The sequence below is a fragment of the Trichomycterus rosablanca genome, chromosome 7, assembly GCF_030014385.1.
Source record: "Trichomycterus rosablanca isolate fTriRos1 chromosome 7, fTriRos1.hap1, whole genome shotgun sequence".
NCBI classification, from domain to species: domain Eukaryota; kingdom Metazoa; phylum Chordata; class Actinopteri; order Siluriformes; family Trichomycteridae; genus Trichomycterus; species Trichomycterus rosablanca.
In genome coordinates this window covers 9,801,469-9,865,443 of record NC_085994.1, presented here as the reverse complement: position 1 = coordinate 9,865,443, position 63,975 = coordinate 9,801,469, and the positions used below count along the sequence as shown (strand labels likewise).

General features: G+C 39.5%; 1 protein-coding gene across 1 annotated transcript; it reads right to left on the bottom strand.

The window, feature by feature from the left end:
* Positions 1–4,882: 4,882 nt before the first annotated feature.
* Positions 4,883–31,619, bottom strand: sema3gb (sema domain, immunoglobulin domain (Ig), short basic domain, secreted, (semaphorin) 3Gb). The gene is made up of 17 exons (XM_062998341.1): positions 31,508–31,619; positions 14,233–14,393; positions 14,059–14,121; positions 13,827–13,946; positions 13,624–13,717; positions 13,390–13,509; positions 11,719–11,864; positions 10,675–10,789; positions 10,518–10,587; positions 8,828–8,972; positions 8,415–8,637; positions 8,241–8,329; positions 8,107–8,148; positions 7,036–7,193; positions 6,642–6,709; positions 5,584–5,711; positions 4,883–5,391 (listed from the first exon to the last, which is right to left on the bottom strand). Exons 1-17 carry the CDS (start codon positions 31,617–31,619, stop codon positions 4,984–4,986), a joined length of 2,262 nt encoding a protein of 753 aa, XP_062854411.1. The 3' UTR covers positions 4,883–4,983.
* Positions 31,620–63,975: the final 32,356 nt, after the last annotated feature.

The window sequence follows — 63,975 nt, the reverse complement described above, 5'->3', positions numbered from 1 at the left end:
TAATATCCCACCCCATCTGAACAACAGGCCAATCGTTGTTGTGGCCAATGTGGCTGCTCAGCCCAGCCAGCAGGCAGAGCTGAGATTCGATACAAAAGTCAAGACATTTAAGTGGACAAGACACATCAGTTGATATGCAGGGAAAGATAACTGTGTGCTCATAGATTCATTTCAGGCACAGACTATGTAACTGCAATACAACAGACATTGTGACTGGGTGTGTACGTGTGTGTATTTTAATCACATGACAGGATAGAAAATCACAAGACAACAGGCAGTTCAATATGCGGTTGTCAAAAATCACTTGCTTTAAAGTTCAAAAAGCCTCTGATAATAAAAACAAACAAACAAATAAAGTAGATTACAGGTACTAATAAAGGACCTGAGCTCCAGCTTTACATACAATGACTGTCTGTAAGGAGTTCTGTATGTTCCTGTCATGCCCCTTTTTTGTTTTTCTCAGACCTTCTAAAAACATGCAGAATGTGAATTGACCAAATGTGAGTGAGTGAGCAAATGTGCGTCTATGTGTTGCCTTGCAATGGATCGACACCCTGCTTAAAATGTACATCTGCCTTACACCCCATGGGTGTAGCAGAACCCACCATGACCCTGACCCACGACTACAATAGCAGTTGTTTTTTTATCAGTGGAAATGAATGGTTATGGTTTGTTACATGAGTATCTTTGCAAAATGTGCCGTTCTACAAATTTTACCCCGGCAGAATTAAAGCCCTGTAAAGGAGAGCTTTATAGCTGCAGTAATTCTGCTGTACTTCACACAAAGCTGCTTAAATCTTTGATAGTTTTATTTAAATAGTCTGAACATTTAGCTGTTTAGACTAGGCCTAAACAAGTACAGCCTTAAAAGGAAAAGAAAAAATCTACAAGGTGAAAGAAATGTAACGAATAGTTATAAAATACTTATCAGAGGTGCCAGGTAAGAAAATAAATGTCATTTTTGTTTTGGAATGAAATGCTAAACTTAATTATTTTTATTAATACAGAGGATATTGCACAAGGAAAAAAACACTCGTGTTTGAACTATGAATAATGGTGGCACTTTTGTTTTGGGCCACATTTAAAGTTAAAAGATATGACAGCAGTGTGGATACCCTTTTTTTTTTTTTTTTTTTTCCCTAAACTAGTCGTGTCCAATCACCCTCTATACTGATTCGACCCTTCACCGCTGACTGAGGACGCCTCTCAACTGACATACAGCACATACAGTCAGTACAGACTGCATTTTTCACCTGCACGAGTGGAGTTCATACACCGACGGGCACTGTGTATGGAGGGCCACACCCCCATCAGCATTATTCCTCAGCCCTGTGCAGGCGCCATCAGTCAGCCAGCAGGGGCCGCAGTCGCACCAGTTATGAGGACCTCTGATCTGACTTTTTACCCCTAACCCTGAACAACAGCCAATCGTTGTTCGTGCAGCCGCCCAGCCATACGATGTATTCGAAACCCCAACTCTGGTGCGCTAGCGTACTTTACCGCTGCACCACCTGAGTGGCCAGTCTGGATACCTTAATTTTCAATGAATACTTCTAAAATAGTAAAATTATTGTTTTAGCCAGTCTGAAAATGTAACACCCTGGTTATGCAGTTACATATACAATTATAATGACTAATCTTTGTCATTTCCTGCTATCCTTTTGCCAAAGATTATCATGCTAACTTAACAGACCAGTTCACTGTCTAGCATCAGCATTACCAGTAATGTTCTCCTGTACTATACACATCTGTGTCCATATATTATGGTCCTGTAAATGACTACACACAAAAAAATCTGTTATTTTCTCTCATTTTACCAAAAGCACAACTGACAGGAATATGTACATTCTCAAAATAAATATTCTGTGGGAAACAAGAAAGAGAGAAAAAGAGCAACAGAGAGATACATGAAAAGAACTGAACCTGACCATCACCAGACATGATCACTTGAATACATTTTCTGTACATGTGTAATAGTCATACAAACAACAACGACTGCCTTTGTACATGAACAAAACAAGACCACAGTTAACCACAGAAACATCTACAGCTGATGTAAGAAGGCGACATGTTACAGTGCTACAGAGTTCAAACACTGGTTTTCTTTTCTGGCTGTTTAAAAATAGAAAATGACAAAAATGAAAGTGCCCCTCACTGAAATACACAGCTTCTGTACTCGGCTCATGTAAGACTGCTCTGTCCTATGTGATTTTGTGAGAAACTAGTGACACAAACTAGTAGGCTGCAATTTGGCTCTAGGATTTTGTACCACACTCGCCAGCATGTAATGTTCCTTTTTGAGTGAAATGACTCCAGTTTTCTTTCTTAATTATCTCAGCAGTATTTACATTTAAATGCTTAACACTTTCTATGGCTGATGACTCTAATGGATTTTGGTCCATACTTCTGTCAGATTAAAACATCTTGTTTAATCCAGTAAACCCTGCCAAATCCCATAACATTTATTTTTCCAGTAACAGATTAGAATAGAACAGAATAGAATATATTTAAGCTGTTAAATAACTACTCAGAATCACTTGGTGATGATGCCACGTAATGCCAAGTTCACACTACATGACTTTCCAAGTCATCAGGTCACTGTACAGTTCACACTACATGACTGGATCTCTTGTAATCGGGAGTCTTTCAAGTCGGTGTGGCTTTCACACTACACGACTGATCGGCAACAGGGGGTTTCACACTACACCATCTATCACCAACTGGATTTACAGACTACGTTGTGTCATGAAAACAAACACGAGAAGTGACGAGGGGTGATACCACGTCCCAGAATGCACGTCAACAAGTGGCGAGCGATCAAAGTTTGTGCACTGATATGCAGCGTAAAATGAAAGAGGAAAAATAAATGAATCTGAGTGGATTTGGCTACATGAGCATAGATTGTTCTATAGTGAGTTGAAGGTCAATAAATAGTTTTGCAATGCAACGTTGGTGTTATGTTTTGTAGAGAACGATAAGGTCAGAAATACTGTAAAACTTGTGTGTGTGCCGGTGTATTCTGATATAAACTATATTATGCCCCTGCCCCACCTTTTTACAACTCCTCCCCTGCGTTTCCCCTCACACCGTATCTTGCGTTCTCATTGGCTGTTCGACATAGCACTCATTGCCAGTCGGGCAACTCAGATCCAGATATCTGGCAAGCTAGAAATCTCGCTTCGGTCGCCGAGTGCTCGGTGAGCCGCTTGGATCGAGTTGTTGAGTAGTTCACACATAGTGATTGAGAGCCGAGTTTCGATTGCCGAGCGAACGCCGAGTTGCTCCCGAGCCGGCAAATCTATCGCTGACCAGTTGCTGAGCAAAAATCAGGGCAAAAATTGTGTAGTGTGAACTAGGCTTTAGGCTTTAGTTTCGGCAAAATCTTGTCAATGTTGTGATTTACAAACACTGTTTGCTACTAATTGTTCAAACATTTTAGTTCCACATTTTTTAAATGTTTGATGCAGACTAGCTCAGAAGTAATTTAAAACTACTAAAGAATAAAAATAAAGCTACCTCTAAAAACCATACAAACTACAAACACTGGAGTGTTTACACAACCAGATTGAAGAGAAAGTTTGTCACCCCCCCAACCCTAACCCTACCTCCAAAAAAAAAAAAAAAAAGTCTACTATAATTTAATATTATTCATAAAATGTAGACCACAATCTTTAACCAAGGAATAATAATAAAAAGCTACATTCTACCCAAACTGCTAAAGAAAAAATACATTTTAATACACTTATTATAATAATAATTATTATTATTATCATTATTATCAAACATAAACTCATTATGCTCACTGGAGTGGTGTAAAGCACTCTGCCTTAGGGCTTGGAAACACAGGAGAATGATACCTGCAAGAGTGCATCACTGTCATCATCTTTACTGCCTAATTGTACTCAGGGCCACATTAAATCCAGAGTTTACAAGAATCACTGGACACAAGCTGGAATCAAACCCTAGATAAGATGCCAACCCATAATCACCCTTACAATCCTGGAAGCAATTTAAAGTGGCCAATGAACCTTCTGGCATGCCTTACAAGCTGAGAGGAAACTGGTGTGTCCAGAGATAAATCACACAAAAAGGAACATGGCAGGGTCTACAATAAGTGGGACAGAGGGTTTAAACCCAGTTTCTCAGGACCCTGGAGCTATGCAGCATCCACACTACCATAATAACTATCTTGGTTAGAGGAATTTTTCAAGCTGAAGCATATTTAGGGAATTTTGTGCTTCGACTTTAACTGGGGCAACAGTTTGTGGAAGGCACCAATTGATTATTTTGAACATTGACTATGTGCCAGCATCACCCAACATTAGTGCCTGTCCTCACTAATTCTCTCACATGGAATCAAAAACCCACATTCCTGTTCCAAAATCTAGTGGAAAGCCTTTTCAATCGGGTGGATGCAAAAGAAGGGCCAACTCCATCTATGGTTTTAGTAAAAGATGCTCAACATTGATACTGCTGTTCTGTGAATGTTCCACCACCAAAATAATATTTTGTTAGTGGTCCCTTTCCATAGATAGATGGGTAGATGCTGAATGTCAAAATGTGCATTGCAACATGTGGGCTACAGTCAGTAATGGTATACCTACAAAGTCTACCTATATGGTTTTATATATATAAAAAAAAACCCACCCAGTGCAGTTACTGAGCAGACAGTGAATTGGAACTATGTATTTATTAAACAATGTTTAAATGAAAGCTTTACCCTACTGCACTGCAAACCTGGCACACTATGAACTGTAACTACAGAATTTGGACATAAAATACCCAGTGTGTCTACACTACTAGTTATTTACAGAACAAACAAAACTACAACATGCAGTGTAAAAAAGTGTTCTGCTTCTGACCTTGTACATGGACCCAATGGATGAACTTTTAATTAGTTTAAAAACAGTCTTTCACCTATCCTGCTCACAAAAGGAACGTGACCAAAAAGTGACTCTGCTAATATTTACAGTTAGAACTTATTCACTGAACCTGCAGCTCCTCAGCTTCCTGCCTCTCCGTGTGCCTGCGGTTAGTGCGCTTGGGCTTGTGGGGCTGGTTCCAGTAGGACTGGCAGTATTGGTTGATCAGTGTCACTTCAGGCTGTGGGTGGAGCTGGGAAATGGGTGGAGGGGTTTGGTGTGGGGATGGTAAAGGAGGTGGGTGGGGCTCCTGATCATGCTGGTGATGACGCTCAGGTTCGGAGGGGCCGTCCGGGGCTGTCAGGGCCTCCACAATCTCACGGTCAAGGATGCGCAGTGCCACACGCGCCACCGTGTGCTTGAAATTGTTTTCTGTCGCCTGACAGTGGTAGAGGCCAGCGTCTGATTGGCTGAGAGATTTGAGCAGGATGCCATGAGCTGTCTTTAGGACCTCTTTATCACGGCTGAGCTGTAAAGTTTGCAGAATTGATATATAGATATGACAAAGGAAATTCCCATCACTTCAACTAATTAAATCTTATTTATAGCTTATAAATGCGACAACATTTAAGATTAACACATTGATTTACTATTACAAGGCAACCAAAATGACATGTATAACTAAAGATTTGTAGAAAGAATGAAAACATTAAAGTCTTACTGCTTTGCGTCTGCCGTCCTTTTGATACATCCACTTTACCGTAGCCTGAGGAGACCTAGGCTGGCATTCCAAAAATGTGCTGCTGCCCTCCACGCCAAACTGCACAGTCTCTCTCAGACGCTTCTCTACTGAGAGAGAAGAAAACATTAGCAGCTGAATATTCTTTGTGAATTTTTTCTATTTATAGATTTTTAGTAGTTGCTGACTGAAGACTGTTTTTCTAGGAGGGAGATGCTAACATGAAGCCCTAACTAACAACATGGGACAGTGGCAGCCTAGTGGGTTAAGCTTTGGGCTATCAATCAAAAGTTTGATGCTTGAATCTTAGCTATGCCAAGCAGCCACTATTGGGCACTTGTACAGCGCCTCTTTGCTCCAGAGGCGCTGTACAATTTCTGACCCCAGCTTCCAAACAAGCTGTGATATGTGGAAAAGAATTTAATTAATTAAAACAATAATCTGTTATTTGTTAATTTTCTTGGACTTTTATTGAACATTTATGACCAAATTAATTGTATTTTGTAAATAGGAGCAAATGTTGAATTTGATACTTTCAACAAACTGAGGTCAGGGCTCTGTGGCCAAGCTTTTCTTCATGTCTTTATAGATCTTGTTTTGTGCACAGGGGTACAGCCATGCTAAAACAGGAAAGGCCCACCCTTTAACATATGCAGCAAAGTTGGAAGCATATAATTTCCTTTGAAAATTGATTTAATACACCTGTTAGTAATTGTTGGGGCTGAAACCAACAAATTTAGAAATTAGTAGGGATGCCCCAATACCTTTGTCCATATAATGTGCATTTACCTGATACACAATATTTTTGTAAGAGAACCTGTTTGATATTTGTTAGCTCAATGTTAAATTTGCATGTGAATATGTGACACATATCCTTCTAATGCCAGTAACTATTTCAAAGACTCAAATTTAGTCAAAAGTAAGATTTAATTGACACAAGTTGAAATTGCAATATCCTAGCACTATACAACAAGGAAAGAACCCAAGATGATGTGTTTGCATCACAATTTGAATTTAAATGTTAATGAAGGCAAACATACCTTTAGAGTTGAAGCCCCTGCACTGACGTAATGGGTCTCCATGTTTGATGTCCTGTCTCCTGCTTCTCCTAATGAATCATTCAGAAGCATTTACTATAATGGCTACAATTGCTCATAAAATGCACATAAAACATTTGAACAAATATATCAACATTCAGTCAATGTCTGCTTTAATGCCTGGCTGAATGGTAGGAAACACCCTGAACAGGTAAACAGTCCGTCACAGGGCAAACACACACACGCACACACATTCACAACTAAGTTCCAATATTAGTAGCTCCAATTCTTGATGTTAGGCGACAAACTCACCAAACCTTTGTGCCATGCAACATATAAACATGCACACTTAATATCAGATGAATGTGAACGTGCATGTGAAGAAACGTGAGCAGACCTCTTAGTGGCGGGAGTGAAAGCGGAGCAGCTTTCTCCGTCCCAGGCACAGTAGGGGTCTCTAGCCAGGCAGCAGTCTGAACAGGCTTTTCCATACGCATCACATCGGTGCAGAGATACCTGGGTAAGGCCTCGCTCTGATGACACGTACAGCTGTTGCTGTGAGGTATAAAAATATATATTTCAGAATTATATTTCTTAAACTAGATTCTACATTTTATAATTTAAGTAAAAGTAAAAAAGTTTTGAATACAAACAATATTTAAACATGACATGACTCAATTAATTTTGACAAGTGTAAAACAGTATGTTTATTAATAATAAGCAACAACTAATTAGCAATTTAGCTTTATGTACTGTTTAGTATTTAAGCTAATATATAGACTTATGGCTAAAAATATGTGGACACCCTTCCTAATTATTGAGTGTTTTATCCACACCTATTCCTTCCTCCTATATTCAGTCTAAAAAATATATATTTTATTGCATCTTGTGTTGACATCTTGTGTTTTATGCTTTTTTTCCCCTATTTTTCTCCCAGTATAGTCATATCCAATTATTTGATCACATTTCGCCTCTATTGCTGCAGACCTGCGCTCCTGACCGAGAGCTGCAACCATCACATGTCCACTTCGACATGTGTGCAGTTCCGACCGCTTCTTTTCACCTGCGCAAGGCAGGTTCATATGGGGATCCGGATCGTACACACACGGAGAGTCGCACACCGATCTCCATAATCCCCCGTCTCATTGTGCAGGCGCCATCAATCAGCCAGAAGAGGCCATAATTGCAGCAGTTATGAGGAAACCCTGTTCAGCCATTGTCCCATCATGTACAGACACACACATTGCCCGTTGTGTTTAGGTACTCGGCCAGCTGATAGCAGAGCTGAGATTTGTACTACTGTAGAGAGCTTGAGGTGAGCTAGCATGTTTTATTGCCAGCCAAGCACCCGGAATGCTTTCCTGTTGCAGCATATTAATATTACTATGCTTTATTTATACGTTCAGCCATATAGTGTATGATAATGTGTTTTTATAATCGAATTAAATAAATAAATAAACAAACGTACCCTTTTATTGGAAATCTTCAAAGTTTTTACTGGTGCTGGAGTCTGAAAAGCATCAGATTTGTATTTAGCTGTTTTGTTTAACGTCAGTTATCAGCATAAACATTTCATAATGAATGTCATTATAATTGGATTACCCTGAAAACTTCCACTTCTTCAAGAATAAGCTCCTCTGTTGTGCTGGTATCTTTGGGCAGAACAATCACTTTTTGAACCGTTCCTTTGTCTAATAAATACAATAGGGTAAAAATGAGTTTCAAATCAAACATTCTACTTAATATTTATCAGGTACAGATAAATTAGAAACTTACCTGTTCCCAGAAAGAGCACCTCGTATCTCCCATCCACAGCATCCACCATGTCCACAGCAATGGTGGTGAAACGATAATCCACTCCGGATCGCACCACCAGGGGGCGCTTGTGTGTTGGGTATATGGGATGGTACATTAGAGGGTGAGCCCGCACAAAGTTCACAGCTTCTTCAGAGAAGGATTTGGTGCTGTGGAGACCAGGAGTAAATGTTCCTCCAGGGCACTAAGTTAAGCCAAAGAGAGACCATTAATCTTAAAGGAAATTGCATAGTAACCATTTAAAAGCTAAAATAAAAAGGTAAAAATGCAATACTTCTGCAGTCCTGCATTATAAAGGGTTAATCTATTTTATAATGGTTGTGATGGATAATATCATTAAGTTTTTGGGTCCAACTTTCCACGTTATCACTTACTGTTCCTGGCCGAGGGTAAGGGATTTTTCCAGTGTAAGGAGTCCACTGATAGTTGTGCCCATGTTTATGAGAGAAGGGCCCATTAAAGACGTTTCTGATGTCAGACATGGAGTACACACACACTGCTGATCCTTTAAACACAGAGCTAAAGACAGAGAGAAATGTAAAAAGAATCTTGTTATTAATTTACTTTATAAAGCATTCTTTTTACAATCTGAAATAAAAAAATGGCAAAGGTTTGCAGTATATCAAGAAGAACATAAAATTACACCATTTTCACTATGCCACTGTCTAATAAAAAACAGTATGAATATTTACATTTACATTTTCAGCATTTAGCAGACGCTTACATAGTAAACACTACCTTACTCTAGTTTAAGTAAACAACAGTCCAAGAATACAAATCTGCTAAAACCCTGTTAGAACCAAAGTTAGTGGGGTTTTTTAAGTACATGTCAGCTTAAGTGCTTAGTAAAGAGGTGATGAAGGTTTTTAATCGTCTTTTGAGAACAGCAAGAAGATGTTCGGACAGACAAGGAAAGCTCGTTCCACCACTTGGGTGCCAGTACAGAGAAGAGCCTTGATGCTTGTCTTCCTCGAGACCTGGGTGGAGAATCAAGTCGAACGAGACTAGTGGCTCGGAGGTTGCGTGGTACAGAGTGAGGTTTAATTAGACCTCGAAGGTAACTTGGGGCTGGTCCATTTTTGGCTTTGTAGGCAAGCACCAGTGTTTTAAACTGAATGCGTGCAGCTACAGGAAGCCAGTGAAGAGAACACAGCAGTGGGGTGATGTGGCGGTGTTTAGGTTGGTTAAAAACCAGGTGAGCAGCTGCATTTTGAATGAGCTGCAAGGGTTTAATAGTGGACATAGGAGCACCTGCCAGGAGTGAGATTACAAGTGACTGGACAAGAATCTAAATGGCTTTCCTGGAGAGAAATGGATGAATCTTCCTGATGTTGTAGAGGAGGAACCGGCATCTTGTCATGTAGTACAGTTCTATTAATTTATTTATTCATTCATTTATTCCCGCCGAAAAAAAGTGTACACACATATCCACAAGCTACACGTTACGGATTGTGGGAGAGTTAGGCAAGATTCAAATTCAGCACAGATTCAGCACAAAATCTCAGCCGTGGTGGGATACTGTGTTTTACTGCTGCACCACCTGATCACCCTGAAATTCTGTTATTTACAATTTTCATTTGATCATTTAGCTGGCATGCTCAATAAGTAAAATATGTAATGTATTAAATCAATAATTTACATTTAAAACTGTTATTAAACTATTTAAGACTATGTTTAAATGCTCAAATACAAAATGCATGTTTACTGTAGAGTGAAACTAACTTGGTTTGCTAAGTTTGCTTTCTAAATGTTGAATTACTATTACTAGAATTAAATGTGCTCTAAACTCATAATTTAAATTTACAGCATTTAGCAGACACTTTTATTCAAAGCGACTTACAATTATGATTGAAGCCAATTTTGAGCAATTGAGGGTTAAGGGCCCAACAGTGGCAACTTAACAGTGTTGAGGCTTGAACCAGCAACCTTCTGATTACTGGTTCAGTACTCTAACCGCTGAGCTACCACTGGCATTACCACCATATAGAATATAGAATAAAATAGTAGAACATCAACATCCTCAACAAGTTACACAACCAACAATCTGAACTGACAACGACGTACCCAGCAGTGGAGAACAGAGCGTACACAGTGGGATTGCGCTCATCATTAGTCCTCTGAATAAAGACATCCCCTAAAAATAAACAAATACATTTAAGTCAGAAAAGAAACTTACATTATTGTATTGCTGCTAAGAGAAAAGTAAACAAGTGTTTATTACTTAGTTCATCAAAGTAAGTTTCAACCCCATCAGAGCCGATTACGGAGCAGACCAGACGAGCCTTCAGGAAAGTTGTCCACTTATTTACCAGGGACCTTTGTCCTCCATCATCATTCTATCAGAAGTCAAAAATACGTAATAGAGGACAGTGTCAACTTTGAATTAAATGTAGAATAACATAACAAAATAACAGCAACGTGGTTCTTTGTTTTGATTCACGTTTCAGGTCACTATCTATGCAGAATTGTGTGTTGTATGTTCTTCCCATGTCTACATTGGTTTCCTCAAGGTACTTTGGTTTGCTCCAAACTTCTGCAACCCACTTTACGAGCTATGTTACAATTCCATTCCCTTATATATTATAAAAAATAATTATAATAAATGTAATAGTAGCATTTGTAGTAGAAGTAATGTTGTCTTTTGTTTTGTTGTCGGCATCATTTAGGTTAATTAATCCAGTTTCCTTTTTTTTATATATTTTTATTTATGCATTTTCTCCCCTTTTTATCCCAACTTTTAGCATATCCAATTACCCACTGACACATGCCCCCTCCGACACATGTGCAGTAGCCGACTGCATCTTTTCACCCACACAAGCGAGTTCATATGTGGATCAGCTTTGTGTACGGAGAGTCACACCCTGATCAACACATTATCCCTTGACTCTGTTCAGACGCCATCAATCAGCCAGCAGAGGTCATAATTGCATCAGTTATGAGGTCCCTATCCAGCTCTCCACCCTGTGTGAACAACAAGCCAATCATTGTTCATGTAGGCGCCCAGCCCAGCTGGATGACAGAGCTAAGTTTCGAACCGATGAGTTCGAAATGTCAGCTCTGGTGTGCTAGCGTGTTTTACCGCTGAGTGCCCCTTAATCCAGTTTTTAAAAATGTGTCTTGTAATTAGCTTTACAAGGAAGTGTTCAACGTTATTAATGATGATTTTGTAATGGTTAACAGGGTTGACATCATTTAGCACTGTCCCTTAAATTAAGCGCAGGTTGTCCCAGCGGTCCTAATTCTAAATAATAATAAAGGTTCTTACCAGACAGACTCTGCCCACCCTGGCTAACACACTGGGGGTGCTGCCACCTGCTGCATCCAAACTCTTTTCCCGAAAGAAGAAATATAGCTTGTCATCATTCTTTTCTGTACTATCTGGAATCTTCTGTATCTTCACAAACACAGGCTCTAAGAAATAAAGTATAAAGACAGAAAGGTAAGTTTTCATATACATTTCAAAACACTACTAATATTATTGGATTGTTATATATTGATATTGTTGGATTGTTGGAAGCCTCTGTGTGAGACTTCAGTCTGTGTTAACATAATTTTATTTTATTTATTTATTATTTGACCTCACAGTAAAGCACATGGTCAGCAACAATACTTAGATTGTAAGATCTGACTGGTGTTAGGGGTGTAAGAGGGTGTGTTCTAAATGTAAGCCAAATTAAACAACATTACACCACCAGCGGCAGCTTGAACTGTTAACACACTGCATGTTGGGTCTACAGATTCATGCTGTTTATTCCAAATTCTGTCCTTCCATGCACATAGTAACAGAACTTAAGATCCAGTTTCAGCAAACCTGTGCCCACTGTAGCCTCAACATCCCGTTCTTGTCTGACAGAAGTAAAGCTCGAGTTTGTGGTGTAGCCAGTCTGTCTTACAAGAGCAGAACCACTGCATGCAATGCAACGTGTTTGGCAGGAGACCCATGAAACAAAGAGGAAGGCAACAAACAAAAGAGCACTTGGGTACAACTCCGACAGCTACTCGGCACCTGCATGGTACAACTCAAATGCTCACCCACAAACCAAACAGTGACTAAAGAACACAGGAAAATGCCACAACACCCATGGGGAAACTGAGAACTGAAAGATGTCCATGGCAACTCAAGAAAAACAAGAAAGCCTCTTACGTTCATTGAGTTTCTGAAAATAAGAGCTAGTAAGAGAAAGGAAGAGCAAAGACTCAGCCTTGAGCTGAGTCCCTGGTACACTTTTAATGTGTTTCCCCAGGTATAGCAACAAACGCTAATAAAGTGCAGAGAATGCTTTGAAGTGTAGTTCAAAGAGAACCGTGGTGCACTTTATTAGCATTTTTTGCTATACCTGTACACTCCCTCACCCCCGCCTGCTGGCTGGTGTCATCACACAGGTCTATAGCTTTTCTTTATAAGGAAGCAGGAAGGAAGAGTTCATACCCAACTTTAATAAATTTTTTTGGACAGGGTGTCCGCAAATATGCTCAGGCTCATTTAAGAGCCTTATTAATAAAACATCAAACAATTAAGCTAAAATAGTAAGTCAGCTGTATTATAAACACAAGCAAATAAAAATTTATCATATTTTACGTAAGGACAATTGTCAATTTAATAATAAAAAAAACCCAATTTATTCAATTTGTTTTAATTTATATTAAAATTTAAATCTGGAAACAAAATGCAATTGTAAGAATTTTTTTTGGTCATTCTGACAGAGAGAGACCCATATCCGGCTTAGTCTCGCCCACCTGAACAACCGGCCAATCGTTGTTCATGTGGCCGCTCAGCCTTCAGCCGGCAAGGCAGAGCTGAGATTCGATACAATGTATTCGAGATCCCAGTCTGGTTGCAGCGTGTGTTTTTACCGCTGTGCCACCTGAGCGGCCAATTGTAAGAATTTTTGGTCCCACTGACACCCTGGGTGAAAACATTCCTGTCAAATCCTACCATTGAGCCATCGAGAGTCATATTGTTCTGTCCTCACAGCAGGCCTGTCTCCTAGAGTCCTGAAGATAGCTGGATCTGTGCCCATGAAGTCCACATGCACTCCAGCATACAGGTTCCCATCTGGCAAATAAGGACAAGGGTGTGGAGAAAGAAATGAATCAAGGCTAATGAAGCTTGACTCTACCATAACAGCTCATTTGTTCTGAACTTCAGAGAGTGGGGAAGAGGACTCACTGATAAGAGCGGCTGCGTTTTCCTGCCGTGGGTCATAGGGAGACTTTCCTTTACCAGAGTCCACGTAGCCAGGTACCAGTCGAAAGAGGTATTCCTAAACACACACATACACAGGAAAAACAAGCAGGCCTTGAATGTGAATATACTGTGAAGATAAGCAATTATTTAAAAATGGCTATGCTATATTTATAAGCTGCATGCACCTCAGCTCTCCAGCCTCTGTTTATGAAGGTGCAAATGGGTTTGTACGCTCCAGTGCCACACGTGTACAGATGAGTCCTGTTCCACGGCTCAATCAGGCGCACAAAGTTGGCACACTCTCCCTGCATTGGGAAAGAAAAGACAAGCATGTATTCATCCTGCAAAAATATTTAGCTAATTCTTTAACCACACATGGAAAGATGGTCCAGACCCAAACACGTCACAGAAACTTACATGCCCTCCTTTCCCTGCCATCTTGCACTCAGATTTTCTCTGGGTAGTAGCAGGCCAGTGGATCTAAAATCAAACTCTGAATTATTTACTGTAATATTTATTAATGTGAAAGCACAGTAAACCATGCATGTAAAAAAAACCAGACAACCAAACATAAACTGCAGTGTATCTCACAATGAGAGGCTCCTTGTTGATGTTCTGCATGTCCAGCGAGACTACATATTCACAGCTACCCAGGTAAAGACGACCCTGGTCCTGATCCATATGGAGTATCCGGTAGTCGCTGGTGTTAAAGGAGAAGCTGAATGGCCGAATGGTCCTCGTTTCCAGAAGCTCTGCGGGATGGGTGATAGAGCAGATGTCAGTTTTTGGCTGTTTTAAACCCAGTAATATTAAGGCGGTGAGGAAACTTTAGATCCTATCACCAGTACTAATTATTTTTGTTTCATACAGCACACAGCTGAATGCCCATCCCCACTCTGATTGAGGAGAACGAAGCTAACCCACGCCCCCTCCAACACGTGGGCAGCAGCCAAATGCATTTTGTCACCTACACTTTGACCAGTGCAATGCGGATCAGCACTGTGTACGGAGAGACACACCCTGACAGCACTCTTTTCCCATCTCTGTGCAGGCAACATCAATCAGCCAGCAGATGTCGTGATTGCATTAGTTATGAGAGAGACCCTATCCGGCTTTTAATATCCCACCCCATCTGAAAAACAGGCCAATCATTGTTCATGTGGCCGCTCAGACCAGCCGTCAGGCAGAGCTAAGATTCGATACGATGTATTCGAGATCCCAGCTCTGGTGTTCAGCATGTGTTTTATCGCTGCGCCACCTGAGCAGCAGTGAACCTCAAAATTCTAAACATGTTCTGTACATCTAACAGTTAAGGTACTGAACTATTAATCAAAAGGTCACTGGTTCAAGCCCCACCACTGCCGGGTTGCCACCGTTGGGCCCTTGAGCAAGGCTCTTAACAATCAATTGCTTAGACAATGTACTGTCACCGTGCTGTAAGTCACTTTGGATAAAAGCATCAGCTAAATGCCGTAAATGTATCAGACTGACTGAAACTACCACCTTTTCAGAAACATGGGGGTAACACGAGTACAGTCCTGAAGCAACTCACATTCATAAAGCTTCTCAGATTCAGGAAGCAGCTCAGGAACAGAAAGCTGATCTAAAAGCTGTGTTTGGACCCGGGATTAGTAAGAACACGAGAAGAATCTGTTCTTACATCAGCATGCTTAGGCCGAGGATCAAAGGCTTTAATCTTCTGCATACAGATGTGGCGTCATTTCTCACTGTCATACAGCAGGTGGCAGTAACCTCAGAGCTATTCTGTTTCCCTGTCTGTGCCGTTCCTGCCTCGTCTCTAGTGTTGAGTGGGAACAGGGGACCGGAGCAGGTGCAGAGATGAAAGATGAGTTCAGCTGTCTGAGCATGCTTAATGGCTACGTCGTAAATGTCTCTTATCGTCCCTGTTCCTGTTCTTATAACTTCTCCTACACTAATGCTTTAAAGTAAATATTTTTATAACATGACATTATCAAAAAGCTTTGCATTGAGAAAGACAGGACAGTTCTACACGGCACATAGATATCATGTGACAAGGGGTCAGTCATGACAGGAAACAAAAAAGACCAAGACAGGAAGACAGATAGCTGGAAGGTGGGGTTGAGGGGCAAGCTGGTTGACTTTAGATATAAATCTGCACTTATGAGGAGGTGCCGACATCGTTGCCCTCTATTAGAACAAGTGGAAGTGCACGTTTAGCACAGGGAAAGGGTGACACAGACCAGACCTATAAATTACTTTACGCTAGCCTCATACCATGCTGCACTTTGATCTCAGAGGATTGCTGAACTTCCTCCAAAATAATAACTCAACCAGGGTAGACTCTATATAAACTGAAATAGAACAAGTGCTAGTAGTGAGAAGGTCACACTCATACACCCACTTCTGTTTGTTGTCCTGAGCTCAAATCAAGAAATCCGTACACTGACTGGAACGTTGCAATTCACTATTGTGACACGGTATGGCCAAAAGTAAGTGGACACCTGTCTGTGACCTTGTTGGACATGCTATTCCAAAATCATAGCATTAAAATATAAATGTAATTAAAGGAGAAAAAAACTTTTCTGCAGATTTAAAATTTACAAAGGGCCACAAAGATGTTTCACAATACTGGGTGGAAAGGGTATTTTGAATTGGTAATGTACAGTATATACAACAATGTGTTAAGACAAATAAAGGAACTACACACCAGTATCAAACCTCCAGCTGGGAGAAAGAGAGTGTTTCAGTAAACAAATGGTCTCCTAACTGAATATACATTTAACTCAATGTGTAGTATTTGATTTAAGACACATCACACAGCTTTAATATACACCGATCAGCCATAACATTAAAACCACCTCCTTGTTTCTACACTCACTGTCCATTTTATTAGCTCCACTTACCATATAGAAGCACTTTGTAGTTCTACAATTACTGACTGTAGACCATTTGTTTCTCTGCATGCATTGTTAGTGCCCTTTCATGCTGTTTTTCAATGGTCAGGACTCTCCCAGGACCACCACAGAGCAGGTATTATTTAGGTGGTGGATTATTCTCAGCACTGCAGTGACACTGACATGGTGCTGGTATGAGTGGATAAGACACAGCAGCGCTGATGGAGTTTTTAAACACCTCACTGTCACTGCTGGACTGAGAATAGTCCACCAACCAAAAATATATCCAGCCAACAGCGCCCCGTAGGCAGCATCCTGTGACCACTGATGAAGGTCTAGAAGATGACCAACTCAAACAGCAGCAATAGATGAGCGATCAACTCTGACTTTACATCTACAAGGTGGACCAACTAGGTAGGAGTGTCTAATAGAGTGGACAGTGAGTGGACACGGTATTTAAAAACTCCAGCAGCGCTGCTGCATCTGATCCACTCATACCAGCACAACACACACTAACACACCACCACCATGTCAGTGTCACTGCAGTGCTGAGAATAATTCCCCACCTAAATAATACCTGCTCTGTGGTGGTCCTGTGGGGGTCCTGACCACTGAAGAACAGGGTGAACGCAGGCTAAAAAAGCATGCAGAGAAACAGATGGACTACAGTCAGTAATTGTGGAGCTGATAAAATGGACAGTGAGTGTAGAAACAAGGAGGTGGTTTTAATGTTATGTTATGTAATGTTATGTTATTAAGATGAATAAATTATGGCATAGTCCGCTTAGTATTTTAGTGATCTTATCAAACTAATAAGTTTGTAGTTTCATGTATTACTTTCAAAATTTTAAATACTGACATTGTAATCAAATGGTTCTATGCTCTTTTTTTTAAAGAGACAATAAAACCCTTTCAGGCTACCATATATAAAACATGTTTTAACTTGAGATGCATTAAGATGCATTTTGGGTCATTTTATAATCACATTATGGTACCACGAATCATAATGGCATTAAATTGCATTTAAAATCTCACATGTAAAATTGTAAAGTTATTCCACATATGTGGTCATGCTTAGTGCTCTAAATAGGTAGTTATGTGTGCCGCTGATGTGTACGTAAGTGTGCATGTGCGTGTCCCCCTCTGGCAGCTGTATGGGTGATCCTCTAGCCATGTACAGAATCTCACCAGGCCCAGGGTACAGGGTTAGTCTGGGATTCCAAATTGCTCACGGCATTCTGGAGCCATAGAGCTATTCTGAGACTTCCTCTCATCCCTATCCAAAAGGATTTATCCCCAAGACCCTCTAGCTTTGGGTAGGGGAAGGGCATGAGGACAAGCTTTTTCAGGAGCACATTTCTGGTTGCCTACAAAGAACAGCCCAAACTGCCCAGGTCTTCTGAGGACTGAGGCATGGATAGTAACATTTGTAAATACAGTAGTGAAAAATCTTTTAAGAAATACTAAATTTTTTTCTAACATAGTTTTTACTACGGGAAAGTAAGGAATACACTATAAAAAGCTAGTTTTTATATACACCGACCAGCCATAACATTAAAACCACCTCCTTGTTTCTACACTCATTGTTAGTTTTATCAGCTCCGCTTACCATATAGAAGCACTTTGTAGTTCTACAATTACTGACTGTATTCCATCTGTCTTTCCACATGCTTTGTTGGCCCTCTTTCATGCTGTTCTTCAATGGTTAGGACCCCCACAGGACCACCACAGAGTAGGTATTATTTGACCTACAGTGACACTGACATGGTGGTGGTGTGTTAGTGTGTGTCGTGCTGGTATGAGTGGATCAGACACAGAAATGCTGATGGAGTTTTTAAACACCTCACTGTCACCGCTGGACTGAGAATAGTCCACCAACCAAAAAAATATCCAGCCAACAGCGCCACGTGGGCAGCGCCCTGTGACCACTGATGAAGGTCTAGAAGATGACCAACTCAAACAGCAGCAACAGATGAGCGCTCGTCTCTGACTTTACATCTACAAAGTGGACCAACTAGGTAGGAGTGTCTAATAGAGTGGACAGTGAGTGGACACAGTCTGTGTCTGATTCACTCATACCACCACAACACACACTAACACACCACCACCTTGTCAGTGTCACTGCAGTGCTGAGAATGATCCACCACCCAAATAATACCTGCTCTGTGGTGGTCCTGACCATTGAAGAACAGGGTAAAAGCAGGCTAAAAAAGTATGTAGAGAAACAAATGTACTACAGTCAGTAATTGTAGAACTACAAAGTGCTCCTATATGGTAAGTGGAGCTGATAAAATGGACAGTGAGTGTAGAAACAAAGAGGTGGTTTTATTGTTATGGCTGATCAGTGTATGACTGTAACAATATTCTAGGTCAGACGGCATATTTTTATGCAATACAAATACAAAAACAAAATGCACCAATTAGGTTCAATTGACTCCAAGATACTTCAGTTTTGTCAGATACTATTTTAAGCATTTAATTAAGGTCTAGACCTGCTATCCCACCAGAAGCAATGTGACCAGTGGTGAACCTACATAAGACATGCAAGGCCAACAAATAGTCGTCTTTGTTTGAAAAACCTTAGGCAATATAATGCTTTCTGTGTAAATTTAGTGTAAAGAACTGCTGTTGTCTAAATACCAATGCTTTTTGTAGTCCCTAAATAGGTAATTTATTTTCATGCATTTTTTCCTTAGTCTACCCATAAAAATTAACTTTCACTGACACCTGTCTTACCTTTGACTCCTGGATTCTCCTAGTCAGCTAAGTACACAATCAGGTATCCAATTACAAAGCTGATGCACTTCACAGACAGAAGGCATTATTAAACTGTCTGCAGATCTGTGACCACTGACCCCACACATTACACGCCATTGCACATGATCTTAAGCTAATATCAGTAATAATAACGACACCTTAGAAAGTCATTCCATTTGCACAGAAAGCTAAAGCAATCTGGTTTAGTCATTCGTAGCTGGTGTGTGAACTTTATATCATGTGAATACAAAGGAAGGGATGACTTCAGAGGTTCCTTCTTCTGATGATTTTGGCAGAACTCATCAACCATTAAGGAGCCTTGAGTCAGGTTCAAAGATTTAATGAAATTGTGTTGAAAAAATAGCCTTCATTTTAAAGTCACAGAGGTAATGAATGCATGAAAAAAACATTTGGCCTATGAGAAACTAAATCTGCTTATAAAAAACTAAACTAAACACAGAACTGTATGTGTTGATGGACAAAAAAAAAATGTTTATCTTTGCATCTGGTAGTAGATATTTATTAGGCAGGAACTAAGGGATTAGAGGTAGGCTCATTTACTTACTTAATGTACTAACTGGCTTTAACTTCGGTTACTATGAGTGTTGGTTGGTGCGTGTGAGTACTAATCTGTGTCAAGGTTAAATCCACAGCCAAAAGCTGGTGTAATGCAATTCATTTCTTGAGAACAAAAGTGGTCACATTTTCCACTCACTGTTTTTTATGCTGAAGGTTCAGGCTTCATAAAGCCGAGCTCCCTCAGAGCTCCCAAACTCTACACACATTTCAGCACAAAAGGTACATAATGTTAAAACAGTGGTGATAACGTGTAGAGATTGTACATTAATCCAGAAAGCTAGAAGTTATTTGGACTTTGATTATGGGAAAATTTAGTTCACCTGGAACTATAATAACCAGTTGGAGGTGACTCATTCTTGGAGCAGGGTGAAGGAAATGTAACACATGCTCCAGGACAAAGCTAACCATTTTTTTTTGCTAAACAGCATAGTGTTTCCTCAGGTTTTATAAATAACATTTTACAGTACACTTTGTTACTCATTATGTGGATTTCATAAGGATCCATTGTTTCTAATACTAATTTGCAAACCAAACCACAACTTTTAAATACCACACCCCATATCCAGAATTACTAGAGCTTAGTGTGTGTAAGAAAACATGAAAATGTGTAACCAAGAAAATGTGCAAACTGGATTACCAATAACATGACATTCTTGTTCTTTAAAATAAAAGAAAAATACATTTTGTTAATTTTGTAACTTTTTCCCAATAAGCTTTAGTAAAGGGTGCAAAATACAAAGTAATGTGCAAGATATGGATCAAACTTTATTGTGTAGTGGATTTGATTTAAAATGCATATCATTACTATTTTGCTAATTAGTTTATTCTTAATAACCCATAATAATGAATTAAAAAACATTTTTAAGTATTTTAAGTGTTAATAATTAAAAATAAAAAACTGAAATCTACTATTCCCAACCTTATTTACACCCTTTATTCATTACTTTATAGTGTAGAGTCCCTGTGCAAATATTTACAGCTGCAAGTGTCTCTACACAGTTTATTTCAGTTAATTCCACTATAAATAACAGATCTTCTTAAGTTCCATCAGACTGAATAATGATTTCCATTATCAGGTCTTTTCACAGATATTTAGCCACAACACAAGTGTTGTATTGACTGTATGCTTTGGGTTACTGTCATGTTGAAAGGTGAACTCTGGAGCGGGTTTTCTTTAAGGATGTTCTTGTCACTTGGCTTCATTAATATATCCCTTAATTCATACCAGTCTCATGTCCCTGATAGTAAGAAGTTCAGGGATGGTATTAGTAGTGCCTGTTTTTAGCCAGACATACTGCTTGCTGTTCTGCACAGTGTTAATTTTTTTCTTATTAGAGCAGAGTCCCTCCCCCCTTATTAACTAAAAACAAGTATATATATGTTCTTACAGACTGTTTTTATCAGGCATAATAAATTTGGCCTTATTTAGACCCACAGAATAGAAAAGATACATTTACTGCACTGCAAGCAGATTTAGACTGTTTAAAAGATTCTAAAAACATTCCATGTCTGTAAGTTTCCTTTAGATATTGCCAGGTTGAGTCTAGTCTAAACTCCAGGTACGAGTTTCAGTTACAGTTTCCCCATCATAACCTGTACCAGCCACTTCAGCAGTTTTGTCAGGAAGGGAAGGCAATAAAGCATCTTTGGTCTTGTATCATTAATCTTAAATTATATTTTAAATTATTTATACATTTTTATATAGTATTATTTTTACTCTGACATACCAAGTCTTATAAGAAATGAGCATAACCTTTTGTTGTGTTATTAGCTTTCCAACACTAAGCTGTAATATTTTCAAATATTATCAGCACTCTGGATTGAATTATTGGCAGTTGGCCAGTAGACATGGCTGCAGGCCAGAACACATGAATGGCATCAAATCCCCTGAAAGATTGAACTGTATACAGCACTTATAACAATTTAACACTGAAACAATGGAGCTGATTTTGGTCAATGGTATGTTTTACAAGAGGGGAATTGTGGTGTATTTCATTTGTGTGGAATTTCTCCAGGTTTCTCTTGGGAAGTGCAGTAATTAGAAACAGGCCAGTGGCACTGACCTGCCTAGTTGTTACTGTTTCTCCACTGCTCATGTTAAATTTTCCAATTATGGAAATAAAATAGCAGAAATAGAACTGATAGCCAGTTACAACATCTCAAATTGGTATTACATCATTACATTTAATCTAATATTAGCATTAGCTCATAGTAACTATATCATGACAAAGTGCATAAAACTTTTATTGTTATGCTGACAGACATACAGTATGTGACCCCACACCTGTTTTAGCTCTTTGTCAAAAGCCATGATCAAACCAGCTGTTTTTAGTAACCCCTGGAAAAAACTAAGCATGTGGTGGGTAAAAACATTGGACAAGACATCAGTCCTTCACATCCATTACACCCAAAAATTTAGTAGCCATAAGTAAGTAGAGACTCCGGTTCCATGAGATGAGACCATATTCATTAATGGAACCCTTTAATATGTAATTAAGTATTTTTATTTTGTCACAATTGACCTCATCAATTAAATCATTCTTTATTTTAAGGCACAACAAGCCTACTCTGACATCATAATGTCAAAATAACAGAAAGAACAATTCCCATACTGATATTTTTGACATCATTGCTGCGTCATTATTTGATTTGCCTTTTTAATATTATTTAATTGTGTTTATTTTTTATTAACAGCTGTTGAATTTATTCTTCACTATGGCACATTTTAAGTTGGGTTGAAAACTACATTTAAAAAGCAGACTTTTAAACTGGTGGTGACATTGCTGTGCAGTTTTTTTAGCTTTCTAAGCTTTCTTCCTCTATAAATGACTCCTACTGTAGCAGTTTTTCACTGTGGATCACCCACACTGTTGTTTTACATCAATAACAAAAATGTCTTTGTTTAATAAAGGTAAAGAAGCTTCTAGATGTTTCTATTCTAATGTATTAATTAATATACATTTTTAATGTATGAATAAAGGTCAGACGAACTTTAGTTAATCAATTTTGGACATGGAGAATGGAAAGGTTGAGGAGACCTGGGGCTGGATGGCACCAGTTGAAGCTAGGTCTATGTGTGTGTGGCATACAGAAGCAGGTTGCTGGCGTCAGGTGCCTGCATGCTCCGGGGGGCTTCCCTATGCTCAGCTAAACACAGCAACCACACAGTCTAATAATACACTGGCAACGGCACAAGCCTATCCTGTTTCCCAGAACAGGGATCTGTTTCACTGTCACCTACGCACACAATACCTTCGGAATATGTTCATGACTAACCTCACCCACACTCACACACACACACACCCCACACCCAGCAGATTCACACATAGTGTACGCATACAAAGCCACATAAACTTCTTACACATGTACTGTAGACTAACATGAAGATTCCCTAGCTATACACACACACAGCAAACACACACAAAAGTTCACACATATGAAACCCCCTGTACTTTTTTACACACATACTCAAATGAAGATTCCTTAGCTGCATGCGCACATGCACACACAAACACACATACAGCAAGTACACACAAAGTGCAACCTATACTATAACACAAGAATATACTATACTTTTTTACACACATATTTTTTGTAGACTCACATGAACCTCCCCCAGCTGCATACACACACACACACACACACACACACACACACAGGCAGACACACACCTTTCTCATCCTTCTCTCTGTCTCACACTCCATTCTTGCCTCTGGGCTGCTCATCAGTTTTCTTTTTCATTTCCCTCCCACTATTCCTCTACCATATTTATCTTCTTTTTCTGTTGCCCTGTCCTCTTTTTGCACACTGTTCCCATCCCTAACCCTTTCTCTGCTCACCCAATTTATCCCACTGTTTTTCTGTCTTTGTATTCTGTAACGTATTTTCATTGTTCTTAAAATCTGTGCTTCAAAAATGTTGCTGCTTTTTACAAATAAACCATAATTATTATTTTCCATGAACCATCTATAACTCCTAAATCATTGATTTTCTTCCAATGTAGCATAGTCAATTTGTCTTCTGCTGCTGGGAGATCCTTGATTGCCCCTCCTCCGACCCTTTTTCACCTGTGCACTCTGCACAGGCACCTCTCTATCTGCCAATCAGGGTCCTTACACAGTGTTTGAAGTAGTCCAGAACCACATAGTCCAGAACCGTGTCTGCTGCAGGCACTGCCAGTTATGCCCGCTAGAAGGCGCCCAGCAGTTTCGAACTGAGGAGTTCAGAATCTCTGCACTGGTGTGCTAGCGGAATATCCTGCTGCGCCACCTGGGTGCAATATAGTGTTATATTTGAGGACTGAACAATTAGGTAGTTGAAAGTTTGGATTTTTAATTTTTTTTAACTAGACATTTTAAATGTAATTTAAATCACATTATACATATGTTGCCCTATCATGGCATATACATGTAAATATGAATAATATTAAATATTATATTTTTCATGTAGCGCTTGGTTGGCACTGCGTTCTATTATGCTTGTCCACCCAAGCCCTAAGATTTGGATTCAACTCTTAGCGGTGCTATTGGCTTTTCGATGGATTGGCATCCTGATCCTGTCCAGGAGATTCCTGCCTTGCGTTTACTGTTTTTCAGTGACCTGCCTTGACCCTGACCAGGATAAGGTGGTAAATGAAAATAAAAAAAATAATATTTTTCATAAAGCCATATTTTGGTCATTGTGAGCATATGTTAAACAAATAATCTGACCCTTTAGGATTCAGATCATGTTAATTCAAATTTAAGGTTATCACAAATCTAATTAATCTGTATGAATATTGTAAAAATTAATGAAAGCTACAGTGATATCCACTTATTTCTTTCTTTATGTATTTATTAGGATTTTAACATCATGTTTTACACTTTTGATTACATTCATGACAGGAACGGTAGTTACTCATTACACAAGGTTCATCAGTTCACAAGGTTATATTGAACACAGTCATGGACAATTTAGTATCTCCAATTTACCTCACTTGCATGTCTTTGGACTGTGGGAGGAAACCGGAGCACCTTGAGTAAACCCACACAGACACGGGGAGAACATGCAGGACCTTCTTGATCGAACCCAGGACCTTCTTGCTGTGAGGCTACAGTACTACCCACTTAGCCACCGTGCCGTAATATCCACTTAAACTCTAATCTTTTACCCAAAACCTTTTGATTCTATTCTTTGACATTAGAATTAATGTATTTGTAATCTTATTTATTAAAAAGGTTAATTTATTAATGATCTGAATTACACACTTAAATATGATAATTCAAAACAAAGCTTAAGAAATAATTATATAAAAACATTTTTTTACATTATGATACCAGAAAGAATAAGGGTCTAAACTTAACAACACTTTCTCAAAACATGTTTTTAATGTAAATGTAAAATAGATTTTGTCTCGAGTAGATCATAAATAACGTAATGAATCAATTCCAATCAGTTTTAAGTTTTAAGCTAATATGAAGTAACATGCACTCTTTCACTGACAACAAGTGAAATGTAAATTAATGATTTGGTTTTCATTATTTTCAAAAGAATGCAATTTGTTGTTTTCTTTATTTCCTGTCTGCTTTAAAACTTTAAGATTTCTTCATGCAATTTTAGATGGAAAATGTTACAATCCTGCAGAGGTTAACATCTCTGCTTTTTATTTATTTAGCTTAACTTTCCTATTCTTCTTCATCTCTCCTTTGGTCTAGGGTTACATGTGAGGGCCAGTATTCTGGGAGCAGGATGACACATTAAGCCACTGTCCTGTCTGCTCTCTTGGCGAAGTGACAGCAGGTTTTGCATTCAATTCCAACATGAGGGCAGTAAGAGAGAGAGAGAGAGAGAGAGAGAGAGAGAGAGAGAGAGAGAGAGTGTGAGAGATAGAAAGATGATGAAAAAGTCATGCAGTGCAAAGACAGCCATTGCGCTTTAGATTTATATGTGTGTGTGTGTGTGTGTGTGTGTGTGTGTGTGTGTGTGTGTTTTCATTATTGTTTCTAAGAACTAGTCATATATTCCGGTCGCTATTTGACCCGTTGGCTGTCGATCTAGTGTCAGATGCACCACAAGCAGTTGTACAAATGCGTCTCCATTTAGCTGAGCCAAATGTAACTTAATTGAAGCAAACATTACTGCTTCAGAGAATAAGATGCACCATTATTCATCACCTCTTTGTCCGTAAACAGACCGTGTAGTGCTAAATTCTAATGCCATTGTGAGAGAGGTTTCAACATCAAACGATCCTCTCTCTGCAGGACTCTCTTTGTGCCCCACCGTGACATGTCAACATGCAGGGGGATGATGGGTAGTCACTTCTCTAGAGCATTAATTGGGCGATGAGGCAAGCTGGTGCTACACTCTGCCAGAGAAAGAAAGAGTGAAAGAAAGTGGGCACCGAGGAGTGAATATAGAGGGAAAAGCCTGTCATATTGCAAGACTATTGCAACAGATAGTAGTTGTGAAATACTTGATGCATGATTAATACAATTCTTTTAAACATAAAATGAAATTATAATAAAGACCAGGTTTGAATGTACTGCAGATGTTTATACAGTAGATTTAGGCATAATTAATGGAAGATGACAACTCACAAGCAGTGTTAGAAGACAGTTAGTAGATAATGGTACACAAACCTACCAGCAGTCACAGAAGCATAACTTTTGGCATTTTGGGTTGAAGTTTTGGGCTGTGTTAGCTCAGAAGTTAAGGTACTGGAATAGCAATCAGAAAGCTGCCAGTTCAAGCCCACCACTGCCAAGTTGTCAGTGGCATAACTAGGAGCTCATGAGCCCCAAAGCAAAACAATTTTTTGGGCCCCCTCAACAAATTTCATACTGGTCTAGTAACGTTAAGCAGGTTACACAGATTCCCAAAACCCCTTGCTGTGCACCCACTGTGTATTTTGTTATTCGTTATTTCGTTATTTTAATATTTTACTTAACAAAAATATTGTCGTGTTTTTACTTTCGTTATCGTCGCACTTTACCGCTAGCATTAACCACTTGCTACTGTACAGGGTCAGCTCACCTAGCCGCTGCGAGTGCTGCTCGTCCGGTCGGGGATGCTACGGGTCTTTTGCTGCGTGTGGTGGTGGAGGTTAGGGAATAAAGGCACACGACAAGGTAGAGTTCACTTCAACTGTTTAGTCAGAACTTCAATGAGCGTTACAACACTTTAGACTGCTTAGCTCCAGCACCCAGACTACCTATTGGGTTCAATGCTGGGGCCATACGGCGAGTCTCATATACAAAGCGTACTAACTGCAGAACGTCCGAACACACATGTATAAACCGGGTGCTGCATTCTGATTGGCTGAGCTGAATGTCACTCACATATCGGCGCTACAATATTGTAATATAATAACAACGACCTGGCGAGTGCAGCCTATGGGGGGGCAGTGCGGTGGGGGGTTGAGTTCATTTCGTGGAGGCCCCCCCCCCTCGTCATGGGCCCCAGTGCACCTGTTCCCCTTGCCCCCCGGTAGTTACGCCCCTGCAAGTTGTCACTATTGGGCCCATGATCAAGGCCCTTAACTCTCAATTACTCAAACTGTATTCGGTCACGACTTAAGTCGCTTTGGATAAAAGTGTCTCCGAAGTGCCACAAATGTAGTCTATCAAATTTTCCCAATCATAATACAGCTCAAAATGTCATACTGAGCATGTGCAGGTGTCTAAAGCCATGCTTACACGTTTACAGATATAGGCTTTGCCCGAAATTGCATACTTCCATACTGAACAGTACTCGAAAGTAGTATGTAATGGTAGTGTGTCCGAATATGTAGCTTACCTACTGTCTTACTCCAAACGGCCTTAGCGGAACCCTTTTTCACCCATGCACTCTGCACAGGCGCCTCTCTAGCTGCCAATCTGGGTCCTTACATAGTGTTTGAAGACCCCATCCGCATATTCCGGCCATCCCGCTTTAGCAGAGACATGTCTGCTGCAGGCACTGCCAATTATGCCCGCTAGATGGTGCCAAGCCGACTGGTGGCAAAGTTGAGTTTCGAACCAAGGAGTTCAGAATCTCGGAGCTGGTGTGCTAGCGAAATATCCCGCTAAGTGGATATATATTTAGCCTTTAGCATTAGTGTAGCCTTAGTCTTTAGCCAGGAGATCCATGTTTATAGTGTAGCTCACCCTAGGTGTTAACCTTGTTCCTTGTTCATAGTACCTGTGTGCCAGTTTTTACACAAAACCTGTCAATGTTCTTGGGTTAATTATCGTTGGTATATTACAGGGTAATTAAATAACATCAGCTAAATTAGATCCACCTCCTTCAGTGTAATTAGAATATAAGACTGTTACAATGACAAAATATAAGTTATATATTAGAGATGATGCTACAGTATTAGTGTTTTCTTTACCCGGATGATCTACTGCATGGGCAGCCATTTTTGAGTATGCAAACACTGCACACTGCGGTCCGATAATCTAATTCAACTGGAGCTGCAACAGTGATTGAAGCGGAAGAATAAAGATGGCAGAAAGCGAAGAGTCGTGGCCTTTTTGGCATGGTAAGACAAAAATCTCTGATTGCAGTCAAGGTGGGTATATATTGCTGCTCACGCCTCCTCTGACTCTAACTACGCCTTAGCGGAACCCTTTTTCACCTATGCACTCTGCACAGGTGCCTCTCTATCTGCCAATCAGGGTCCTTACACAGGGTTTGAAGACCACACCCCCATAGTCCGGTCATCCCGCCCTAGCAGAAACGTGTCTGCTGCAGGCACTGCCAATTAGATGGCTAGATGGCGCCCAGCTGAATGGTGGCAAAGCCAAGTTTCGAACCGAGGAGTTCAGAATCTCGGAGCTGGTGTGCTAGCGGAATATCCCGCTGCGCCACCTGGGCGCCATTGCTACACTTTATAACACTGTGTGATATTAAGTGGACTCAGTGTTAGATTATACAGTGAGCTTCTTTCACAACAGACCTGCGAATAAACCACCATGTCATCATCAATCAGCGCTTTCTAGATCTGTGCAAAACGGTGTTGCACAAACAAAAACAAGCCCTCTCAATCCTGCATAATGGTTGAAATGTTAGTTTAACTGGTCTACCTGGCTTTAATCAGCAGGTCTGCGCCTCATTTAGAGTTAATTCGGTTCAGCTGGAAAAGTTTCTTTAAATACACGCTTCATTGTCAGCTCATTTCTGGCTTCTCAATTTACCTGCGTTTTCTTTCTCTCTAAGGCCATTAAGGTCGGACTCGAGGACCGTTCTGGTTTTTCTCACTAGTCTTTTTTTCACTGGTGTTCTTTGATCTGGTTTCCAGGAACTTAGTTGGTGGCATGGTCTTTTTCTCTTGTGCTTATTTCTATGTGCATGTGTTGCAGGACAGAACCACCCATGTCGTGAGTTGGGTTCACTTTGCTACTCTTTGCAGCTGTGGGGCTTCACCTGATGCCACCATAATGAGGCGCACACCACCTTGTCACAGAAGAAGCCGGCTAGTACATTAATCCAGTGGATCTTAAACAGAATGGGCTGTTTATCAGCTAATGTGAACAGCTCTCTTTCTTTCTTACTTTAGCCTACAGTTTTGTCTCCCAGCTCAAAGCATGCAAACGTCCCCTTTATGGTTCATCTACCCCCTTCCAGCTGTTTTGGATGCTGCTGCAGCACAGTAGACACATGTCTCAAAACAACTCAGAATGATCTTTGACTTCTGAAAAAAGGTTCAGTAGAACTTTCCTTAGGAAAGGGTTCTGTAACAGGCCTACCTGCCATAGAGATCAGCAGAGGGCGTCGATTACAGTATCATGCACACCTGCCATGCCATTAGGGGCTGGCAGCAGCATTGAGGCGCAGTTGACTGTCAGTGCTAGTTCCTTTAATTGCTCTCTTGTGCCTCATTAAACAATAATTTGCTTTAGCTGATTTTTTCCCAATTGTCCTAGTTACGCTTGTATTACTCTTACTCTCTACTGATGCTGATCTCCACTTCTAATTGAGGAAAGCAAGACTGATACACGCCCCTTCAAGTCAAGTCAAGTCACGTGTGCAGTAGCTGACTGCATCTTTTCACCTGCACGAGGCGAGTTCATATGCGAATCAGCTTTGTGCACGGAGAGCCACACCCTGATCAACGCATTATTCCTCGACTCTGTGCAGGTGCCATCAACCAGTCAGCAGAGGTTGTAATTGCATCAGTTATGAGGTCCCTGTCTGGCTCCCCACCCTGTATGAACAACAGCCAATCTTGTTCATGTAGCCACCCTTCCCAGCCAAATGGCAGAGCCGACGAGTTCAAAATGTCAGTTCTGGTGCGCTAGCGTGTTTTATCGCTGTGCCACCTGAGCAGCCGTATATCATTGTTTATTAAATTATTTTATGCCCATGTAGGCAGCAAAATGCCCTGAATGAATCTGAAGATTCTCTCACTGTTACTAACTGAAAGAACTGCAGCTCCAACACAACTACAAACAAAACTTCAGCTGAAAGTGATCGATGTTTCCGGCATTAGATTGTTATGAAATTATTTCTTTACAGTTCTTGGGTTATTGCTGGGATATTACAGGGTAATAAAACAACATCAGCTAAATTAGATCCACCTCCTTCAGTCTGATTAGAACATAAGACTGTTACACTGACAAAATATAAATAAAGAGATGATGCTGGAGTATCAGTGTTCTCTTTTGCAGACACAATATCCATGTCAGTGCATTACTAGCAGCAACATCATTATAAAGACAAAACCACAAATATACACAGATAAGGCATAACATTATGACCAACTTCTTGTTTCTACACTCACTGTCCATTTGATCAGCTCCACTTACCATATAGAAGCACTTTGTAGTTCTACAATTACTGACTGTAGTCCATCTGTTTCTCTACATACTTTTTTAGCCTGCTTTCACCCTGTTCTTCAATGGTCAGAACCCCCACAGCACCAGCAGAGAGCAGGTATTATTAAGGTGGTGGATCATTCTCAGCACTGCAGTGACACTCACATGGTGGTGGTGTGTTAGTGTGTGTTGTGCTGGTATGAGTGGATAAGACACAGGAATGCTGATGGAGTTTTTAAACACCTCACTGTCCCTGCTGGACTGAGAATAGTCCACCAACCAAAAATATCCAGCCAACAGCGCCCCATGGGCAGCGTCCTGTGACCACTGATGAAGGTCTAGAAGATGACCAACTCAAACAGCAGCAATAGATGAGCGATCGTCTCTGACTTTACATCTACAAGGTGAACCAACTAGGTAGGAGTGTCTAATAGAGTGGACAGTGAGTGGACACGGTATTTAAAAACTCCAACAGCGCTGCTGTGTCTTATCCACTCATACAAGCACAACACACACTAACACATCAGCACCATGTCAGTATCACTGCAGTGCTGAGAATGATCCACCACCTAAATTATACCTGCTCTGTGGTGGTCCTGTGGGGGTCCTGACCATTGAAGAACAGGTTGAAAGCAGGTTAAAAAGGTATGCAGAGAAACAGATGGACTTTAGTCAGTAATTGTAGAACTACAAAGTGCTTCTGTATGGTAAGTGGAGCTGATAAAATGGACAGTGAGTGTAGAAACAAGGAGGTGGTTTTAATGTTATGGCTGATCAGTGTATATGTGTATAGGTGGAAGGCATATAAAAGGTAAGCCAAGGTCATTACAGTAATTCTCTTCTCTGCTGTATGAAATGTTAAACAGAAAACACACTCACCTTTGTAAGACAGATACACTCTGGGGGTCAGACGAGAGTTTCCATGGCAACTGTGCACACACACACTTAGGAAGAGGAGCAAGAGGGGGAGGAAGGCTCGGGTCGTCTCCATGGAAATGACAGCAGAGTTAACCTTTCTGAGACCTGCAAGGTAAAATGAGAAAAGTTAAAATGGGATGCCTGAAGTTCATGGCACTGACCCAAAAAAATTATAAAAAAATAAAAAAATAGAAGCAAGATTAGAACAAGTCCGGTTTAATACGTTTTCAAAAACCAACAGGCAGCATTAAGCAGGAACAGCTGGGTTAAAGGCTTCTGGTGTTTAGGAATTAACCTAACGAACACACCCTGAGACTCAGTGAACCAAATTACAGGTCATGCATGGGTCAGTGTTCATTTGCCTCACACAGCCTTTCGCTAGTTGGAAAGAGGATGTACATGCAAACCAAAAATGATAAAAAGCTTTAGCTACTAGTAGTTTGATTTCTATTCATGGTATTTTAGAGGGTTCACCAACTTTAAATATAACGTTTAAGGTAAATATAAATGTCCAAATTTTCTCTCATGCATCCTAAGCACTAATGACTGCCTACCTACAGAAGGATAGACATGATGGTGCATAAGTGGTCCACCAGTGCTGAGATTTTGAGCTTGTGAGTTTGACTTTCAGCTATTTTATCAGTCGGCACCTAAATGCAGATATGATCGGCTAATGTCTGCCTTAAACATAATTGGCCAACGTCTACTGGGTGGAAGCGCCAAAGAGATTCCTTATCACTGCTGCGATCACGGCCACAGTTGGCTGAGCAATGGTGCGTGACTCTCTGTGTGCGATACTGATCCCTGTGTGAAACCAGCCTCGTGCAGGTGTAAAGGGGGGGCCTAAGGGGGCGTGTTAGGGACGACCAGGGTAGAGGTCTGCAGTAGTGGGTAAGAGATAAAACCAAGGTAACTGGATACTACAAGATTGGGAGAAAAAAACAAAGAAAAAAAACTGCATACATAGAATTCCTGTTCCAGAATGGCTTTGCTCTTGAGTTTGATGTGGAGAAACTACAGGGACCTGCACAGATTCCTGACCTCAATCCCACTGAACACATTTGGGATCAGGCCTTCTAGTTTAATATTGGTACCTGATTTCACAATGCTTTGTTACTGAATAGGTAAACATTGTCAAAGACACACTTCAAAATGTTGTAAAAACTCTTTCCAGAAGTGTGGATGATGTGACTGCCACATTTTTTTGTCAATTCAATACAAATTTTTTTAGGAAATCATATAATCAGCATGACAAATTAAGAGAAAAGTTACATATTTAAACATGTACATGAATTTTTTAATTTCGTAGTATTTGGCCTGGCTATATATATAATAGGTTAACAATGTCACCTCATCATAATCTGCTGTAGCTGGGAGACCCCTTTAAATACCTGCTTAGTTTGTCATGTGTTGGATGGTGTTAATGCTTTTGTATGGTGTTTGTGATATTGCTTAGGTTTTCTTGTTTTTCTTTCATTATTTTGGCCACTTGTTGTGTTTTTGTTCTCTGTTTTTTTTTACTCTTCTTACTCCTGTTTGAGGTTCTTCAGCAATAGTATTGTTTAACCTTGGTTAAGTATCCTGCAGTTGGGTTTATATATTACAACTTCACAGTTGAGTCACCATTACATCTACAGTATGTTCTTCACTACATATGGCTGTATAGTGTACCCAGGTCAAATACTTATTTTGGAAAGCGTTAATATGTATAGCGGTTTTAATTTTCTCTAGTTTAAAAGGCCCTCCCATAGTAGGTGGGCTTTATTCTGCAACGTGTGCCCCCTGCCAATCTCCACAAAAATTGACAGTACTTTATTCTTACTAATAACTGTTAGTACAGATGAGTTGTTACTTGCTACTTGTTACTGCATATGTATTTTTGTTTTAGCAAACAACATGATAAACATATAAAATAACTTAAATTCATAGGTCTTCTCTCATTGTTACTATTATATAAAAAAAAAAAAAAGCACGCCTTTCTCATACAGATGTGTGTACAATTTTAAGTGTAGCTTGATAAAAACAGAATATTAAATTCAATTTAAATATTAGTGTTCGTGAAATGCTGGACCTAATTCTGAAATTATAATGTAAAGTATTCTGTTTTTGGAGACCTCACTGCCTTGTAATATTTTAAGAGAACTGTCTAATATATGTACACTTGTAATGTACACTTTTGTACATTTTCTGTGTGTGTGCAGGTGTGGCTTTCATAACACACACGCACCACAGATAATGACCCCCTCAGTGCCACTCGTGGCTCTTAATTATTGAGTACACATCTGCAGACTAAAGACTAAAGGTAGTCTGCCATACCTACCATTTTCAGTATGGGAGGATGAATAGTGGATAGTAGATTTAAGTTTAGTCCCTTAGATTTCTGTGCAGCTGCAGTTGGAGGCACAGGAAATATGTAGAGGAAATTGAGAGTAGTAAACCTGGGGAACATGATGGTATGATACCAGTAATACAACAAATAACATCGTGCTACAGACGCACCAGGTATGATTAAATAACTGTCTAAAAGATGAATTTTTGTATGTTTTACGTTCATAACAAAAACTGTAAAAATCCCATTTTATCATCTCCTTGTTTCTACACTCACTGTCCATTTTATTAGCTCCACTTACCATATAGAAGCACTTTGTAGTTCTACAATTACTGACTGTAGTCCATCTGTTTCTCTACATACTTTTTTAGCCTGCTTTCACCCTGTTCTTCAATGTTCAGGACCCCCACAGGACCACAACAGAGCAGGTATTATTTAGGTGGTGGATCATTCTCAGCTCTGCAGTAACACTGACATGGTGGTGGTATGTTAGTGTGTGTTGTGCTGGTATGAGTGGATAAGACACAACAGTGCTGATGGAGTTTTTAAACACCTCACTGTCCCTGCTGGACTGAGAATAGTCCACCAACCAAAAACATCCAGCCAATAGCACTCCATGGGCAGCATTCTGTGACCACTGATGAAGGTCTAGAAGATGACCAACTCAAACAGCAGCAATAGATGAGCGATCATCTCTGACTTTACATCTACAAGGTGGACCAACTAGGTAGGAGTGTCTAATAGAGTGGACAGTGAGTGGACACGGTATTTAAAAACTCCAGCAGCGCTGCTGTGTCTGATCCACTCATACCAGCACAACACACACTAACACAACACCACCATGTCAATATCACTGCAGTGCTGAGAATCATCCACCACCCAAATAATACCTGGTCTGTGGTGGTCCTGACCATTGAAGAACAGCAGGAAAAGGGGCTAAGAAAACATGCAGAGAAACAGATGAATGGTAGAACTACAAAGTGCTTCTATATGGTAAGAGGAGGTGGTTTTAATGTTATGGCTGATCAGTGTATACAGTATATACACACACACACACATATATACGTATATATATATATATATATATATATATATATATATATATACACACACATACATAAAAGTACATCTTTACTACTTTAAAAATTCATTAAGTGCAATTGAATGACTGAAACATCTGGTAGCTACTCGTTAATGTTCCTGATATAAAGCTGGATCAAGGTGAATAATAATAATAACTGATATCACATACATTATTTTATTATAGTTGTATTTTCAAAGACACTTACTAATCCCACACATAATAGTGGTTGATAGAATAGGCACTTACATGGTAGACATCAATTTTCCAACTGTTGACAATTTAATCAATGTGACTCCAACAATTGATATTTGACACTCGAGCATGTACCCTGAGACTGGTAGACTGGATTTACACTCAATTCAGCAGCTGGTCTTATGCTTTACTTTATATCAACTTGTGAATGGACTTTATTAAAACATTTAAAATATCCGCTCAGGTGGTACAAAGGTAAAACACGCTAGCACACCAGAGCTGGGATTTCGAATACATCATATCAAATCTCAGCTCTGCCATCCGGCTGAGCTGGATGGCCACATGAACAACGATTGGCTGTTGTTCAGGGATGGGATGAGCCGGACCAGGGTTCTTCATAACTGGTGCAATTACAACCTCTGCTGGCTGATTGATGCCGCCTACACAGAGTTGGCACAAGGCTGATCCGCATATGAACGCGCCTCGTGCAGGTGAAAAGAGGCAGTCAGTACTGCTCATGTGTCAGAGGGGGCGTGAGTCAGTTGCGAAGCTCCTCAGTCAGCAGTGGAGGGTTGAATCGGTGGAGGTGAAGCGTAACACAATCAGGGTAATTGGATACAACTAGATTAGGGGAGAAAATTGGGGGCAAAAACTTTGTGAATTTAAGATAAATAAATGGGTTAAAATGACCAACATTTGATTTGCTTAAAACCTAAAAACTGTACTTAGACTCTGCCTCCAATTGTAAATGGAAAATTCTGACCAGCTTAGCAAAACATTCACTCTACTTTTCGAAAATATGACAGAACAATCAAACCAGTAGTGCTGAGACCTCAATACAAGCATTTCCTGTCTTGCTGAATTTCCTTTGAGGCCCTAACCAAGTGCCACTAATTGGCAAACCCGCTAGATTCACCCAAGCGTGCTAAGGAAACATGAGGGTGTTTATTGCTGTGATGGCTTTATTTCAGGGTCAGCATGAAATAAAAAGTCCTGTATGGCGAAAAGAATCTGGACAAAAGGGTGCGGAGGGAGGGGGGGGGGGGGGGCTTTAAATGCAAACCAGTCTTGTTATGAGGAATGCAGCGTTCTTGAACAAAAGAGCCCTGGTTAAAGCATGCTTTAAAAGTTCTCTGGAGTGGAACAGCAAGAATGGAGCTAGCAATGACAGTACTTTTCATGTCCTTGCTTTTAAATAGAACATGTTTAATGTCATTTTCTTATCACATAGCCAGAGTAAGATGAGAACCATCTGTCTCAGTTATGCACCTAGATAAAATACAAACGTACTTGAAGGAACAACTAGAAGAGATGTAACCTTTCACATGCAATAGGTGAGGAAAAGGGTCCAAGGTAACTTAACATTTCTGAGCTCTAGAGAAAACTTAAAGCCCCATAAATCCTACAGTCCCAAATTTTCATCTCTGAGAAGAGCTGTGTTGGCTATTCAAAGAATACCTTTATTTGTTATACATACACCTATCAGCCATAACATTAAAACCACCTCCTTGTTTCACTCACTGTCCATTTTATCAGCTCCACTTACTTTGTAGTTCTAGAATGACTGACTGTAGTCCATTTGTTTCTCTACATACCTTTTTAACCTGCTTTCACCCTGTTCTTCAATGTTTAGGGCCCCAAAGGCCCACCACAGAGCAGGGATTATTTGGGTGGTGGATCATTCTCAGCACTGCACTGACAATGACATGGTGGTGGTGTGTTTGTGTGTGTTGTGTTGGTATGAGTGGATAAGACACAGCAGCGCTGATGAAGATTTTAAATACCATGTCCACTCACTGTCCACTCTATTAGACACTCCTACCTAGTTGGTTCACCTTATAGATGTAAAGTCAGAGACGATCGCTATTCTATTGCTGCTGTTTGAGTTGGTCATCTTTTAGACCTTCATCAGTGGTCACAGGACGCTGCCCATGGGGTGCTGTTGGCTGGATATTTTTGGTTGGTGGACTGTTCTCAGTCCTGCAATAACAGTGAGGTGTTTAAAAACTCCATCAGCACTGCTGTGTCTGATCCACTCATACCAGCACAACACACACTAACACACCAGCATCATGTCAGTGTCACTGCAGTGCTGAGAATGACCCACCACCCAAATAATACCTACTCTGTGGTGGTCCTGTGGGGGTCCTGACCATTGAAGAACAGGGGTAAAGCAGGCTAAAAAGGTATGTAGAGAAACTGATGGACTTCAGTCAGTAATTGTAGAACTACAAAGTGCTTCTATATGGTAAGTGGAGCTGATAAAATGGACAGTGAGTGTAGAAACAATGCCTGATCGAATGAAGTACTTGTGGTACTATATAGCTAGAAGTATGTATACAGGTGTACAGTACAAGGAAATTATTTCTTCACATATCCCAGCTTGTTTTGGAAGCTGGGGGTCAGAGCACAGGGTCAGCCATTGCACGGTTTCTAAAGCAGACTGGGTTAAGGGCCTTGTTCTACAGTGACTGCATGGCAGAGCTGGGATTTGAACTTTCAACCTTTCAAGTGATAGCCCAAAACTCTACCCACTAGGCAACCACTGTCCCTATTAAACGGCAGCTCAAACATTTTGTCAATATTCTGCAGCCACATTGGTTAATGTTTTTTTTCTTCTTTTTGGCTGGGTGCAATGTAGGAAAAACCTGAACAGATCAAAAAATCCATCACAGGGGTTCAGCCACCCCAACCCATAAATAGCCAATTATGTTCGTGTAGACACCTGGCTGGCCGATGACTGGCCTTTTAACCTGCCAGAGTCAAAATCAAAAATCTGCAAATTAAAATGGGAATTAACTGCAGTCTTCTCTGTTCCTTCAACCAACGTTAAACTCCAGCACAGAGATGTGCTATGATTCCATGAGCACCTTACCCACAGAGATGTACAGATGTGTAAATTGGGTTCATTTTTAATTCTTGCAGGTGCAGGGCTAAACCTGGTGCATCAGAGGTGAGGTGAGATGCCGTGTGACCCACCATGTAATAGAGATGGAGGCATCATGATATAGAGATGCTTCTTTGCAAACATTACTGGGACATTAATTATACATCATTAAAGGAAACATAATAAAGTAATGAAATATTATGAGAGAATTTAATCTTATCAGCCTGTCAATCGTGTCAACGTTTAATGTTTCAAAACAACAATCCCAAAATAAACACTTATTGCTTATAATTTTGGGGAATTAAAGACAATTTGCCAAACAGAATGAAGTACTTGTTGTACTATATAGCTAAAAGTAACCCATATAATACCTACTCTGTAGTGGTCCTGGGAGAGTCCTGACCATTGAAGAACAGCATAAAAGGGGGCTAACAAAGCATGCAGAGTAACAGATGGACTACAGTCAGTAATTGTAGAACTACAAAGTGCTCCTACATGGTAAGTGAAGCCGATAAACTGGTCAATGTATGTAGAAACAAGGAGGTGGTTTTAATGTTATGGCTGATCAATATATATATATATATATATATATATATATATACTGTATATATATACTGTATATACTTAATGAAAATACATGTTTCAGGCTGCGTCCCACAATGTAGCCAATGTAATATGTGGGCTAGTATTAATTTGACATAATATTTAGTTGAGTAGTTTCAAATGAAAATGCAACATCAAATGCTCAAAGTACATCTTCACTACATTGTAAATACATTAAGTGCAACTGATCACCAAACAGAATGAAGTACTTGTGGTACTATATAGCTAGAAGTATGTGGACACTTGAGCATCCGAGCCTGATGGACATTCCATTCCAAAACCAAGGGCATTAGTATAAAGTTGGCCCAAATTTGCAGCTACAATGGCCTTCAATTCATCTGGCAAGTCTTTCCACAAGATTTTAGAGTGAATTTGATGCCATTAAGTCAAAAGAGCAATTGTGAGGTCAGGCAGCAATGCAATTGCATTTCATTTCCTCCCAAAGTTTTTTATTGGGGTTGAGGTCATGGATTATTGCTTGCGAAGACTAAGCCTGTTACCAATTCAAATGCTTATTGTGGAATGTTTTAAAACGTTCTCCACCTGTTTTTGAATGTGTTACAGACATATAGTTCTAAACTTGTTTATATTTACAAAATACGATTAGGTTGCAAATCTTTCCTTATTACTTTTGTCAGATAAATACAGGGTCAAGAGAATTGACAAATCTAAGATTGTTCTTTTTATAGCATTTTACAAAATGCTCCAGATTTTCTTACTTCTCTAAAAACATCCTGCAGTATAAAACTGTCCTTTAAAATAAAGGTTTTTGCCTGACACGTAGGTTGTAAGCAGGATGGCCAAAGAGCTATAATCACTGGGTCCTAAAGTTGTTTCTTCCCTCGTGGCTGGTTTTAAGTAAGCAGTAAGTGCTGTTTGACAGACTGCAAATTTTCGAGGCCACTTCTTCTCTGTGTGGTCCACAAGGAGAGGTCTGAGGTTTACTGAATGTTACTGGGTTCAAAAGTGCCAATCCATGTCGGTGGAAAGGGAATTAAAAAGGAAAAGGAGGAAGCATAAAACAATATTAAACATCTTAAAGTTATATTACATCTAGTTGCACTGATTATGCACCACATGAATGAGATGCATTCACTTCTTTTACTAGACTGGATAAATAGGCTATGCTACACTCTTAGTTAGACGTACTGTCTGTATTTTTTCTCAAATGTGTAATTATTTTTAACTACTTAACTGCTAGTTATTTGTGGAAAATATGCAGGATTTAAAAAAATATTGGCTGGAAATTAAGAAAAAGTACCAGTACCTGATGCATTTAAATGCTGAAGATGATTTAGCAACATATGGTGGTTCAATGCTTAGCACAAGCACCTTGTTAACAAAACGTGATTAGTCTACCCATCCATGTAAGCAGGATTATCACAAGAATAGTCTTGCTTGATGTTAGAATTAATTAGTGGAGAAAATACTCTTGGGAAGAATGCTGGGGTAAAAGCCCCCAGGTACCAGAGAGAGAATAAGTGTAAGTGAATGTGATGCTTCTAGTTCGACATCCGGTCAAAGAAACTACGTCTGATTTGCCTGAATCTATAATATTGACACACAGCCTTATTTACAGATGGACTGTTTAAATGCACACAGCGTCAGATAAGAGATTCGGCTAGACAGAAAGACAGACTACTGGTGTGTATACATAGTCATCCATACTTCAACATGCACAAGCACTAGATTGTCTTGTTAAAAATAACGTCTCCTTAACGGCAACATATGTCTCCCTAAAATCAGAATATAGGCCTCTGCGTCAATGGTACCTTCACACATGCAGCTCACCCATGCTGTGGGGACTGATACACCCCCATACAATGACAGATGCTGGCTTTTACACCTTTTCCTGAGAACAGTTTGGATGTTCCTTTTTGTCTTTGGCATGGAAAATTCTACATATGCTTCATACATGTGCTCATCTGACCACAGCACATTCCACTGTCCTTTGGTCCATCTGAAATAAACTCAGACTAAGGGAGCTTTTTCTTTGTGTAACAGAGTTCCAGGTTACTTTTGTTAATGCAGTGGTAGACTCTAAGTGACAAGAGTTTTCCGAAATTTTCCAAGCCCATGTGGCTATATTGATCAGAGCAGCATGACGATTTATCATGTAATCTCTTTGGGCTCAAAGGTCATGCACTTTCAGACCTGGTTTTTGGGCTTGCCCCATATGGACTGAGATTTATCTGGGTTCTCTAAATCTTTTCACAATATTATGTGTGGTAGATGGTGAAATAATTAAGTTATTTGCAATCATGCTTTGAGAAATGTGACTGAGCATTTGGTGGATGCTCCTTTTAGGTCAATCATGATTTCCTCACCTGTTACCAAACATCCTGCTTATTGTGGACTGTTTCAAAATTGTGTAACTTATGTATCCTGTACATCCTTTACTTTTATTTTGCTTTTTATTGTGTTGCAGGCATCACATTCATAATGCATTTATAATTACAAAACACACTCAATTGTATTGAATTGTGAACATGAAGGTGGTGGTCTTCTACTTTATCTCATTAACTGGGACATTTTTCTTTTAATTTTTTATGCATTTTTCTCCCCATTTTTAGCATGTCCAATTTTTACCCGATTGAGTTATGCTTCCTCTCTACTGGTGCTAACCCCCGCCCCTGATTGAGGAGAGCGAACTGACACACGCCCCCTCCGACACGTGAGCAGTACTCCGGTACTGCTCACGTGTCGGAGGGGGCGTGTGTCAAAGACTGCATCTTTTCACCTGCACGAGGCGAGTTCTCATGCCAATCAGCCTTGTGCACGGAGAGTCACACCCTGATCGCATTATTCCTCTACTCTGTGCAGACGGAATCAATCAGCCAGCAGAGGTCATAATTTCATCAGTTATGAGGTCCCTATCCAAACGTTCATGTAGCCTCCCAGCCCAGCCGGATGGCAGAGCTGAGATTCGATACAATCTATTCGAAATTCCGGCTCTAGTGTGCTAGCGTATTTTACCGCTGCGCCACCTGAGCGGCTAACTGGGACACTTTTTAAACATCTGTTAGCCTAGATAATTTTAATCCTAAATTGCAGTTCAAATTGTTGTATTCATGAATAACAAAAAAACTATAGATATGTGTCATTACTTTAAGCAGCATGTGTATGATTTTTACTTTGGATGATCCGACCACATTTAATAAACAATTCAGGCAATTCAAAAGGGTTGAAATACTCTTTCTGGCCACTTTATGTACAGTGTATCACAAAAGTGAGTACACCCCTCACATTTCTGCAGATTTTTAAGTATATCTTTTCATGGGACAACACTGACAAAATGACACTTTGACACAATGAAAAGTAGTCTGTGTGCAGCTTATATAACAGTGTAAATTTATTCTTCCCTCAAAATAACTCAATATACAGCCATTAATGTCTAAACCACCGGCAACAAAAGTGAGTACACCCCTTAGTGAAAGTTCCTGAAGTGTCAATATTTTGTGTGGCCACCATTATTTCCCAGAACTGCCTTAACTCTCCTGTGCATGGAGTTTACCAGAGCTTCACAGGTTGCCACTGGAATGCTTTTCCACTCCTCCATGACGACATCACGGAGCTGGCGGATATTCGAGACTTTGCACTCCTCCACCTTCCGCTTGAGGATGCCCCAAAGATGTTCTATTGGGTTTAGGTCTGGAGACATGCTTGGCCAGTCCATCACCTTTACCCTCAGCCTCTTCAATAAAGCAGTGGTCGTCTTAGAGGTGTGTTTGGGGTCATTATCATGCTGGAACACTGCCCTGCGACCCATTTTCCGGAGGGAGGGGATCATGCTCTGCTTCAGTATTTCACAGTACTTATTGGAGTTCATGTGTCCCTCAATGAAATGTAACTCCCCAACACCTGCTGCACTCATGCAGCCCCAGACCATGGCATTCCCACCACCATGCTTGACTGTAGGCATGACACACTTATCTTTGTACTTCTCACCTGATTGCCGCCACACATGCTTGAGACCATCTGAACCAAACAAATTAATCTTGGTCTCATCAGACCATTGGACATGGTTCCAGTAATCCATGTCCTTTGTTGACATGTCTTCAGCAAACTGTTTGCGGGCTTTCTTGTGTAGAGACTTCAGAAGAGGCTTCCTTCTGGGGTGACGGCCATGCAGACCAATTTGATGTAGTGTGCGGCGTATGGTCTGAGCACTGACAGGCTGACCCCCCACCTTTTCAATCTCTGCAGCAATGCTGACAGCACTCCTGCGCCTATCTTTCAAAGACAGCAGTTGGATGTGACGCTGAGCACGTGCACTCAGCTTCTTTGGACGACCAACGCGAGGTCTGTTCTGAGTGGACCCTGCTCTTTTAAAACGCTGGATGATCTTGGCCACTGTGCTGCAGCTCAGTTTCAGGGTGTTGGCAATCTTCTTGTAGCCTTGGCCATCTTCATGTAGCGCAACAATTCGTCTTTTAAGATCCTCAGAGAGTTCTTTGCCATGAGGTGCCATGTTGGAACTTTCAGTGACCAGTATGAGAGAGTGTGAGAGCTGTACTACTAAATTGAACACACCTGCTCCCTATGCACACCTGAGACCTAGTAACACTAACAAATCACATGACATTTTGGAGGGAAAATGACAAGCAGTGCTCAATTTGGACATTTAGGGGTGTAGTCTCTTAGGGGTGTACTCACTTTTGTTGCCGGTGGTTTAGACATTAATGGCTGTATATTGAGTTATTTTGAGGGAAGAATAAATTTACACTGTTATATAAGCTGCACACAGACTACTTTTCATTGTGTCAAAGTGTCATTTTGTCAGTGTTGTCCCATGAAAAGATATACTTAAATATCTGCAGAAATGTGAGGGGTGTACTCACTTTAGTGATACACTGTATACTCCCCACACTTAAATAGTAAAGCATGCCACTGATAAAGGAATTATGGCCCTTCTCCAAAACTGTACTTGGCAGCTGCACAGGAATCTCTGATCCAGCATTAAAGCAAGGCGGTGGGGTGAAAGTCGCAGTCGCGTGCTTAGCTTCTCCATCGTAAAGATCAGTTTCACAACTTCTCTTCAAAGGCTACTGCGCCTTAAAGAGACTGAACTATACTGAAGTGACCACTACTACCATGGGAGTCAACATTACTGCTGACCTGATACCAGGCAACACGCAACAACTACTTCAAAACACTGGCGGGGAGTCTCACACTGAAATGCAACAGTTGTATGAAGGTAGATTACATGATTACTCTCAAATAAGAGCTTGAACCTGATCATCTTCCCCAGCCCTGACAGAAGTGGATCTGTATTTCAAGTGCAAGACGAAACTTGATCATAAGAAGATCTTAGATGTGCAGTTGTTTTAGGAATTACAATGTGGGTGTCTGGGCTTCCACAGAGGATAAGGACACACCACACCTAGCTGTACTGTAAAACTAGGGTTCTTGCATCATGGAGCACTTATGTAATTCATCATTCACCCACTCAGCACTCATGCAAACTAACTCTGTCTGTCTGTGTTTATAATCCCCTCCGCCCTCCATCAAAAGAGCCTGATCTTTCAAAGTAACGTTACAGTGTTGTGATATTTTAAATTGAGATCAAGAGCGTTAGGAGGACTTTACTCAAGGGAAGGGTGAGTTATTTACAGGCCTTCTATTGCATTCTAACACCTGTTTCAATGGGCATTAGTCTTTATATGTGATAAACACCGATTCCTTAGCAGTGATCCAACCCCTGTAACCGGCTCACTTATTCATGGACCACAGCTGTTTTTCAACATCAGGTTTTTGTGACTTTTTTATATTGACTACATTTAATAATTATTTGTTGCAGAGATGCAAATATATGCAAAGAAAAAGATCAGTCTTGCTCTGTTTTTAACAATAAAAACAAACACTTAGGTAAGTCTTTTGCTGTTTCCCTTGGTGTATTTTACCTGCTTTGCAGTGTACATTGTGCTCTTGGAGGGATCTTAAAAGTAAGTCTGTGTAACTTATGAACAATCATTAGTTGACCATTGACAAACAAGGTCACACAAATCACAGCATTTCTGGTCAACAAGGCTTTAAGGTTTACTAAATGATAGAAAAATAACCCAAGGTAACAGACATGGCAATAACTTAGCACAGTTACATTATTAGCTTTAATTAAAAGATAAATGACAAGACTGAAGCTTTTAAGATGAACAGAAAGTTACAAACAGCTAGTATTTAAAAACACTAATCTATAAAAACAAGACATACTATTCCAATTAATTTTAATAATGAGAAATAAGCCAATTTAATTGATTTTTTACAGTAAAAGTAAAAATCAGGAGTGACATCAAATGTTAAAACTGTTCAATATCTGTAGTAGTAAACGGTTTCATGGAAAAGCCCAATACATTTATCATACAGTATGCATGCTCAGTGCTTGTAGATACTTTTAGATACTTAGCATATACGTAGAGTCTCAAAAATGTAAGTATTGAAATGTACTTTTATACATGAGAAAGTACTAACAGATTTAATATAGTGTATTATACTCCCTGTATAATAGCGTAATATACAGTGTATTATACACCAATCAGCCATAACATTAAAATCACCTCCTTGTTTCTACACTCACTGTCCATGTTATCAGCGCCACTTACCATATAGGAGCACTTTTTAGTTCTACAATTGCTGACTGTAGTCCATCTGTTTCTCTACATACTTTTTTAGCCTGCTTTCACCCTGTTCTTCAATGGTCAGGACCACCACAGGACCACCAAAGAGTAGGTATTATTCAGGTGGTGGATCATTCTCGGCACTGCAGTGACAATGACATGGTGGTGGTGTGTTAGTGTGTGTTGTGCTGGTATGAGTGGATCAGACACAGCAGGAGTTTTTAAATACCGTGTCCACTCACTGTCCACTCTATTAGACACTCCTACCTAGTTGGTCCACCTTGTACATGTAAAGTCAGAGATGATCGCTCATTTATTGCTGCTGTTTGAGTTGGTCATCTTCTAGACCTTCATCAGTGGTCACAGGACGCTGCCCACAGGGCGCTGTTGGCTGGATATGTTTTTGGTTGGTAGACTATTCTCAGTCCAGCAGTAACAGTGAGCTGTTTAAAAACTCTGTCAGCATTGCTGTGTCTTATCCACTCATACCAGCACAACACACACTAACACACCAACACCATGTCAGTGTCACTGCAGTGCTGAGAATGATCCACCACCTAAATAATACCTACTCTGTGGTGGCCCTGTGGGGGTCCTGACCATTGAAGAACATAGTGAAAGCAGGCTAAAATGCAGAGAAACAGATGAACTACTGTCAGTAATTGTAGAACTACAAAGTGCTTCTATATGGTAAGTGGAGCTGATAAAATGGACAGTGAGTGTAGAAACAAGAAGGTGGTTTTAATGTTATGGCTGATCGGTGTATACCCTAAAGCTTTTTAGATAAACAGAAAGTTACAAACAGCTAAACAGCTAGAAAGTTCAAACGAGGCACTTTAACATACTTTTAATAAAGAACTCTAATTATTAATGTACAAAATACACACTGAAGGTGCAAAAACAAATCAAAAGAAAAAAACAAAAATCTTGAGGGAACCATCATCAAAATATTTTGGTACTTCTGTTTGTATGATTTCTTTTTAAAGGTCTAAAATTAAATGACATTTTACTGTAAAAATTGTTAGTTGTTGAAAGTAAAATGTATTTTTTTCATTAAATCTTTAGCGATAGCATTAATGAAATAATTATCTTTTGATTTGTTAGCAGGTTAATCATTGCTATCCATAGTTTGCTGTTAAGTAGCCCATGCTTTTAAGCAGGTGTAAAATCACACATAGTATTTAAATCTGCCTTCATTAAAATAAAAAAGGTCATGATTCTTGGCAACGTATCACAGAAATGAAGGATTTTAATCAACAAAGAAGGTTAACACCTCATACTCTGGAACAAGCAAATGATTGGCACTAACTAGCAACATTTCAGGAGGATTACAATGGTTGCTGCACAAATCCTGGAGTGCTTTTATTGGTGACTTCATGGTGTGATGGCTTCATTTTTCTTTCTATTATTTGCCCTCGCACTAAAGAGAATAGCCTTACTGGCTCTGTGTGATTTGAAAGAGACTACAGTAGGTCTTTGGTTGGCAAAGGCCCAGGAATCTTCAGAATGGAGGCTTAGTACCCCCTGGGCTGACAGCTGCAGGGATAAGCCACCCTTGCCTACTGTCACTGACGCCCCTGTATTGTGCCTTTCCCTGTAAAAGTGGAACCAGAATTGGGAGGGAGGGGAACAGTGATTGAGGTGAATGGTCTAAAGTCTCGTCAGGTGCTTTCGCTTTAAAAGAGATTAACACAAGCAAAGGGAAGCGTCGTTATTTCAGCATTCATGAGGTTTTGTAAAGTAAAGGACTTTAAGCATTATATAGAAACACCTTACACACAAATCAGCAAATTATGGGTTTTTTGTTAGGAATATGTTTGTCAAGAGAACACTTTATGACTTCCAAATCTATGATGCTGTACCACTGATTGATTGTGTCTACTACTGATCAGTATTATGCACATTATGAGGTGAAACGCCAGTATGGAGTCACAAACTACACAATTTATTTTATGAAACAATGTGAACAACTCGTAGCTACTTCATTGTGCAGAAACAAGTAATGAAATAATGCAATTTTTAGACATAAATGTCTAAAGCATAAAGCATTGGAGGTCATTTACACGGGAGTTGCTGAATCCCCAATTTAAGGCCAGTTACCAAATAGTTTGTTGAGAAATGTAACACCCCCACTGTTGGTGTAGTACTTTGACATTTTATGTAGTACTGTGGTAAAAGTGGGGTTTGGGGACACACACAGGTCTTTGTTTTGGGCAATTATTCATCACTGGATTTAAACAGTTGTTGGGAGCTCACACTACATGGCTTATGGGATGTTGGAAAATGTCAGCGCCTAAGAGACTGGGGAAACTGGGTTACTAATCCATTGACACCACAAGAATGGTCACAGCAGCCATTGTTGAGTACATCCCCAAATTCACTGGCAACTGGAAAATCAGCTTAAATCTCTTAATATGCACTAGTCATAAGAGGGATCTGAATTTAACCTCTCAGTCGGACTTTGCTAGGCCTACATGGACCTCCCTTTGTTAATGACCACTTCAAAGCTACTCTTTAATCCACCACTTCAAAGAACTGCAGTCATAAAACTACATGTGGGTTAAAAATGTAAAAATCAGTTTGATATTAATAGTTAATATGAAGTAGACTGCATGAGAGGCTGAAAAATATCTGAACCTTGAAGACTAAAAAAGGTCACAATGAATAATCAGCCCAATCTAACATGAGAACGTAAAAATGCATGTAGTACAAAGAGATATTAAAATAGATTATTAAAAAAGTGACACCCTGCCACCTCCATTGTGCTACAACTAAATTATCACTTATGCTGCCACTTGGCCAGTTCTGCTTGGCCCCCGACTGACCCCCGGAAGCTGTCATGACAACCATCTCAGTGGCCCGTTATATCAGTGGAGTGCATCAAGGGTTGGGATGACCAAGTCTGTATATATTTATGCATGTGCATGTGTTTGAATATGTGTGGACAAGAAAACGCCTGGCAACTGTCTGAAAGTAGAGCCACTGATGACAAATTTAAAGCAAAGTGTCAGTGAAGTGATGATGAGTAAAAGCTAGGCAAAGGTTTTAAGTGACAGCAGAACATATATTTACTCAGATTCAAGCTGTTTTAATCCTGTGTAAAATAAACAGATTGCAATACTTTTTGGTTTTAAATCACTAAAGTGGCAGAAATGTAATGCTTACCAAAAAGGAAGACAATAAAGGTGAAATAAGTTTAGAAAACCAGGAGTTTAACTTAATTAGTGTAAAAAATGTGAGCTGTGTTAATATAATAACAGCCTGAAAATGTAATAACAGAACAGCAGCAAACCACCATAAAGGCAGAGAAAAAGTACAGATATAAAGCAGAATTAAGTTCTTGAGGTTAAATTTAGAACAGTTTGTGATCATTTTAGAGCTACAACTATTGGTGAACCTGCCTTATAAAAAAACAAACTGAGGAATGTCTAGAAAGCTCACAAAACTCGCAGCTTGTAAAAGTTTAAGCTGCATAATTAGGAGTGGCGGTACAGATGTAGCCGAAAATATTATAACTCTTTCACCTTGTTAAAGAAAACCTTAATTTTCTCTAAATTAAACTGAAATTGACAGAAGTGCATTGCATTTATCATTGTTTATTTCACATTCAATAGAACAAAAAACTTTACTTTTGACTTATGAATGAACGTATGATTTTAAAAACAAAAACAAAGTAAAATGGCATGAAAAAATTGTTGGTACCCATAATTGTAATGTGCTGTAGCATAGTCTCTGGAGGCAATTGGCTGCAAACAAGCGTTTTCTGTAACTGGGTAGTCTGACCCAATCTGCTTTAGCAAACTGTTCCAGCTCTTAGAAATTTCTGTCTTTCACCAGATGTTCATAGGACTCAGATTGGGACTCATAGCAGGTCACCTCTGAATGGTTCAATGTGTTTGATGTGTTGCTGATGTATGTTTCAGGTCATTATTCTGCTGGAACACCAATAACCGAAGCACAGCTTTCTGACTCATTCTGACTCATTGCTATATGTTCCACTCCAAATGTCTGGAAAGTCTTCTGCCCTGCATAGATTCCAGACACCCAGCGCCCAAGGCAGCAAAGCAACCCCAAAACATCACTGAGCCTCCTCCATGTTTTACAGAAAGGTGTTTTTTTTTTTTTTTAAGTAACATAATTACCACAGAACAACATTTTAAACACAGAGTTGATGTGATTAACTAAAAAGCTCTAATTTTCTTTCTGTCCAAAGGCGTAGGACATACTCCCTAAAGTACTGTGTTTGACTGCAATGCATTTTGGCATTTTAGTCCAGTCTGGTCTGTTTGTGTCTTGCTTGTAGAAAAACATTCAATAATTTAACAAAATGTAAGGGTACCAGTATATTCAGCCCCTTCTGTAAAAAAACTTTTTGGTTATTATTTAACAAAAAACATTATTGATTCATTAGAGATCAAATGTTTCTGGAAGTACCTGTATTACTACAAAATTGTAGGCGGGGCTAGATTTGGTGTGAGTTTTTAGGCTTGTCAGTCACAATTATGCACAAACAATTCACTAACCAAATGTGCTATTACCTTGTTTGGGTGTTAATGCATTTAATGCATAACACATCAAGTCAGTGTACAGTTAGATAAATATTCAAGAGACTTAAAAATGCAAGATTCTTGTTTTTACTGCATTTTACAAAATGTCCCAACTATGTTAAAAAATGGTGTTTGTAATTCAGCATCTAGCTACGATTGTCCATGATTGACAGGATAAATATTTCACAAGGTTTGTTAGTGATCCCACAATGTGCACTGGTGAGCTTTCCCAGTGAGACCTAATATCTTGAGAACAAGATGCCTCTGTATTGATTTTTACCCACTTTATTCCTCAACCTTGATTTTAGCCAAATTAATAATTGATAAAACGGCATCCAGCCTGACTCTCTGAATTCCACTGAATGCTTTCGTGATTTGATTTTCTGATTAATAAGATGGAACAGATTTTAAATTTACTCTCAGCACCTGTCTGTTAAGAAGAAAATTAAATGATATGACATTTTCGGCATCACACTTTCATGTGCGTGCATGACACCCGTCTGACCCCTCCATCCCATGAGAGAAATTCTAATGTAGTCTAATGTACATTCCGATGTGATTCTTGAATGAACCATAAGGGATAGTTAAACAGTTAACCTTCTGTCTTCTTTTCACCTTATCTGACTACAAGATTTCTTAGTGGGTTACTATTCACCTCTGTGTGTACTGTCATTGCAGAATGTTAAAAGCTGTTATCTGATATGGGACTACGTCCGGACTCATGAAAGCATTATACAGGAAAAAAGGTACCATATTTTGAGAAGTTGGATCTCTAATAAGACAAGAGTAAAATAGGCTACTTAAAATAACCTAATGCATTAAAGTAACCAAACTGCTTTTATATTGTTATGTAAGGTTTTAAAGAACCTGATATGTTTTGTTTATTTAAAATGATAATAGATTTTCTGTTTTTGAAATAAATAATCTGAATCTGAATGATAATAATTTAAGACATGGGTGCAAGATAGGGTGGTACAATGAACCCATGTGCTTAAGAAATGACAATGCTTGATAAGACCAAATGTTGATATTCATATATCAAATATGGTTTTCTTATAAATAAATGTATTAATTATATTCATTTTAAATTATAACATATTCAAATGATTCTGTTCTGAGGGTATATTACTCTTGTATTATTACATTAAATCACTACAGTCACTTGAACATTTTAATGCACTTTTTTAAACACTAAAAATAAATGTAGTTCAAAGGTAGGAATGGTAAAATAAAACCTTTATTTCAACTAACAGTAATACAGAAATATATATTTCTCATTTTGCATTTTAGACGATAACATATCTATTATCTCTGTGACTTATTTTAAGAGCCAGCAGTTGATAATTGTTCTGGTGGTCTGCAATAGATAGGCACCCTGTCCTGGGTCTTTCTGCCCTGCGCCCAGTGCTTTCCAGTGGAACTGGACCTGCTGCAACCCTGAGCAGGATAAACTTATTAAAAAAAAGGAAATATATATACATACCTAAATAATTAAAGGCAAATACAAATGTCACATGTCAATTTTATGGTTTTAATAGCCTGTTCATTTTGAAAAGACTCCTGCCACTGGTGTTAAAGATTTACAGACTTGTAGAGCATTCTTTAATGTAAAATACAGTAAGCGTTGTAAAAAGTCAAAACACACTGCTTGTATTTTATAACTTCTTTTTTTTTTTTTATTCATTTCATCACTGTCATACAATAATTTAGAATGTAGTAACACCAGTGGCAAAATGCAGGAGGTTGTAAAATGTAATTGTATAAATTTTTACTTTTTTAAAATTCCACTTTAAATGCCATTATGATCAGATACTGATCCTTACTGGACAGCCCTACTTTATGTTGCATTGTTTGTTTAATTTACTTGAATTACAACAAAATAAAGGCAAATAAATATTTGATTTAGAAAGTTTACCATAGACAGACTGCGCATTTACGCACCAGCTATGTTATTGAATAAAGCAGTACAAAGAAATTAAAGGCAGTAAAAACAGTGAGTTATTAGAATATCTGATAGAAAATAAAAGCTGATTCCAAATCATTATAATAACAAGTGCAGTTTTTTACATAGAAAGACTCAATTATATGCAACATCTGTGCCATACCAATTAGTGACTTAAATCTCCTGATAATTAATATAAAGCACTTACTTGTGGTACCTGTAACTCCAGTAAGTGAAAGTGCCGCGGTTACCGTTACATTCCATAAATCCCGCCGCCGCACGCCGAGCTTGTGTCCATTTAACGCGATCTTTTTACCGTGTCCAAAGTTTTTCATCCACAGGAAGCTGTGATACGCTGTGCTGACAAATTCTGTCACGTCTCCATCTTGCTAAAGCTCGGTGACAAGTCCATAAGAAACGCGCTGAGTGTGTTTGTGTAAGAGAGACTAATAAAGAGCTGGCAGGTGCTCACTGTGTGTGCTGAACTGTCCCGCTACCACACTGTTAAAATCCACCCAGCCGTGTCAACCAACCAGTTACCCACCTCCATGCCATGTGTGCGTGTGTGTGAGAGAGAGAGAGAGAGAGAGAGAGAGAATAATGCTTGACGCTGTGTGCAGTCATACTAGCCCCAATTACATGGGCACAGAGAAATCACTAATTTTACTTCAGCAAAACCAGTAACGAGTAACTAACTTAAAAGCTCACTACACATAGATTGATCATATTTAATTCAACTGAATGTAGTTCAGTTCATTAATTTAATTATTAAATTAATTAATTCATTGATTTACCTGTTTCATCCTGGTCAGGGTCTGATTCATTGGGCGATGGGCAGGAAACTCTCCGGATAGGACCAGTCCATCACAGGGCACACACACACACACACACATTCACATCTAAGGGTGGTTTTTAGTAGTTCCAGTTAACTTGACTGCATGTCTTTAAACTGTGGGAGGAAACCAGAGCTCTCGAATGAAACCCACATGGACACATGGAGAACATACAAACTGCACACTAAAAGGATCCTGGTCGTCCAGCCAGAGGCAACAGCATTACCCACGATATCACCCTAAATAAATTTTTTTTTCTTGCAAATACAATAAATACATTTTTGAGAAGAATGTTATGTCATCCCACTCTGTGAGCTAAAACTGAAGCTTAACTGGGTTATGGAGCAGGACAGTTAACAACCCAACCCAACCCAATACAGATGTTGTGGTAAGACCTGAAACAATAAATCCATACCTTAAAATCTAGGTTGGATTGAAAGTAGTTCTGCAAAAGAAGCTATTCACATGACTGATAAAAAGGGGTTAAGTCCAACATGTTCCACTTACTTAAATCATCAGTTTATTTTCACAGGATTCTGGATTTAAACTCAGAAAGGTCTCAGAAAGGGGTTGCTGTGAGGCCACACTGTCCCACACTGTCAAACAACACCATCACAAGTCCTGCAGCATTAAAAAATATTAAATTCAGAACATACAGTAAAGTCATTTAAACAGGGCAGTGCACTCTATAAGTGACTTGCAAGACACCCCCACTTTAGCACGGGGGGAGCACAGAGGTTGAGGTGCAGTTTTGTTAGCTTTATATTAGAAGTATTTATGTATTTCTTTTCAGTAAAAGCTTTATCCAGGTCACAGCCGTGTTGGGTCTGGAAGCAATCCTGGAAACACTGGGCACATGGCAGGATTACATCTTGGATCAGTTCCAGTCCATTGCAGAGAATAACACACCAACTTATTCACACTCTGGAGCCATTTAAAGTAGCAAATTCATATACAGGGATGTTTTAATGAGGTGGCAGAAAAATCTAATTTCCCAAAGGAAACCACAGGAAGTCGAGAAAATGCTAAAAAGCTGCAGGATCCCTGAAAAATCACTACACTGTCGTGTTTTAGAATGAATAAGTTTATCCCCCATAACCATTTTATTCTGATTATGGCAATGGTGGGTCTAAAGCATATCCTGGAGATGGTGCAATGTGGAAACACACACTTGAAGGGTACAGAATAGAGAATACCTGGAGATAAAAAAGGAGTACATCTACAAGAACAAAATGAAAACACCATGCAGACAGTAAGCAGATTGAAAAATAAACCAGTCCTTGGAGCTGTGCAACCCCAACAGTACTTAATGCTTTACCCTGGCCTGTTGAATTAACTTAATTTATACATTTATACTTGGATGCCATGTATCTAGAGCCAATCCATGAAACACCCAATGCAGATTTAAAAAAGGTCTTCTAGGCTGCTCAGGTGGCGCAGCGGTAAAACACGCTAGCACACCAGAGATAAGATTTTGAATACATCGTATCGAATCTCAGCTCTGCCATCCGGCTAGGCTTGGGCGGCTACATGAACAACAACAACGATTGGCTGTTGTTCAGGGTGGGATGAGCTGGACCAGGGTTCCTCAAAACTGGTGCAATTACGACCTCTTCTGGTTGATTGATGGCACCTGCGCAGAGTTGAGGAATAATGCAATCAGGGTGTGGCTCTCCATGCACAAGGCTGATCAGCATATAAACTCGTCTTCTGCAGGTGAAAAGATGCAGTAGGTACTGCACACGTGTCGGAGGAGGCGTGTGTCAGTTGCAAAGCTCCTCAGTCAGCAATGAAGGGTTGTATTGGTAGAGGTGAAGGGTAACGTAATTAGTAATTGGCTACGACTAGATTAGGAGAGAAATTTTGGGAAAAAATCAGGAGAAAAAGAGGGAAGAAAAAGTCTTCTAAATATTAATGCATTAAATAAAAAAATTTGCAAAAAAATATCATTGTTAAAAGGATACATTGAGAGGATTTTAGGTAGTATTTAACAATTAGGGTAAAGGCAAGGACAAGAAACAACCTATTAAACAACACATACATGGAAAAAGCTACAGAGCCATGACATATTATCCTTGTCAGTACAGTGGGTTAAAAAATCTGCAAGCGACAAATTTACAGAACCACATCTCTTTCCCTTTGATCCTACTTATAAGGAAGGTAAGAGAAAAAACAGCAGTCACCGAAGAACTGCAGCACATCTATTATTTGCACATATGCATTTATACAAATGTGAACAATTTTTAGATGAAACAAGAATAGAAAAAATTTGGCAATCATTCTTCTAATCATATGTGGAAAGAGATTGTATAATACCAAGAAGCTCCGTTGAAGTTCCTATTCAATTAGACAGGAAGAAAAGTAAAAGAACCCACATCCCTGAAACAGTCCAGCACCTCATAACTACCTACTGCATCACAGTGCTGCTCTTAAATGAACACAGATTTAAAGCTGCAGCACATAACTTTTAGTTGCCCTGGCAAGACGTACAGAAGCTGTAATTGGGGGCTACTCTAAGTTGCCCATGTGTGAGTGAGTGTGAATAAGCAGGCAAGTGTGTAGTGATTTGCTGTGTTATTGGCCTGTGTTAAATATTTCAAGAAAAGGATCCAAGACCCACTGTATCCCTACAGTTGCAATCAAAATGATTCAAGCCCCATTGCAAATTGGGATTATTATCCAAATGTACAAATTTCAGCTGTTTGCAATAAACCAATGAAACCAAGCCCTGGTGGACTTTGAGATACATTTGGGATCATTGTCGTGTTGGAAGATGCAATAATGCCCAAGCTTCAGCTTTCTCAAAGAAGGCATGACGTTTCCTCCTAGAATGTCCTGATACTTGACTGAATATATCTTGCCCTCTACACAATGCATGTTTCCAGTGCCAGCGGAAGCAAAGCAGCCCTGGAGCATCACCAAGTCATTGTCATGCTTTACTGAAGGCAGGGTGTTCTATTCAGCGTATGGTTTATTTTTCCTCCTCCAGACATACTGCCATTCCATAGTCACGAAAAGTTCCAGTTTAGTTTGATCACTCCACAGAACAGAATCCTAAAACTTATGTGGGTTATTTAAATGGTTTTAAGCATTTTGGTGCCAAATTTTCTTGTGTTTTTGGGTCAGTAGAGGTGTACATCTTGGAGTTCGGGCATGGAGACCTTTAGTGTTTAGTGCTGCCTGCTTCCACCAAATCTTGCTGCATGTCTTTTCCAGTTACTCAAGGGTTTTTAACCACCCTCGTCCTCAGGAATCTGTTGGCAGCTGGTGATTGCTTCCTCTTTATGCCACATTCAGATAGTGTAACCAGTGTTTCTTTAACTTTGAGCTTGCAAACTATGCGTTCAAGTGTATCTCTAGGAACATTCATCAAGACAATGCCAGGCCTCATTCTGCATGCACTACCACAGCGTGGCTTTGTAGACACACAGTGCAGTCCGAATCTGTCTTCTGTTGAAAATGTATGGAGCATCGTGAAGAGAAGAATCAGACAACGGTGACTATGGACAGCTCAGCAGCCAAACTCTTGTTACTTAAAATATGCTTAAAATGCCTAAATGCAAATGATTGACAGGTAAGTTATGAATTGTTAAATATTGCCTGTCACTATTGTTTACCTTTCCACTCATTCAGAGGGTGGACAAAATAATGGAAACACATAACAATATACCGTAATTAGTTTTAAGGAGTTAATAAGGAGCAGGATCATACTTTGTCTCAAAAACAATCCTTTATTAATTCTTAATTTGCCTTGGACAAATCTAACCTCCAAATGGTTTGTGCTGGGATGTTGAACTACTGTTTAAGAAGAAAATCTTTAATTTCTTTAAGGAATGAAGCAGGTGAGAAAGTGACGAGTTCTTTTAAGTAATTTTAGTATGTAGGTGTGTAATGGGACATTTACAGTACATTATAGAATATTATGGCAATAATTGGACCTTATGAGATTGGATCACTGACCTCTCTTAAAACTCTCTCCATTGCCATCATGTTGCTTCTCACACATTACATTTCTGTCAAAGAAATTTCTCTTTTATATCTGATACATGCTATTAACTAGCAATCCACCTAATAAAACTCACATGTGCAAAATGTGTGTACTTGGTTGCTGAAGCCTATCCCAGCTTTTCAATGGGCAACAGGCACACAGTAACACCCTGGACGGGGCGCCAGTCCATCGCAGGGCAGATACACATACACACACCCATTCACCTATAGGGCAATTCAGTGTCTCCAATTAACCTGACTGCAAGTTTTTGGACTGTGGGAGGAAACCGGTGGAAACCCACACAGACATGGGGAGAGTACATAAAATAGTAGTATTTTACTATTAACTTTGCACTACAGAAAATTCAGATTTGAATTTGTTTTGTTTGGATAGCTACCCAGATCATGTTGTTACCCTGACAAGGTCTTACAGAATCCACCTCTGTAACTTATGTAGGATTTAATCATTTTACTGTACAGAAGTAATTCAGGTGATTGCTCTACCATAATTCTATGATTGGACTACTGCTACTGATTCCTTGTAGGTCTTTACAACAGCTGCAGTTTATCCCTGAGCCTCCCCACATTAAATGTCAAACATTTATGCCAACAAGGCCAAAGATCCTCTATCCATCATCTACTTAAATTCCATCATCTGCATTTCTTAATTCCTGATTACAATTTTATACCATTTAATCCATAAACATGATTTGACTTGAACCACCTTTCAGGACCTAGGAGGGACAAGCATAAAGCTTATTTTCTGCACTAACACCAGTGATCTTTTTTGTATAAGTATACATTTATTAAAGACTACTTGAAGAACAAAGAAACACATCAGTATAACCTCAGAGGGTTTCCAAAGCAGCGGTCTCAAGGACAAAAAGATCAGATTACAGCTTACAGAAAGGTACATACTGTACATACAAAAGCCTTTAGGGTTCTAATGACACTGTTTAAAGCAGTTAAGATGAAGAATATTTTTATCAGGATAAGTGAGTAATTAACGTTATAAGGAAAAGGGAATTGCTTGAGATCTAAAGCATACCACCCTGCGTTTGACACACTAGCACATGCAAGTATGATTATACAGTAAAAACAGCATATTTTATTAATGGTGTGACAACTAATCACAGCTAAGAATGAATTATAAAGTAAATATACAAATATTCATTTTCATAGATAAAAAGTTAAATGATTTGGAATGGCTAACCTGTTCTGAATTCTACACAGACATTTCTCTGTGTGATAGAGTTCCATGTTGTATTTCTTGATGCAGCATCAGACTGTATTCTGAAGGACTCCCGAGCCCATGTGGCTATATTCATTACAGTAGTATGATTCATCCTAGTTGAAGGTCTTACACATTCATCAGTGCTTTTTGACCTTGTCCAGATTTCTTTGGATTCCTTGAATCTTTTCACAATATTATGTACATTAGATGGTAAATGTCCTTAGAATTTTAGAATCATGTGTTCTTTTCAAACTAATTTTGTTTCACAAAATTTGGCACACGGTGGTGAATCATGACTCATTTTTGCTAGCAAACTAAGTCTGAGTCTTAGGTGGAGTCTCCATTTATACCAAATCATGATACCCTCACCTGTTACCAGTTCACCTGCTTATTGTGGAATTTTTAACCAATTTTTAAGTATGTTCCAGGCATCAAATTAATAATTATTTTTATTTATTTATTTAATACGCAATATTTACAGAATTGTAACAAGCCCACTTGCCGAGAAGGTTGGCAGCGTGCTTCAGTTACGGAATTATATTCCGCCTCCCCAAATTTAGCTGGCAGATGGGGCATGAAAACACAGATGATTGATATGTCAACGGTCACCTGCACCTCGTTGAGTGTTAATTGGCTCCAGGTGGTTCGTGGTTTCTCCCTCACAGATTCGCCAGCTTTTCTACCTGCTTTTTGTCTGGAACTGTGATGCTTGGCTTTTTCAGGGAACCGCACTGGGCGCAGGCTGTTCCAGTCGATGATGTGGAGGTCCTGCATGTATTTCACTGTTACCGGCATATTTTAGATCATTTTATTTTTCCGAGAACTGGGTTGTCACAGACGGTCAGATAAGCTGGGCAATATCAATGTGTTCAATGTGATATGTTATAAACGAGACATGTAAAGGTATACTGTAAATTTCACAAAATCTGATTTTATATCCTCTGTTATATACTGTTATATACTGTTAACTTCAGAAATGACATGTTATCATTTACACCGATCATCATAACATTAAAACTAGAAAACTAGAACTATGAATCGGTATCGGCCGATTTTTAATCAAAATATGCTATCGGCGATCGGCGATATTTCCTAAAAGTAGCCGATTCGATCGTGTGATATATAAAGATCACAAGTTAACAGCTCTGGATTGATCCAGACTTTGAGCTACGAAGCACCAACCATCACATCACCATTCATCAACCATCGTACAGAAACCACAGTGAAAGCTCTTCATGACCTAAAATAACATCATTAACTTTGTGCATCATACATACGATGTAATTTTGCTGATTGTAATATTTACTTTAAAAAGATAATTCAACCCGGTCACATCTGAGTCGATTCTATCAGCACGTTATATAAACTCCTGGTTCACTTTGGTAAATCGTAAGCGGTTCTTACTTGTGATGTAGATGAGAACAGAAAACGTTACAGAGCCAATCAGAGGCAAAAGTTTATTCATTACCAAATTCGTTAGTTCAGGATCATCTGCTGAACTTTTAGCTCCTTAGACGGAACGAGTCTGACGGTCGGTTACAGATCTGTGGTAATAGCAGTTTAATTAAGCTTTTTAATGAAGCTTTTTAATGTAAGAGAGTCACACAAAATGTTCTGTAGTAGTTGGTGTTTATTTAAAACCACGACATTTAATTAATAACAGTAAACACGGAGAGATAACTGAGAAGAGAAACTTACGCTTCGCGAAAAATGACTCGTGAATCAATGAATCACTTATACCGATACAGTGAACAAAGCGTCTCTTCTAAAGGCACACACACACACAAACGCGCGCGCGCTGCTCCGGTTTATCTTCACTGTGAGGCTCTTTTTAAGTTTATTTATTTTATTTACTGCTAAACCCCCCCCCCCGATCGCAATCGGCTATCGGCAGATGTCCCTGAAAGGAGATCGGAGATCGGAATCGGTGCCAAAAACCCCGATCGTCCCATCTCTAATTAAAACCACCTCCTTGTTTCTACACTCACTGTCCATTTTATCAGCTCCACTTACCATATAGAAGCACTTTGTAGTTCTACAATTACTGACTGTAGTCCATCTGTTTCTCTGCATGCTTTGTTAGCCCCCTTTCATGTTGTTCTTCAATGGTCAGGACCCCCACAGGACCACCACAGGACCATCACAGAGCAGGTATTATTTAGGTGGTGGGTCATTCTCAGCACTGCAGTGACACTGACATGGTGGTGGTGTGTTAGTATGTGTTGTGCTGGTATGAGTGGATAAAACACAGCAGTGCTGCTGGAGTTTTTAAACACCTCACTGTCACTGCTGGACTGAGAATAATCCACCAAACAAAAATATATCCAGCCAATGGCGCCCCGTGGGCAGCGTCCTGTGACCACTGATGAAGATCTAGAAGATGAGCAACTACACAGCGACAATAGATGAGCGATTATCTCTGACTTTAAATCTACCTATCACCACCTAAATAATACTTGCTCTGTGGTGGTCCTGTGGGGGGTCCTGATTATTGAAGAACAGAGTAAAAGCAGGTTAAAAAAAGTAGGTAGAGAAACAGATGGACTACAGTCAGTAATTCTACTGTAGAACTACAAAGTGCTTCTATATGGTAAGTGGAGCTGATAAAATGGACAGTGAGTGTACAAACAAGGAGGTGGTTTTAATGTTATGACTGACCAGTGTATATAGTTATTGTAAAGTTGAGAGTGGATAATAACTATATACCATTGAGATGTGCTTGAGCACCATTTAAAATAAATGCATCATTCAGACTTTATCATCACACCAGAGGAGTGGGCCATTGGCAAAACACTTCAATGTGTGAATAAGAGAGGTGGTAACAGCACAGTAAAGGGACCTTAAACTGCACAGAAGATTGAATGAACCATTATTGTGCTTGGCGCCTCTGTGAAGGGACGTGAGAAAAAATGTCCTTAGAATTCCTGGGATTCTGTGGAGTCTGGCCCTGTTAGAGCAGGACAAGTAAAGCAGGGTGACCAGGAGAGGGATTAAAGACAGCATTCACATCAGGGCATGCTCACATTCCCCTGTGTGGGTGCTTGTGTGTTCCCAAAACAAACTGGGCGTCTCTGCTCAGGTCTTTGTGTGGAGGTCACCCTGTTCCCCATAACAGCCTCTGAGGCTTTACCATTCAATCAATCACAGGCCTGCTCACTTTAGACTCTTCATTCAGTCTCTCCATGGCTATAAATACTCTACATTTCACTGACACACACACACTGTGGGAGTCCTCTACCTGCCATGATGGTCATGTAGATGGCCTAGTTTACCAACAAAGGAGATAAGGGTTTGTGCTTGGTAAAGGAGACCATGTGCCGCTGCTCACAATGGAGGTACATCCATGGTGGTCTATTGAGAGGACTTTCTAGACATTACACCACTTAGCGTGAGTGAGTGGATGTCAGGAAAACAAGGTCCCAGGCATCAGCTCATCTCACTGAGGATGATGGGTGGTGTAACAGACACCAGACACCAGACATCTGTCTGTGTGGAACAGCTACATTCTACAATAATAATAGCAATAAAATAATACTTCAGTCTTAGACAGCGCCTTTTACAAACTCAAGGTTGCGTCACAGAACAAAAGCCATTAGAGAGAGCGGAAGTATTCAAAAGATAATGTTTTTAGCTGAGCTTTGAAAGTGCAGAGAGACGTAAAGGAGCAAATAGATGAGGTAGTGAATGGCAGAGAGTGGGGGCAGCAAGACTAAATGACCTGTGGAAAGCCTGTACTTAGGAACAATGAACAGATCAGAATCTGTTCAGAGGACCTTAGGCTGCGCAATGGGGCATAATGAGGTAACAATGTTGAGAGGTAAGTGAGAGCAAAACCAATCAAGGCCTTAAAAGTTAACAGTAGGATTTTGTAGCAGATACGTTCTGTGAATGGAAGCCAATGTAACTGATGAAGGATGAGAGTGATATGCGGAGACAAGACAGAGGAACAGGAAATTACAGTAATCTAACCTGGATGTGAAAGCTAGGATCTCAGCATCTTTAAAAGAGTGGACTCTAGCAATATTACAGTGGAAAATGCAGACTTACTCACAGATTTAATATGTGGAACAAAAGTGAGTCAGGAGTCAATGAGAACACCAAGGTTACACACCGAGCAGGATGGGTGGACTGGAATATCATCAAGGATGCAATCTGAGTAGGCAGAAATGGCCTCCACCAATGAGCAGTTCAGCTTTTTAAACGTTATGCAAAATGACATTAAAGTTCAGTCAGCGTAATATCTCATGAATTCAGGTCAATGGGTGAAATCTGAAACAAGTAGCCAGATGGTAATATAGTCTGTCACAGTGCATCATCTCATCATTTCAGGTTGTTAAATGGATTTAAAATTCTTTACAGACTGTATTTCTGCACTTGATTCCTTTAACTGATGTTCACTTTCTTTTTTTTTTTTTTTTGCAGCCACACTTTTTTTGTCTTTCAAGCGACAATCCCTAACATTTGCCCAATAAATTGCAGTTTTATTGGTGGCTACATGGCAGCTATTTGCTCTAGAAATGCATTTCTTACCAGTTTCATATACTGTAGGTATATAAACTAAATACACTTCTGAGGACATGTATGTCTCTGGACTGTGATCATTTCTGCATTTTTTTTCTGTGACTCAGTAATTGCACTACATCCGATACACACTGATCAGCCATAACATTAAAACCACCTCCTTGTTTCTACACTCACTGTCCATTTTATCAGCTCCATCTACCATATAGAAGCACTTTGTAGTTCTATGATTCCTGACTGTAGTCAGTCTGTTTCTCCGCATGCTTTGTTAGTCCCCTTTCATGCTGTTTCAAACTCCAGCAGTGCTGCTGCGTCTTATCCACTCATACCAGCACAACACACACTAACACACCACCACCATGTCAGTGTCACTGCAGTGCTGAGAATGATCCACCACCCAAATAATACCTGCTCTGTAGTGGTCCTGGGAGAGTCCTAGAACAGCATGAAAGCAGGGTAACTAAGCATACAGAGAAACAGATGGACTACAGTCAGTAATTGTAGAACTGTAAAGTACTCCTGTATGGTAAGTGGAGCTGATAAAATGGACAGTGAGTGTAGAAACAAGGAGGTGGTTTTAAAGTTATGGTTGATTGGTGTAAATTCATATGAATCTTTCTGAAACTTTTTCCCTGAGTGATGTTTCGTCTCATTACCGCTAACTGAAAAAGTTAATGGAAACCATGCCAGAAAAAAACCTTTGCACTTTTAACTATGATCTGATATAAAGTGTTGCCTTATAGGATGTATTTTTATCTTGTAACCTAGTTTTCTAGGTGGTGCTTGACCACTGCAATCCCAAGGATGAAGCAGTTAGTGAAAATGAATAAATGAATGTTGTTGAATTGTTGTTTTGGGTCCTGTTGCATAATCCAACTTCTGTTAACCAGATAACTATTTTAAATTATTGTAAATTATAACATATCCATATGGTTTGTGATTGAGACAGTTCTTATTAAAAACAGGGAATATTATTAACATTGGAATTGCCTTTTTTAAATATTGAAACTGTCTTTTTATTGTTAATATGTATTCACAATAACAAGTCAAAACTTGGGTCAACACTTTGGCAAGAGTAAGTTTTGCATGTTCATTTTGTCCATATAGTCCATACAGTGTTATTTTCAAAAGAACTGGTGAATTGGCTTCTCTAAATGTCCAATAGGTGTGTGTTGTGCCCTGAGATGGCACCACTCCAACCATTACACTGACCAGAATAAAGCATTTAGTAAAAGCAAATAATTTAATGTTTTTTTCTTTTCATTTAGATTAAATGAGACCACACTAAGAAAATACTACAGAAATAAAAGGAAAACTTAAACAAATAAGATTAAAAAAAATGACAAATGCTGGTGCTTTTAGACAAATATCATTGTTATTTTATGTTGTGAGAGACATTTTGCTAGCATGGTTTGGAGCCCCTTAAAAGGAGGGATCACTAATAAATAAATCAAGGGATCACTTGCAAATAACAACTAAGTTACATTTTTATAATGATAATAGTTGTTTCTTTCAGAGTGTCTCCAACTACAGAGGTGAATCATTGAATGGTTTAATTTTATAATAATAAAATCATGCAGATCAAATGCTATTGCCCTTTCAGTCACAAAATGAACACTTGTGTCTGATATAGAACAGATGAACACTTATGGGAGA

Bases quoted from the DNA above. Each gene is read 5' to 3' on its own strand.
- sema3gb (XM_062998341.1), bottom strand. From the start codon at position 31,619: ATGGAGACGACCCGAGCCTTCCTCCCCCTCTTGCTCCTCTTCCTAAGT. The intron at 8,330-8,414 runs GTAAGTTTCTAA...TGTATTTATTAG, and splicing joins GGTGCTCTTTCTGGGAACAG to ACAAAGGAACGGTTCAAAAA. The intron at 6,710-7,035 runs GTCTGCTCACGT...ATGATTCATTAG, and splicing joins TTCACTCCCGCCACTAAGAG to GAGAAGCAGGAGACAGGACA.